Source organism: Magnolia sinica, chromosome 10, assembly GCF_029962835.1.
Source record: "Magnolia sinica isolate HGM2019 chromosome 10, MsV1, whole genome shotgun sequence".
Classification (NCBI taxonomy): domain Eukaryota; kingdom Viridiplantae; phylum Streptophyta; class Magnoliopsida; order Magnoliales; family Magnoliaceae; genus Magnolia; species Magnolia sinica.
Genome location: NC_080582.1, coordinates 79,869,482 through 79,941,570, shown reverse-complemented (window position 1 = coordinate 79,941,570; position 72,089 = coordinate 79,869,482). Strand labels below are relative to the sequence as shown.

Sequence of the window (72,089 nt, the reverse complement as noted above, 5' to 3'; positions counted from 1 at the left end):
TATGTTATCAATTTCATCCATTCATTTTACTTGAACCCAAAAATAAAACACATTCAAACCTCAAGTGGACCATACCACAGGATGCCGTGTGAATTGAATTTCTACTGTTGATAATTTCTTGAGGGCCACTGAAGTTTTGGATCAAGCTGATATTTGTGTTTCCCTTAATTTATGTCCGTGTGATCTTAATCTATCCACTGTGGGCCCTAGAAAGGTTTTAACGGTCAAAACCATTAATCCCACTGTTTCCTATGATGTGGTCCTTTTGAGCTTTTGATATGCTTCAATTTTAGGCTCAACCCCTCAAATGATCTGGAAAAACAGATGGACGGTGTAGATAAGCCACATAAAGCCTATGAGTAACTCAGTACGCAATCCGATTTCGACTCGGCTGAGTCATGACTCGACTAACGGCCAAATGGATCAGTCCGAGTTGCCGAGTCTTTAAAAAGCACGTGTGCCATCTGTCACACGAGTGTCATTGTCTGGGCTGGATTTTTAACAGCCACCTTCATTTGGTTGGTAGGGTCGCGTTTGGCATGACGCTTGCCCGAAAATGAATAAAAAGAAAATTGCATTTCTTGGATGAGATGGACAACCAAAACTAGAATTTTTAGAGTATTTCATGATGTAAATGTGCCGGGAATGATCACGTCCGATTCGGACTTATAGTAGTTATAATACTACGTTGGAGATGTGTGGGGCCCACTTTGAATGTTAGTGAAATCCAAACCATTCATTAGATGGGCCCCCTAATGCTTGGCCAAGGAACGATGGATGACATATAGATTGGGAAGCCTCACTTCATCATGATGGAAGGATACTCCGAATATGAAGCTATTCTAAAATTTACGTAGTTCACACGAACAAGATGCACGGTTTTGATTTGAAGAAAACCTCACGGATGGGCCACACATAGCTCGAACGTATGGTAATTTTCCATATGGACGAACGCACTGTAATATCTTACCTCATCCGCTACGTATTCCAAATGTGAAATTTCCACATGCGTGAAAAGTATGCACTGCCAAACGGTGATACGATATCTACGGGACGCCGATTGCGTACTGCCCCCGCCCGTCCCTAGCTCCGAACGGGCAGTTCTGTGGGCCGGCCCACCGTGATGTATCTGTAAATCCAAACCGTATATATCTTTTCTCAGATTATTTTAAGGAAAAAAATAAAAAATGATACATATCCAACGATCAAATGGGCCACACCACAGATGACTCTTGCATTTAATGCAAATGACATTTAATGCTTTGTGTATTTTAATGCAATCAAACTTATTATTTCGTGTGGTCCACTTGAGCGTTGGATGTGCCTCATTTTTGTGATCATGCATTAAAATAATCTGAGAAAAGGAATTGACGGTTTGGATGTAAAGATACATTACGGTGGGCCCGCCCACAGAACTGCCCGTTTGGAGTTAGGGACGGGCGGAGGTAGTACGCAATCCGCATATCTACGTTGGTTTTCAATCACTGTCATGTGATGATTCCTGGCAGCAAATGATCCTAGCCGTCGATAGGTGGAAATTTTCCCTCCTCCAGTCAGTGGCTAGGATCATATGATTTTCGGAGCAAATTCCATTAAAAGGGATTCCAGAAAATGAGTACATCGAAATGCAGTTGTGAATAATGAATGCTGGATAAGAGGTAATGGTACCACTGCAAGCAATGATGGTAATGGATATTGTGGGGCCCACATGGTGAGTTGATGACATCCAAGCCCTTCGAAAGGTGTGCCCCACCATTATGGTACGGACATGCCGGACATCCGGCCGATCCCAATCAGAGCTTGGACCACACTGAAAAAAAATCCTCCAAAATATAAGTCATGGGGCCCACAAGATGAATGGTAGGCCTGGTTTTTTGGGACATGAATTGGGTAACAGAACCTAGCTAGAGATAGATGGTCCCAACCGAGGCTTTGTGGGGTCCACCGTGATATATATTTCTTATCCACGCTCTCCATTGATTATGATAGATCATCTCTTGGCATTAGTAAAAAAATAAGGTTGAAGGCTTAAGAGGACGGTCCTTATTCACGCCTCGGTGGTATACTCACAAGAGTTTCAACATGAGGTCACGGCATAGCGTTGTGAGCGCGTGGGTGTATGTGTGGCCCACCTGATGATTGGATTGGTCAAATTTTTTAAGCTACTATAGAAAGTGGGGCTTACCTTTTTTAATGGTTGGATGTCATATACACACCACGTGGGTCGCACAACAACCTGATATCTGGCTCCTCTTGCTTTGTGCTTCTTAATTTTAAGTGGGGCATATTGCCTTCCAAATAATCCAAAGTCTCTTTCAGTGAACCAATTTATATATTAAAAATCTGCAATGTTTGGTCTAAACTATTTTGGGCTACATAGGTATTAGGACTTTTGAACAGTCAAGATTAAACGCTTCATGCGATAACAGATCAAATGTGCGGTGGAGATTACTTTGAAACTATCACTATATTTTATCATGGATGTTCACATTAAATAGAATTAGAATATAATAACAATGCATGACTAAATTAAATTACAAACATTTAATTTAAAGGCACGGCATAACACGTGCATTTAAAGATGTTGGTTGGTATATAGTTGTAATATGGATATGCAGATATATGAATCATTTATCCATCAATAATGAAAATTCTAAACTGATTATAAGCCATACCTATTTGGAAAAACACATTTATGAAGACATCAAAACTTCAATTTTCAAAAGTCCATCTTGAAATAGATGTTGAGTGAAAATTTTCTCCTCGAAGAACCTTATGATAAATTATATCATGTGATGTGTGTGAAATTTTGAATTGTCCACTAGATGATTCACCTCATGAAAAATTTTAACGTGAAAAGCTCTGCCTTATCCAAAAATTAGATGCATTGTAGGGAAAGTAAGAGAAATTTTCACTCTTGATTTTCATCCGAGTCCTACTCAAGTTAGGAAACAATGTCATGTTTTGCCCAACTCTTCATCCAAGCTAGATGAAGGCTTATAGACTTAAATTATATATACGCATGATGTGAGATGAGTTTTAAAAAAGTTCTCATGAGTTGTCATGAGAACCGATTCTCACCTACCAACCTTGCGTGATGGGTGGGTGATATACTCGCCCCCTACTCCTGGCCCACAACCCTTTTTCTCTTTTAATCTGTCCCCCAGACAAATAACACATTTTCCCATGCATTTTTTCTTTCTAGAACACTTACTAGTTTCAAAACATGGTAGAAAACGGCTATATTGTTGGAGAAAATTGCATGGATGGTGAGAATCAAAAGAAATTGCATTAGAAAATTCATTGCAAGGGTCATGCATGCCTTTGGGCTTCCGCTTGCGGTCTGTTTTACACATGCAATGTGCTGCTGGAAAGCTATCAACTAGCTCCATATCTTGTTCAACATCAAAATATCAATATTTATTGGATAACCGAACCCTTGACCGGGTGTTAAAATTCCGAAAAGTCTACCACCAGAGCAAGAGGGAGTAATAATAATAATAATAATAATAATAATATAATAATAATAATAATAATATTATTATTATTATTATTATTATTTATCTACATATATTTATTTTTTGTAAAAAAAATGGAGGTAATTAAAGCCCAACCGCAACCCATCCGATATAACTCAACCTAGGTTTTAAAACTATATACATGCATACACAACATCTTATCCGTGAAACATATAGGTCCCATCATGGGGATCACATCGTGCAAAAATGGAGTATTAATACTCATTAGGTGAGCCACACCATAGAAATCAAATGGATGATGTTAATCTGTGGTCCATTTAACGAATGGATCTAACTTATTTTTACACTGACGATGCTCTTGATGGTCCCGAGAACGTTGATTTGGCTTCTCCGTGGAAAATCCAAACCCTTGCCTACCACTATAGATGGACCATGATCAAAATATCTTTTGGTTTGAAACATGTGGCTAAGAAATAGACGGTTAAGAAGCCGAGAACGTGGATTGTTTGGATTCGATTGAAAAAGAGTCTTGAGATAGGTTGATAGCAGCTTCCAGTTAGAGACTTTTTTTGGGCTATGGTGAAGCCAATGTGGGAAATGACAGATGGATGGTCTGGATTATGAATCGTGGACCCCACTTGTGAGATGTAAAAACCCAAGTATACTTTCCAGAAACCCGAGTATGGTCTTCCTCTTTTTTTTGTTGAAGGCTTTTGCTACGATAGTGGTACGAGTCGATGGCCCATAATGCACGTTAGTCTGAATTTTCAAAGCATGTACGGAGGCGACTTTTCAAATTGTTAGAGTCTGTGTTAGTTTTGCGCCACTTAAAATATGGTGGTGACACATCGAACGTACAGATGGCAATGTGGTTAGCTAATCTAGACCGTCCAAATCGTTGATCCAACTGTGGATGTAGCATGAATGAAAAAATCTATTTAGAGAATAATAGTAACCGTCTGATTTTTTCCCCTTGATTTTGGACAGCTCACTGCTTACTTTTAAGCATCTATTTGATAGACATTAATTGGATACTTAGGACTGATTGATCAGTTTCATTTCATAGGTATTCTCCATTGATAATGGGACCCACAATTTGGATGGTCTGAATATCCGTAGGCCAGTGTCTCACTTCAGGAGAAATGAGTCACCATCATTTAAATCGTGCGAAACTTACAGTGGAGTCTATCACTTTCCGCCAGCCAGTGACATGGCCAAAAAGCTCCCCGCTGCGGTTATTGCGTGCTTCCAACACCGTTCCTTAAACAATGGTGAGTGATCTGTTGCAGATACAGCATAGATCTATGCCTATCCAGACCGTCAGAACTGTAGATTTCCATGTTTGATGGAGCATTCCCTGAACATCACACTGATCAGATGATCAAAAACATCCATCGAAATAGACGATTGAAAAAAAAGAAAAGAAGACCAGTGCTGCCAATTAATAATCCATATCGGACGGTTAAGATTATAAGGTCAGTTTAATGCTTATCTCTGATCTACTCACAATGGGGCATGAATTGGGTAGTCTGGATTGGTGCACATAAAGGCCAACGGTGTAATGGATATATGAAGAACCACCTATGTTTACAAAATGGTGATAAACGCATATTATAGTAAACGTTCAATTCCCTTCGGATAAGAACCAGAATGCTTGTGGGTCCAGAAGGGAAATTTAAAGTGCCCAGACGTACCTCCGAAGGTATGGATAGTACTGTGCCTCCATGTCATTTCTGCATACGTGGCAAATATGGACTAGATCGAAACCGTCCATTTGTTTTTTCAAGTAATGATTAGATCATAACACTTGATAAATGGAATAGATACAGTACTCTAGTAGACAAGTCATCAGCGGTTCAAAATTAGTGAGAAAACGTCCATTATTAGATTGGTTAGGATAGTACAATCAATTTATTTTTTTTTCAGTAGCAGACAATCAACTGCAGAGCAAATAGGATGAATGGTTCAGATCATCTTACACAAGTGCCAGTGTACGGTATATGATCTAAAGTGACGAAAATGGTACCCTTCAGTGGATGAGCTGCCTAGTATGCATATTTTACAAGAATAGCTGTCCAATTAATGGTCCACCCATACAAACTGAATAATGGGCCCCACGAGCTTGTATCTAGCTTCCTCGGCAGGGATGTCAACAGGGAGGGCCGACATCTGTCCAAGGCCAAGGCCTTCGCCCAGCTCAGGACTGTGATGGGTCAGGACAAATAGTATAATGCCCTGCGACTAATGATTATGCGGAAGATCAACCACACGTTTTGTACATAGATGTAAACTGTTCATCAGGTGGCAACAAAGATGCCCTTGAAATGCCAAGAGCCGGGCTCTGATACATTAGCCTAAGCCTAGTCTTCAGGCCTACTATTCCAGCCTAACCTGGGCCAAAAGCAGGTTAGACCCAAAAGGCCACTAGGCCGGCCCAGCCCAGTAATAGTTCTATTCCTCACCATTCATTGACTGAGTCGAGCTTAGCACAGCTCGACTTAGCTCGGCCACTAGCTGACACCAGCTTGAACTCGACTCGAATTGGTCCTCGAGCTTGACTAGCTAGCTCGACTCGATTTGGTCAACAGCTCGGGCCAATTCGAGCCGAGTTCAAGTCAAGATTGAGCCTATGTGGCATTTTCACAAACACATGGAGTGCACTTTTAATTTCTTACTGTATGTAAAACAACAACAGCTGTTTATGAGTATTTCGTCAAGCACCTTGTAGGCAACATCAAAATCAAGAAAAAATGGTATTTGTTTCATATACATGTGTTCCTTGCCACCAGCTGACACAATGTTGTGTCGTTTCATCAAACACTTGGTGATTGAATCAGCTCGACTAGTTTGATCTGAGCCGAGTCAAGCTCAAGCAAGCTCGAACTCAATTCGAAATTTTTTCGAGCTCAAAAAATCAGCTCGACTCAACTCAAACTGAGTCAAATCAAGCTATTTCGAGTTGAGTCGAGCAAGCTAACCGAGCTAACTCAGTTCGTGTACAACCCTATTCATTGCGGGTAAGAAATTGTCAAATTAGGATCCCTTTGGACTCACCTTTAAAAGAGCGTTTGCGTTTGAAACCTAAATGTCATTTAGAGCCAAACCCAGTTTATGTTATGTATTTGGATGTATTTTTACAAATATTATTTTTTCCCCTTATTTGTCAAATCAAGTGCTAAAAACCCACACAATGAAAACCAACAGGGGAGTGGAACAACAAATATTGAAAGAAAGCCTTTTGGTGGCATGCAAACAGGCCCTTATAGTTCAATTCCTTTCAAATCTAGCTGAAAAGTTCGATGACGTAACAATATAATTGCAATTCGGAGCAGCTAAAAACAACAAATACATTTGGAGCATTTCCACCTGACCAAGTGCATCCAATCGTAGTAGAGTGGAATTAACCCAAATAGTATCGGAGGAAATGAGCCGAGCTGATTCTCCTTGTTGGGCTCACAACTGTTGGATTCAAATATGGAAAGTATATGAAATCGGCTAGGGCAGGCCGGGCCGTATTAGGACTCGGGCTAACCACATGGTGTTTCCAAAGATGGCCGTAAATACAGATTAAGAAACAATTCATTTAAACGGCCCATGAGTCCACTTTGAGTGGGGTAAAAAAAAAGGTAGAATAGTGCAATCTATGGTAGAGATAGGCCCTAAAGTCATTGTGACAAAAGTGTAAAAAACTGTGTATGGATGGTAATTCAATTGCCACCCAAATCTTTGTAAATTCGAATGGATTTTAAGATATGTCCGAACTTTTTTCTGGACAACTACTAAGAAAAACCACACGTTGGACAATAATTGGATTGTTGCCCTAGGGTAAAAAGGTCATTTTTAACTCCTCAAATGGTGAAATTACTTATTTTACCATTTATCGAAGCAAATCCATGATGCCATGTGTCTTCCAACTGTTTATATCATGCTATATAGTGATGTTTGCCCTCCAAGTTGCCACAATTTACAAGTCTACTAGGCTTACCTCTATAAATAGAGGCTACCCCTCTCATATCTTCCCATATAACACAATAACACTTGGCTTTAAAGAGAGGAGCCCATTCAGCTAGAGAGAGAGAGAGAGAGAGAGAGAGAGAGCTAGCATCACTTGAGTCTACAACATTTAAGGTTAGAAACAAGAGTCAGTGAGTTAGTACAAAGAGATTTGGAGTGAGTTATCAAGAATTAGCAATATAATTGCTATACTTGAGAGCACTTGAGAGATTTAGGATAGCCTAAAGAGTTCTACATCCATCTAAACTGTCAAACCTAGCCCATACTTGCATTCAAGCCATTTCAACCATCCAAGGTCAATGGAGTAAGGTCGGGTACCAAGGTGCCTTTAGTTTCAGTTTTTTTTTTTTTTCACATCTCGAAGTGCATCATTGGCAATATGACTGTCCCTTTTTACATTTTTATTCACATTTTGCATAGTCCTCTTCTTATACACCCCACTTTTCATAGACTGAGCGATCCCTGTTTATATACTCTGTACCTTGTTGAATTTTCAAATCCTTAAGCATTAGGAGCCAAGTTAGTTTGGACCACCTTTTCTTTTCTTTGATCACTTGTATATTTTATCTACTTATCTTTACTAGTAGTTAAGACCTCCTTAAGTTCACCTTAGATTGAGACATTGCAATGTCCCTATCAGGTAACTTGAGTGAGTGTTGATATATATAGTTATTAACATATATTGCATCCTTCAGGTAACTTGAGTGAGTATTGATATATATAGTTATTCACATATGTTGCATCCTTCATACGTTGCATTAAATTTCCTTTCCTTTTTTGCAGCTGATCTCTCTTCCAAACATACTTTAAGTTGAGACATTGCGATCTCCTTAGTGGTAATTTGGGGGATTAATGACTCACTAGCCAATTTCCAACACTATTCAGTAACTGAATTAGTTATTAATATAACAATTTTCAGAACTCCTGTAAAGTAAATATCACAAATAAGTGCGGGTAGTTGAGGGTGCCAAATCCCTCTCCTCACCGTCACTGATGTTGGTTGAGGGTGCCTAACCCCTTCCCTCATCGTCACCAAAGTCCTTACTGGTTACGGACCTTGTCCAGGAGTCATTTTAAATTGGAGAGTCCTTGTCAGCCCCAAAGCATCAAATGTTTTGGATTTAGAAAACCTTCTATTAACAATATATTCAACAATGCCAGCTGAAGGAGAAACCATAGTACATGCCCAAGTAGTATTAGCTTGAGGCCATGTTTGGATGCACGATTGGATTCAATTGCATCTGAGTTGAATTGCGAGTATTCAGTTTAATCAAAGGGGAAGCGACAAAATAAATGATGCTTCCAAGTATCCCACAAATCACAGTTTTGTTTCTTTCATGTCCAACTTGAATGTAACTTAATTGCAATTCAGAGCGCAGACCCTCTACGGAGGGGGGCGAAAATTGCAATTTAGATGGTTTTTGCTTATTTTAGATTAGTCATTGTGATTTGCCAATCCCAAATGGACAGGACAAGCCTATGACAATGACAAATTGCAATTTGATTCGATTGTGCATCCAAACACAGCCTAAATCCACCTTCGACTGAAAAAAAAAAAAAAGCAATTAAGAAAATGTAGGTCTTTACACTCTATTGCACTTTGCAGATGGATAGTACGCAAGAAGTCTGCAATTTGAAGATCTGCTACCACCAAAAGAAACTGGTGATGGCGTTCCAATATCCAGTCAACTGTACAAAAGAAAAAGGAAAAAAGAAAAGAAAAGAAAACATGGACGTGTTTAGCTGCCTCTCTTTTGAAGAACGACGCCAATGCTATGAAGAAAGCACAATGTTAGATTGAGCATTTGCATGTTCCAAAAATATGTACATGTGGGGCCCACCTTCTAAGCTCCATGGCACTAGGAGATGCCAAAATATCTGTCCCCCATCCTGACTATCCTAATTTCCAACCATCTGATTGAGCCCTCTTTTAAATTTGCACTGCTGGCTGTAACATTTTCAACAAATATCTGTGAACATTTGATGGGGAGATATTTTGGGCATGGCTGATCCAATCACAGGTCTCACCTAGGAGTGGCAATCGGCCAGGCCAGGCCCAGGTCCAGCCGACACTTAAGACCCAAGGCCCTAAGTCCCACATGGGCCTAGCAACACAGGGCCCAAGATTATGCCAAAAAAATTGGTTGGGTCCAGACCGATTTGGCCCATGATAAAATACCTATTTCCCACTTGAATGTTCCAATCTACCCTTGATCAAGTGGGCCATGCATCCACAAAGAAATAGACACTTCAGAGGAATGAAACCAATGGTCTAAATTCAATATGGATGGTTACCCAACTGAGGATTGGAATGGCATATTTATAGGAAATAACAAGTGCATATAAATTCGGGCCGGGCTAGGCCAGCAGGCTAAAATGACTTGAGCCCAAGCCCGAGCTGGAAATTGATCTGGTCATTCATGCGAGGCCAAAACCCGGCCTGCAGGCCAGGCTAGTGGGTTTGGGCTGGGCTCATCGGGTCGAGCGGGCTACTCAACCCACTGCCACCCTTAGGTTCACCAGGGCAAGTAGCTTAGCCTACCAAAAGGTAGGACCCACATGTTAGGTTCTTTCAAAGGGTAATGAGAAATTTTATTAAGACGGTGCAATAATGGTATAATACCTCTGTCAAACAAAAGAATGTGGATTCTTGTAATTGATAATGGCATAATATCTCCTTTTGTTCAAAGCACTTACCTGGGCCAGAATACCATTTCCCGTGTGACCCTCGATCACCAACCCTGCCGTGAGACCGATCATTGCCCACGCTCCATTAATTGCTTCAATCTGGCGTTGTCTCTAACCTCACATTATTCGGTCAGATTCGTGAGTGACAAAAGAAAAGATAAGCAAAATGAGTTTTCAGTGGTTACTAGTAGAGAAACCCGGATTCTACATTAGCATTAACTAAAATGAGTTTTCAGTGGTTACTACTAGAGAAACCCGGATTCTACATCAGCATTAATAAAGAGTTGCATTGTAGTTTGTTATCTTTTCATGGTGCAATGGAAGAATATTGCAACTTCAATTCAATAATGAGGTGTGCTAACATGCAGCTCTGCTCATAGTCGTTGAAATTACCATGCGGGTCCCTCCTCACTACACACGTGGTGAACATGTGTTGTGATCAGGACCCTTGATCTGTGGGTTACCGTGTCACTAGGAGATACCTTAAAAGCATCAGATTGAGGCAGCCATCCGAGTTGTTTCCTGCAGAAGCAATGGTTAGCTCAAAACCAGCAGTGATCCACATTCACCCCAAGGTCATCAATTGGATGTCAAGGTCCAAATAAGTGTGGTCTTTTGACCTTTAGTCCATCCATTGGGTGGCCCACCAGATCAACCATCCTAATCACCACAAGTGTTTGCCACATGTAGTGTGGGCAGAAAGCTGCATAGTACTATGATACGATCTGCATGTTAGCACTCCACTACAATAATACAAGGACTATGCAGCTAAAAAAGCAGGAAATAAAGCTCATGTTGGAAAAATCCAATTCAACAAACTCAAGAAACTAAACCAGTTATAGAAATTCTCCACCCACAAAGATTAGCAGAACAAGAGAATCATAAGTGCTGATGTGGCAGACGGTTGTAATATCAAAACAATTCATTAGGCGGACTCAATCTTATAGATCTTCTAACCCAAAATAAAGCTAGTTCAATTAACAGGTGGGCCACTATATCAGAAACAGGTGGATGAGTTAGAAAGCTTCAGCCAAGTTTTTGTCAGCCACATTCATTTTCGTAAAATATGGCTCATCTGAATGGTGGTCTGACCTGATACTTAGGCCAGGGCATCTACACAGCGGCACCCCTCTTATGAATAGATTGGATATCATTTGTAGCACATCTGTGGCGTCCACATGAGCTGCCTTATACAAGTGTGGGCTTAAAAAAGCAAGTATTCCAATAGCATTAGATTTCTCTCTCGGTGCCTGGATATCCCATATTCTGCCTCCACTTGCACAACTACCACATGTAGTCAAGCTCACACAGTAGATAGTACATTCAAAGTTGCAACCATGACTTCTAAGAAAAAACAAAAAAAAACTATACTATAAACCAACCAAGACCTCATTGAGAAACTTCAAGAATCTAATTTAATGTGCGGAACTCATTTGTCTGTTTTCAAATATAATCAAGAATCCTGAAGTTCATTATATATGCAAATTTGAGAGAAAAATGTGTTCCATTTTATTTCTGTGGATGGAAAGAAACAAAATGAAAGGATCCAATATTAAATTGTGTTTCACTTACTTTGAACTTCTCTTTGGCCTTAATTTCTTGCATTTGTTTGGCAGCTAACCGCTTGGCCTCTAAAGGATCAACCATTATCACCTCTGCAGTTGAACTTCTTTTACCTGGTGCTGCCTGTACAAATGCAAAAAGACCATGGTGCCACTTAAAATAAGGGGAAAAAAAGTTGTAACAAACCTACCTATAATTCTAGCAATTAAAAGAAAGTAAACATTAAATCATGGTTTAAAGACTCAGTGACTCATTTGGCCCCGAGCTGACCTGCCTGAGTTGGGGCTGAATCGGCCCAACTTAGGGGTGTGACTTGTGCTATCAAACTGGATCAGGTTGGACTAGGTCTGAGTCGACTCGGACACTGGAGAGAGAGAGAGAGAGAGAGAGAGAGAGAGAGAGAGAGAGAGAGAGAGAGAGTATTTTGCTTCAAAGAAAATAGTACCAACTAGCCTTTCCTATTGTTTCTTGAGATATGATAAAGCATTTAAATTCGTCACCTGCAAAGATGGTAAATATTCAAAGCCATAACTCACATTTGATGCATCTTTGTGAGAGCTAGCTATTCTAACTCCTTATAGATCTTATAAGGGACTGTGAGCCAATAGGGCTGGGCATGGGCTAGCCCAGGGACAGCTAGATCTTGCTCATTTACTTTCTAGGCCTAAATTGAGGCTCATGCACGGTTCCATCCAGCGGGCCAAAATAAAGCCTGGCCCTACCCATGAAAGCCATAAAAGGACCTCAACCTCTTGGCCTTAGTGTTTTAAATATTGATGACGTCAGATGATATATCGTTTTTCCCACATGCGCGATGTGATACATGATTGGAATACATATATTACAGGATATCGAAGATATTATTGTCAATGTTTGCCGTCTGCACACCTAGTTATAAATTTGCACTGTTTCAATCGAAACCTATAACCGAAAAGTGCATATTAGAAAAAAAGCCAAGAAAAATACCAGATTTGCAACTGGGTTTTAACAATTCCACTTGAACTGTTTTGCACCAAAACATGGATTTGTTCGAGAAATCACGACTGGAAAGGGATTCCATACTGGAACCCCAACGGCGAGAAAAATGCATTTATGATTTGACTCTCTCTCTCTCTCTCTCTCTCTCTCTCTCTCTCTCTCTCTCTCTCTCTCTCTCTCTCTCTCTCTCTCTCTCTCTCTCTCTCTCTCTCTCTCTCTCTCTCTCTCTCAACAGTTTATTAGAGATATATTGAAATCCATGTTTATGCATGACTTTGAATTTCAAGCAAGAAATTTGGATCTCCAATGTGAAAAACGGAAGAACTCAGGGAAATCCAAGTTTCTTTTGTTTTTACCTTTTCAAATTCCATGCCTATGTAACTACACCTGTCTATCAATAACGTGTGTCTGTGTGTCTTGAGTCGGTTGAGCCCCAATTGGAAGACATTAAATGACCAAAGACTTGGAGACTTCCAGCATCTAGGCTTGAAGACATAGGTAAACTTGAGATGCTTTGGTGAAACTAGCCCTAGACCCCTTTGTTCCAAAACAACATTCCTCTAGACGATACATTCCAAATAAGAAAACCTTGATTCTATCATCTCTAGCTTCAGGCATCTAATGAACATGATAAGCTAGGCTTTAAAGAGGTTTAGATATGCTGAAAACCGAAAAAACATAATCAGCAAAATTCTAAGAACTGTAGATCGAATCAACAGTCCATTGATTCAATTCAATTGAATCGACAGGTCCAATTGATTGAATTGATGGTCCAATCGAGAACGGCCAAAAACTGTCCGACGAGCAATCTGGACAATTTTGTGAACGTTTGATTGAATTGAAAGATCGATCGATTCGATTGAACTAGCCGTTGTAGATCCGTTAAAGCTTTCTCTCTATAAAAGAGGCATCCAGATCTTTGCAAAAATAATGTTTTTGGTGGTTTAGAAGCTCTAGTGTATCCCACTCCTTCCCATTACTCCTAGGCTTTATTCCAAAGAAATTCATGTCATCCTCCTTGTGATTTATCACTCTAATGAGCATTCCAAGCTCCTTTTGAAGATGAACATGGTATCTTGCATTTTTTAGAAATTAGATATCAATCTTATAGGTAAATCCATGTCTATCATCCTTTAAAATGCCCATTTAGGTGAATCCCCAATTCGAACCAACTATCCCTTGGTTGTAGGAGATTCTGCCACCATCCCATTACCTTGGTGTCCTCATAGGTACAACATTGTAAGGTAGCCAATTGAAAGAGCTGAAGAAGATCCACATCAATGATCAGGGAAGCAAAAAAGAAGCCGCATCAAGATTAATCGAGCATCTCAAGAAGACACTAGCAATGGGGCTCATAGAGTTTGCAATCCAAACTCGAATAGGTCCTTATGTAGGACTATCTCCGGCGGGAGTGTACGTAGATTAGTTTTTGTGTAGAACTAATTGAAAGTTATTGGTAAGCCTATAGAAAACCCTTAAAGTCTCCGAGGGAGCCACCGACATGGGTGCGTACATGTAGGTCCTTGTGTAGGACTGCATTGGTTCTTTGTTAGCCTATAGAAAACCTTGTAGTCTCTGAGGGAGCCATTGACATGGGTGCATATGTGTAGGTTTGTGGTGAACCTATTGAAAACCATTATAGAGGTTAATGGTGAACCTATAGAAAACCATTGAGACAGTGAAATCCAGTACACTCGAGTTTGAGTACGTGAGTCGGGAGTGGAGTAGACATTTAGCCGAACCACTATACATCCTTGCGTTTGCAATTGTTTATGCAAATGCAATTCTATTTATCCTTGTGAATGATTTGGTTATATTACATGAATGCATGAAATAGATTGTACGCTAGGGATTTAAATTAGAGCACATCAATAGTATTTTTCTATATCACATCATAGACTCTTTGCACAATTAGTAGTATCTTCTTTTGTCTATGTGCTATGACTCAATTGAATTAAATTGATAAATAATTTTAAGTGGTCCTATTCACCCCCCTCTAAGACTTAGCCATAATTTTAAGCTCCACAAGCTTTCGTGTGCCATGGTATCGTGTTAGATAATCCATGCAATTTCACCTATTGTTTTGAGTTCTATTGCTTGTTTTGTATGACATTTGAAGCATATGAACTCATTTTGGGCATAATTGCATCATTAATGGTCAACAACACAGTTTTATCCCATAAACAATGTCAAGCTATATGCATAGTTTGTTTGTTTTTTTTTGATAAGCAACGAAGTATTATAAAAGGAGAAAAAGATTACAAAAGAGGGAAATGACCCGCTGAGATAGCGGACCAAAACACCTAAGAAAATGAAAACGAAAGCAAATTACGGCTGCTGATATGCAGCACTTGGGAGGCCCATTCCACAATAAGAAAGTGGACTCTTTTGATAAGATAACCAACATTGTGAGATTCCCCTTTGAAGCATCTCCCATTACGTTCTTCCCAGACCACCCACCAAATAGCCGCTAGGGCCATTCTCCAAACCAGATTTTTCTGCTTACCAAAGTCTGCTCCATGCTAGGCTTTAAGCAAACAACCAAAGGAGAAGGGAGAACCCAAGAGATGTTGAACCAAGAGAAAACCACTGACCAAATCTGATGGATAAACGGACGGTGGATGAAAAGATGATTCACTAATTCAGCCTCCGCCATGCAACAAAGGCAGATGTTAGGAATGCGCATACCTCTTTTTCTTAAATTGTCTACTGTCAGCACCTTCCTGATACTAACCAGCCAGCTGAAGACCACGAACTTTGGAGGAATCTGTATTTCCACAGATGTTCCGACATGGAATCTGTCGAGCCCAAGGAATTGTTGTATATATGGTTGTATAGAGATTTGACCAAGAAGATACCCTTTTTGTCATGAAGCCATATAGATCTGTCGGAAACCTGCTGATCTAGATTACTACTGTTAAGAAAAGACAACAGAGCCACGAGCTCATTAATTTCGTTATCATGAAGATTTCTGCGGCATGGAATATTCCACACATTCTCAGATCCGATAACCGAGAAGCTGTCTACCATTGATATAACCCGATTTGGAGCTAGACGATAGATGGATGGAAACGCTTCTTTTAGAGGGGAATCACCAATCCATGTGTCATTCCAAAAGGAGATATTCTTACCATTGCCAACCGAGAAACGAGTCCCATTAAGGACAACCTGTTTCATCTCTAGCACTCCCTTCCGTAACGCTAAAGCTCCGTAGGCTGCGGAATCTTTAGTCCACCACCCTCCAACTGAATGACCATATTTGCATTTAACCAAAGAATTCCACAAGGACCCAGATTCAGACCCGAGTCTCCAGGTCCATTTACCGAGGAGAGCCCGGTTCATCAACTTTAGATTTCTGACACCTGCACCACCATCACGAGTGTGAAGGCACACCGTTTTCCAATCGACCAGATGGAAGTTCTTCTTGTCTCCCTTACTGTACCAAAGAAAATCCCGTCTTAGGCTTTCGAGGGATGGATTTCGGACATTTGAATAAAGACATAATATAGCGGCAAGCTGGAAAGGACCGCTTTGATCATGGTAAGGCGACCCCCTATAGATAGATACTTGCATTTCCAAGAGGCTAGATGCTTCTCGAATCTATCTATGACTTTATCCCACAGGAATTTTGGAGGTTTACCCACAGAGAGCGGAAGACCAACAAACATAGTGGGTAGGGAGCCAATTGAACAATTGAAGAGGCCAGTGTACTCGAAAACCTCCTCCTCTTCTATATTTACACCAAATATATTGGACTTAGCTAGATTGACTCTAAGACCTAACACCGCCTCGAAACAGTGAATAATGGTGCGAAGATTGCTCGCCTTATCGAGATTGGCTTCACAGAAAAGAAGGGAATCATCTGCGCACTGTATATGGGAAATGGGAGACATGCCACTGATATGACAGCCACCGATAATACCACCTTCTAAACCTTTTTGCAGCATCTTGGAAAAAGCTTCTCCCACTATTAAGAAAAGAAAAAGGGACAGAAGGTCTCCCTGACGAAGACCCCTAGAATTGGCAAAAAATCCTTTGGGGGATCCGTTGAGGAGGAAGCTGTCCCCACACACTCCTTGATCCAACCGCACCATTTAGCATTAAAACCCATCTTCTACAGCATAGACTGAAGGAATTCCCAGTCTACGTGGTCATAGGCCTTCTCAATGTCTAGTTTGCATGGGATGCTTTTTGACTTGGCTTTGTGGATGGAATCAAGACATTCAAAAGCAATCAAGGCACTTTTGATGATCTGTCTACCTGGAAAAAAAGGCGCTTTGATTGTCTGAGATAATCTTACCCATCACCCCTCTCAAACGAGAAGCAAGGGTTTTCGCCAATATTTTGTAAGGCCCTCCTAACAGACTGATCGGTTTGAAATCCTTCAAGGCCACCGCACCCGGAATTTTTAGTATTAGAGCGATAAAGGTTGCTCCCAACTCCTTAGACAGACAACTCCTATCATGAAATTCAGAGATAAACGCCATGATGTCCCCCTATAAAACTTCCCAGAATGTAAGAAAGAAAGATATCGGAAACCCATCTGGACCTGGGGCTTTTTCGCCTAATAAGGAGTTGATCGCCTCATTAACTTCAGCAACCAAAAACTGAGCTTCGAGAAAATTGGCTTCTTCTACTGAGATTTGATCAAAATAAAGATGATCGAGCTTCGGTCTGGAACATTCTTCTTTGAGGAGAAGATTTCTGAAGTACCCAATAGCTTCTTCTGAAAGTTGTTCCTGATTTTCAATTCGGACCCCATTAACTTCTAAGGCTTTGATTTTGTTAATTCTCGCTTGCACGCTCGCAATATTGCGGAAAATTTTCGTGTTTTTGTCTCCTTCCGAAACCTAAGAGCGCCGCGATTTCTGCTTCCAGGAAATCTCGTCTTCAAAAATTCTGGAGGAGTAGCTGTGAATGAGATTGGTCTGATGAATCCAATTCTCAGCTGACAAAGGAGCATCTTCAGCTGCTGAGTCTGTAGCTAGAAGCTCGCCAAGAATAGCCGAAGTATCCATATGCCTTTTGCAAAGAACAACTTTCTTCCACTCGTTGATCCTACCCTTCAGAAGCTTGAGTTTCTTAAATAATTTGAAGCCGGCGAACCCTTCTACTGAGAAACCCTTCCACCAATCCGATACCATCTGATGGAAGCCCTCGATCTTTAGCCAGGAAATATCGAATCTGAATGGTTTTGGACCCCGATTGTCCTCAATAGAACTGAGAATAAGAAGACTATGATCTGACGTGGGCCTAGGAAGCAGAGATTGGGAGATGAGAGGGAAAGCTTCCTGCCAATCTAACGAGACAAGAAATCTATCCAATCTCGCACAGATTGAATTGGCCCTTTCATTCGACCAAGTATATCTGGCTCCATTAGGGGGGAGATCAATCAAAGCCTGATTATTGATCCATTGCGAGAACCGTCTCATCGCCGAAGAGACTCCCCCCACTGGATTTTTCCTTTGCGTAACGGATAATGTTGAAATCCCCGCCAATGCACCACGGACCATTGAAATTCTTCCTGACTTGGTTGAGCTCCTCCCAGAATTTGGATCTTCTGTCTGCTAGATTAGGACCACACACAAAGGTAAAGAGGCACAAAAAAATTGGAATTGACATCTTTAAGAAGGATCGAAATTGAGAACTTACCCACTCAACTGTGATCGAGACACTAGACTGCGGAGTTCCAAGCCATAACAACCACTCCTGAACTACCAATCGCACTTAAGGCCACCCGTTTGACGTCTTTCATCTTCCAAAGGGATCGCATAAGAGCATCACTGAAGTTAGCTACCTTAGTTTCCTGCAAACATATGATGTCGGCTTTGCTTCTATAGCACATATCTTTAATGATGCTACGCTTCCGACTAGAACCCACCCCTCGCACATTCTAGGATCAAATAATCATCTACGGAACTGATCTACCCCTTCGGCCCACATAACCAGGTCGATTCCAAAAATAGAGTTAAGATCGGATCGAAGTCCTTGCAATTCTCTGTTAGAGTTAAGCTTGAGACGACTATGTCTTGGAGAACTGGATGGAGATATAGGACGACACCCCGAGTCTCTATACAGTGAAATAAGGCGATGAAATCCTCCAGATGATCTCCAAAGGAGAGACCGATTGACCTTTCGATATGACTCAGCGCGTCCCTGATCCATCTCTTCTTCTGAATATTTCTTGCGATCTAAATTTTCTGATTGACCAAAACCTGGTAGACAATACTGCCTCCTTCCATATCAGTTGTAGGACTGCCTGCCCTCATCTACAGTGGTTTGGCTTCGATAATTCCTTCACCGGTGTTTTCTTGAAATAAAAGGGCTAGGGTCTGATCCACTTTTGAGAAAGATGTGGATCAAGGAGAGTGAGTGTCCGAGGAGGCAGACCTCACCAAGGATAACGGGGATGGCGCAGAACTTCTTTCGTCGTGGTCCGAATAAAGAGATGAAAAATGGATGGAGGGAGGATTACCCATAGTATCATATAGAGATAGGTTTAGATTCAACTGTCTAGCGTTCGAGGCTACGATTTCAGACTCGAAAAGAGGTTCGGGACTAAAGAGGCCCGACCGAGCCTCACGACGCGCAACACGGCAGTGGTCCAAGCCTAAGGCATAAGTGGATTCACACATGTCAATAGCTAGCACTTAACACGTAGCTGTCTCGAGAGCCGGAAGGACTTTTCGTCTCGAACGACAGCTCAGAGGCGGCAAGGATACGCTTGATGATGGACACGTGGCTACTTCTTGAGGGCTCGATTCAATCTCGTGGTGACACGTAGCAGAGGCGTGCTCTGGAAAGCCTGCTGGATTGCGACGAGAGATGGACTCCTTGGGATGCAGTAGCAGCTCTGAGATGTTCGATATCGGACGTGTGTCTAACACTCGAGTGCTTCCTACGATCGAGTGGTGCCACATATCTTCTTCGTACACTGGCGAGACTGCAGGATAGCGACATGTGGAGACCGCTGATCTGAGGGACTTCGGAGATGGTAGTTCACAGTGATTCGGAGCTCCAACGGAGCTTTGAGGATGAGCACCTTCTTCCCTACCGACTGCGGGAACGGGCTGAAAAGAAGATGAGGCCCTCTCTCTGCTTTTCCAGATATCACCCCATCTGGCAATAGGAAGATTATTAAGTTCTTGAATTGGCAGAAGAAGAGTTCTTTCGTCTGCAACAACGTTGATGAACGAGGGCAGCGGAGACCCTTTTTTCCTTCTGATTTGGAATCTGATAACCCCCATCTCTTCTCCCGATTTTGTTTTGGAATCAAGTTCGATCAGATCTCCCAAACGAGAAGATATTTGCAGGAAAAACTCTTTGTTCCAAAGCTCTAAGGGCGTGTTTGGATGAGCGGCCCAGTTAAATTTACAATATTGCCTGTTTGAATTTGATTTGAAATCCGACGTTACACGTGGGGCCCGAGTACCGCGCCGAACCACATTCCTCTTGACATGCATTTCGCTGGTACATTGAATACACATTGGGCAGTGCAGCACCCTCATTGCACTGCACCGCCTCTAGGAAGAGAAAAGAGGCTTGCCTCTTCGTGTTTCGTTGGTCCATTGCACCTTCCTGCACACTCAGTCTTCTTCTTCGTTTGTCTCCAGCCCTGTGCGAGAGGATACCATGTCCTTACGGCTATATCTCCAGCCCTGCATCGTCAACTACCCCTACGAAGAAGATGGGATGACCCCATCGTAGGTTGATCCTGGCAAATATTATCCTTTTTCTTTCGCCAAGTGAAACCAGGTATGCTGAGTTTCCTTTCCATAACAAGGAACAAAGGGTGACCATGATATATGTGGAGCGTATGCATCCTTTCGATGGTGTATATTATGCCTATCCATTTACCCTCTTTTACAGGAGGAGATGAATATATGGGTAGACTGTGCTCTCCTATACCCTACGAAGAAGGTGTATCCTCCAATACACCTGATTCCGATTTTTTTGACTGTGTAGAATCCACATGAGGTGAATGCGTATCAGAAGTGAATCCGGCCATAGGTGAATGCCTATCCATTTTTAAAGATGATTTTAAGTCTAGATACAATCTCATGAGAGGTATATGAATCATCGTGGTGGGGCCCACATAGCATAGAATCCCAGCCATTGGGTGGTGGTTCGTTTTGCTTGCCATTCCATCAACGGTCCATAGCAAGTATTGTATGTGGTATGCGCAAGCGGCGCCCTCAATCCAATCCTCGTTCAAACAGTGAATTAGGTATATCCACCGCTTACATTTCCAAACCCACTCCGTTCCAAACATTCTTCTTATCAATGAAAAGACTCGTCATTACAGTCTACAATGCTGGGAGTACATAAGACGTACAGTAAAACAATGCAATACAGCCCTATATGCGAATCCAAACACGCCCTAAAGGAACCGACCAGACCAAGAGCCATACCTCCTCGAAACTGAAGGCTGAGAACTGATCCCAGCTCACGATTTTAGAACCGGACCATCCAAATGAAGGACACTTGCCAGTAGGAGGAAATCCGTGTTAAAACCCGGAGTCACCGTAACCCAAAGTTCATTAAAACCTATAGGTTTTAGCTCGTAAGAGTTTGCTGATAGCCCACCAGTTTCCTCTAACCAAGTTCTAACCGTTGTAATCGAAGATTCTTCTTTGGTGATAACCACCATTGTATCCTTCAAGCCCTTCCTGTATTTGTCTAACGAGTCTTGATGAATATGAATAATGTCGACCTCAGAAGAATCTACCTTCATCTCCTCTTTTCCTTCCTCCCTTCTATGACTAGACTGGCCTCGAAGATTACTATCTTTGTGACAAGTGATGATGTTTTGACCTGAGTTTTGTAGGGCCTCATTGAAGGAGATGGATCCCACCACCTTGTTTGAGATGGATCTCGGCTGCTACTGTCGGATCGAGGCTACCTGATGCTGAATTTGGGAAGCTTGGATTATACGTTTACATTTGAGTTCGGGCCATATCTCGCCTTCTGAACAAGCATTTTGTTCCTATCGAAACTTTCACCGTTAAGGTTTTCGATTGCCCTGTGAAGTTATTTCATTGAACCCATCCTTACCAACACAAAACCACAGAGAGACCCATTTGCCTTGTTTTTGGGGATCATGACGTCCATCATTTCTCCAGCTTTCCCGAAAGCTCTCGAAAAGTTGATGGGTCGCCATCCTTCTGGGAACCCTTTAACAAATAGAGTAGGGTAGCTTGCCACGTCCTTCTTCTTGTTCAGGGGCTTGAGAACTCGTTCTTTTCTTCTGGTCACCCAGGACTAGTTTTTGTCATCTCCTTCTTCTAGTATTTCTCCTCCTTCTGCATCTAGTGACTCTGCGAGGACAAAATCGTCTGCCTATTCGTGCCTTTCTTTTGAGAAGTCACCTTATGATTGCTTGAGCAATCGCTTGATGTATTTTGAGTTTGAGTTTGGATATAATTGAATCATTAATTTCAGCAACACATAGTTTTATCCCTTAAACAATGTTAAACTATTATGCATAGTTTTTCTTTTTTCCTTTCATGGTGATGTTTTGAGTCCTAAGTGTGTAATCACATTTCTTGTAACATCTCCCGAAGTGTCAGTGAAAAATTCCACCATTTCAAGTTTCCCTCAAAGTGCATAACTATATTCAATATCAATGAATTCCCAATATAATCTGTCATATTTCCCATTCTTGAAGGTATCCAGCATTCAAAGTATCAGTATCACTATGAGTTTCGTTGGCCGGGGATATAGAAACAATATCAATATCGTTGATTTCTTGAAATGCAGGGAAATACGGGGAAAACGATGGAATTTTTCAATGAAACTTCAGGAGATCTTAAAATATGCATATTTGCATATTTAGGAATAAAAAAATTCGCAAAAAGAATGCATACATGATAAGTTTCAATATAATCGGACCTAAAAGTATGTGTTGTTGTAAGAAATCAGTCCAATAGTAACACGACAATCACTTAAATCTCATTAAACTAATTGACAAGCAAATAAACATGCATAACACATTCATACATTATACATCCATCCATATATAAGCATATAAACACAATACACATGCATGACTATCCAACCATCCAACCATCATTTCATCCATCCCATCCAATCATCCATTCATCCAATCCATCCATCCCATCTAATCATCCAAACATCCATCCAACCTTCCACCGATCCATCCCATAAAACCATCCAACCATCCATCCCATCCCATCCATCCATCCCATCCCATCCATCCAAACATCTCTTAATAAACAAATCTTTGGTGATATCGATATATTGCCGATACAAGTGACACCCGGAATTTACACAATCATATTGGCAATACATTGGCAATACCGATATATTGGCGATACAAGCGACACCTGGAATTTACACGGTCGAAAATATTGGCAATATCAATACATCAGCGATACTTGGCAATATATCACCAATACATGGAATTTTTTATACTACCGGTTTTAGTGGTATAGCCAAACTGGAGATACAAATAATATTGGGGATACTCTGAACAATGGAGGCATGCTATCATTTGCAATAGTGATTTTGAAAACATAAAATAAAAATAAAAATTCAGATCTTATTTGCCCGGTCTTATTATCGAGCCCAGCCTAGCCAGAACAATGGACCAAAAATTGAGGATCAAGCTCATCCAATTGCATGCTAGATCGACGGGACAGCCTGGCACATCAATAACCCTAGTTATGGACCTCCTCGAGGTGTACTTGTAGTATCTAAAGGTGAAATATGACATGATTATCTCTCATCCAGGCCCCATGTGACCCTCTACAACCCCATAATAATTTTAAGCCTTTCCATTCATTGAACGCATGTTGCAGACTAGAGTTGTCGAAGGGATTACCTAGGAAAGCTACTTCAAGAATTTCTCAAATGGAGCATGACAACACCTTGAGATATGGAGTTAACAATGGAAGATATAGTAATTTCCAGTCTTTCATAATTATTACCGAGTAATGTATTTGAAGGAAGGACAAAAAACCTTCATAATAATGCACGGCCCATTACATCAAACACATTATTAGGCTCAGTACTTGGGTATATTTCCATCTGCAACCAGCTATAAACAGCATACGAGCTAATAACTTCATCTTAGATGCCCATCCTTAATATGAAAATTTATAAAGGTACAATCAATTCTACCAAGACCTGTGACTAATTAGCAAGGGACCAGCTTTCTGATGTTAATAGAATAACTTTCACTACATAAAAATGATGAAATGGGCAATAGTCCCTTCGGATCTTTGATTGGAGGAAGTACATGATCCTCACCTCGTGGATATGCTCAGTATACTTGGTTTTCAGTTTGTACAAGTGGGGCCCATGGCTTCATGATCTAGACCATTTGCATTATGTGCCATGGGGATGATGAACTTTTCATCCACTGTGCTTTCACATCCAGCGTCTGGAATGAGGTCCTCTCTGGTTTCGATATCGCATGGGTGATGCCTAGTTCAACAGAAAGCCTCTTCCAGTCTTGGCATGCTGCTAGGATTGGTAGGAGAAAAGCGCCGCTTTGGTAGCTTGCTCTGCTTGCTGTTCTTTGGGCGATTTGGGGTGAAAGAAATAGCCGCTGTTTTCGAAATAGTAGAGGCTTGATCTGTGGGGTTGTTCATCGAGTTCAGCTGTTTATCAGGGATTGGGACACAAAAAGGGTACCTTTGTAATTTTTCCTTCTCTCTTTTCTGTTGTCTTGTTGTTTCTTTCTTTTCTTGTTGCCTCGGTGGCTTTTAATAAAAATCTTTAAAAAAAAAATAATAATGATCCCCACCACAGATGGTCCATGCCCCAGATTATCCTTGATTTGACGTTCCTAACCCCTCTATTTGAGGCCTGCAACTGGAGTCTAGACCATGAAGCATAAGTACAACTGGTCCATGTTCAACCGAAAAGGAGGGGAAACAGCACAGGGCTAGGATCTTGTAGTCTAGGAGATTTGTAGTTAATGGGCCATCAATGGCAGGGTGAGGACCCATCAGACCAATGATCTAGATCATTGATCCATGGGCCCCACTTATACAAACTGAAAAACTGAGGATGCCATGCATATCATTAGGATGAGGATCATACAATTCTCTCTAAGACTAGCTACCATGAGATACTTAAGTAAGATAACTTATTTTTGCAGTCAATTCATCATCCAATGAGATCTTTAAGACTCCCATGAGATTGAGGACATGCCATGCATATCATTAGGTTGAGGATCATACAATTCTCTCTAAGACTCCCATGAGATCTTTAGTAAGATAACTTATTTTTGTAGTCAATTCATCATCCACATACCTACAAAATCTTGATCATATTCAAACCAAAAATATCGGCATTACATGTAGAAGCCTTAATGCATACATTAGCTTTGGCCAAAACTCGAAATGTTGGGCGGTTGCTTCTTTGGATACTCATACTCATATCAAGTTCACTTTGCAATCCCCATCTGGCAAGAAAAAAAAAATCATTAGAAGTGAAAGCCACTATCCGATAGAGGAAGTAGAGAAAAATCGAGTTGATATCTAGATTTTAAAAATATAAAGGTGAGATGCAGAAGGAATCAATGTCTCAAATAATTTTGGCGAAGATTTCCTAGATGGAATCTTCCAAAGAATTGTTGAAGGTGTGCTTCTACCAATGCATCGGAAGATGTTCCCACTTTGGTTTTTCTTCCTAGTGATGAACCAAACAGCACCCAAATACATCTTCTAGTATCTCCTTAGTCAACAAGGCCAGAATTCCACCGAACATCATCTACATTTCGTACTTCCCTCATCAAGATGCAAACTTTACAACGTGTTCAACAATTCCTAATGACTGTAACCAAGACTCCAGAAAATGGACTCTGACTGAAAAAGAAATATGGAAATTGCTCCTCAAAAGAGACTGTTATCTATATTCCTGTCTTCTACTCATCAATATGTAATCTTTCCATGATTTTCAATCACCCTTTGTGATTATTCCCAAGACCCATAAGATGGTAGAACTTTATGGTGCAAGAAATTCAGAAACCTAGCTTTTTCTACCAATCAACAGAGGAAAGGACCATGACTAAAAAGTCCAATAAATACTATTCATAAACTCTTCTCATATGCAATCTTTCCATGATTTTCAATCATTGCATGTGATTATAGAGAAGACTTTGAAGAGGGTAGAGCATAATTGTTCGATAAATTCAACAACAGATCCTTTTGATCAATCAACCTACAAAAGAACCAAAAATAAAATAAAAATAAAAATTAAATAAATAAAAATCAAATGCTACCTGTATTCCTTGACTTTCAATGGTAACTAATTTTTGAGGTCCAATTCATCTAAATTCCTTGCGCAGGCTGAACCCATCATCTAAAAGGGATACAGAGCCGAGGATCATCATCCATAACAGTCTAAACAGCTGAAGTGGTTCAGCACCTGAGTGCCTTTGTCACCCCTGATATGACTGGGGATCATTTTGTACAAGAGCGTGTGGAACTCAAAGCCTGAATCAAGGACCACCACCCATCAGCATTTAGCAAGGTAGTCCAGAATCTAAAGGGCCACAACCTCAAGGAAAAGCAACAGACCTCGGATCCCTCTCATCCACATCAGCACTCAGTGACACAACCAGACCATATACCCAATTGACATGAGCAGTGAGTCAACAGTGATAAATTAATGCAAACAGCGGAGCAGCAGACACAAATTAAAAGCATTGGCCATGTCTTTTCTCAGCAGTACAGATCAAAGAAAAGACCAAGGGAGGTCAAGTAGGCCACAACAAGAATAGTATTTCAGGCTCTTTTTTTTCTTTTTTCTTTTTTGTAATATTGGTTTGGAGGGTGTGGTGGACATTTTCCATGGTTTATTACAAGTTAATTTTGTTAGTAGTTGATTTGATTAGTTAGGAGATCCGTTCAGGATAGTTGCAGTCACAGTGTGCTGTAACGGCTGTTAAGGGCCAGTAAAGGGCCATTACATAAAGGTAACAGTGGCAACCGTTACATGTCATGGGGATATAATGGCCATTACAACTGTTATGAAAAAATGACCCGCAATGCCCCCCGTAAAGGGCATAACAGCCTTGTAATGGTCAGTTACTAGATAGATACAGTTTTTTTTTAAGATTTTTTTTTTTCCCAATAAAATAAGAGACCATAACAACCGTTATGGGGGCCGTAACGGCCATTACAACCCATATCATAAAGGTAATGGTGGTGACTGTTAAGGCCACTGTTACAATTATGGAATACCTTTAGCACACTAATCACAAGGTTAGTTACTTGCACCATATAACTACTATGTTTCTTTTGCTTGTAATGGGATTTCTGAATTGAATTTTGAGAAATTCATGAGGGATTTGAGAGAGGAGCTTGTTATAGCCATTCATTGTCTTCTTGGGTGGGTTTTGGGAGTGTTTGGACATCAAATTTTAGCTCTGTGTGTGTGTGTGTGTGTGTGTGTGTGTGAGAGAGAGAGAGAGAGAGCGAGAGAGAGAGAGATTATCCGAGGGATCCCCTCCAGAGTGTTCCTTCCCAAGGGCTTCGCCTCCCTCTGATTCCCTTGAGTCCTTGGAATCTCTTGTTCGCTAGTCATTCAGCAAGTTCTGAGAAGCCTGCGTGCAACTGACCGTCCTTGTTCCTCTTCATGTACTTCCCAGCTGAAGCAAGCCACTCCTATGGACAACCTTGCTTAGCACGGGTATAAAAAATTGCAGACCGTCCGCCCGTATATAAACCTGCCTTCTGACAGGGTGTTTGCAGTTCATATAAAAAGCTTAGACACTGAACACCCTTGCAACTAACCCCTTATTCACGGCAGAAACCCCCATACCATACCCGCACCGAACAATAATGATTATATGAAACACAAAAGGAGTGCACATCCAATCAGGCAATAAATAAATAAAGCAGGTCCCCTTTTAAAATTCAATCAAATATAACCAACATTTCATTAATTCTCCTCATAAAAATCCAATCTTTCTATAATTTTCAAATCATAACATAGCATTATAACCAATACCCGGAAGAGGGTAGACCCCAATCACGCAAAAACTTCAAGATTCAGCAATCTTCTATCAGAATTCTACCTACTGTTATCTACATCCCACGAATCCTCTTCATATTTTTCCATGATTTTAGACCACATATTATAATTGTCACCAACACCCAGAAGAGGATTGATCCTAACCATGCAAAAGAACCCAGAATTCAATACTCGTCTATCCAAATTCAATCAAATGCTAACTACATTTCAGAAACAAACTAATAAAGACCCAATATTTCCAAGATTTTCTATCATAACTTGTGATTAGAGGCAACACCCAGGAGACGGTAGATTCCAATCATGCAAAAAATCCAGAAATCGATACTTGACGACCACCGATAGGCAGCTGCAGATAATCCCAAAGAGAGAATTACAGGAAGAAGAAGGAGAAGAGGAAGAAGCAGAGGCGTACTTGGTATTGGAGACAGAGTGCTTCTGAGTAGAACTGAAGAGAAGGAAGGCGCCATTACTGGCGAAAGAAGAGGAGTTCATCTCTCTCTCTCTCTCTCTCTCTCTCTCTCTCCTCCTATCTGCTTGTACTGGTTCATCCTCTCCATCTATTTGTGGGAAGCGGCTTGCGTCCTGCCCCCGCCTGGACAGACTCGGACCAGGGCGGAGTTCCGTGGGGCCCACATGGACTTATGGATTTTATCCATTCCATCCATCCATTTTTCCAGATCATTTCAGTGTGAAATGCCAAAAATTATAAAGATCCAATGCTAAACTGAATCACACCACAAGAAGTAGATGTGATAATGACGCCCACCGTTGAAACCTTCCTAGGGCCTACCTTGATGTTTATTTTCCATCTAAACCTATTAGTAAGGTCACATAATCTCGGATAAAGGTTTTAAAAAAGAAAATTCAGATTTATCAAAAACTCATGTGGCCCACAAATAAATTTTTAATGGCGATCCTTCAATACCCACTGTGTGGTCCACTTGGCTCTTGGATATATCTCATTTTTGGTATGAAATAATAAAATATCTGAAAAAAATGGATTAACGGAGTGGATAAAACCCACGCATCAATTTGGGGCCCACAAAGCCCCTGCCTGGACTGAGTCCATCCAGGCGGGTGCGGGACGCAATCCGCTTCCCAATTTGTGGAGCGGGAATTTTACCGGGCATCGCATTTATCTTTGCAAATTGTACACGCGCTTTGAATTCTCGCGAGTTGACAATATTCTATGATAATCTAGACCGTTTATCTATTGCTTCTCACCGTGCATAGAGGATCCAAGAAAATGCTTATTGATTGGAAGATTCTTCAAATTATCATTAGGATGTATTGATATTGAATTTGAACCGTTGGTTTATTTCTTTCATTAAACATCCATTGTGGGCCATTGATAGAGGCATGGATATTGTCTTATTCAAAGTATTTCTAATATCTAATCCATCCACATGAGGGCCTGTTTGGCCGGGCGGATTGAATGGTATATTAGGGTGGATGGGATCAGTTTTAAGGTAATGATGGCAGCGGCCTCAGTGGATTGGTGCTAATCCCATGCTATTGATGTATCCCATGGCTAAAAATCCTACATGTTTGAGAAGCCTGGCTCATCAGGGATGCCAAACAATTGTCCCGTTTTGCCAGGCATGGGATCCCATGGATTTCAAAGGCTGCCCGTTTGGGCAGATTAGGTTTAGGTAGGGCCAGATTCAAAACTCATATAGGGCACTACCCATGCTAGACAGCCCATCCGGGCAGGGCTCTGTGAGACCCACTGTGATGTATTTGTCTCATCCACGTCGTTCATCGCGCCACACAACTAGTATATATACATATTCCATAAAATGAAGTAGGTCCATATCTCCAGTGGACCACACCGAAGGAATGTGCGGTGATAATCAAAGCTCATATACGTCACTGCCCGGCCAGACAGCCCGTCTGGGCAAGGTTATGTGGGGCCCACTGTGATGTATTTGTCTCATCCACGCCGTTTATCATGCCACTGGATTGATGTATATACATATTCTAGAAAATAAAGCAAGTCTATATCTCCAATGGACCACACCGAAGGAATGTGCGGTGATAATGAAACCACCATTGAAACCATTCCATGGGCCACCATTATTTCGTTTGTTACCATTCAAAAATGCAGTGGACCACACCCTAAAATCTGGTGTGTTCAATCAAAATCACTCTCACATGGGACATGTCCATGTATCCAGTGGACCACACTATATGACAGTGGTGTGATACAAAAATATCGACTGAATATGAAGCAGTCGATAATGTAAATGATCTCCATGGCTTATATGGCCAATGTCATCATAAGTCATACACCACAAAGAGGCTAAAAAAAACAAGTAATAATCTCCAAGTTACAGTACTAATAATATTTAGAATTTAAAAATAACAATCAAGGCAAGAAAAAGAACCACGACGGCAACAAGAGTGCACGTAATCTCTCTCCATCTTACGGGGCAAGATCATCAATCGACGTGGCCCTAAAAACCATGGCCCAGGTCGTGTGGGTTGTCTGTTGGATAGACGAAGTCGAAGAATGGTGGATGTCCACCTCATCAGAATATGCGGTAACCTGAACCACAGGAGATCCTGTGCGAGCTCTCGACTGTGCATTGGCCTTACTGAAGTGACCCTCCTAACATGCAACAGCTTCCTTCCAGTTCTTGAAGGCTTGGTGTCTCCCTCTGCTAAATCCATCCACCTCCAATCTAGCATCGTCCCATGTCAGATATATACCTGGCCGACATCCCACCAAGACAACATAATACTTCTTCTTTGTTATCTGCGATGACATGGAGGGAATTGGCATGAAATTTGTGTTTTGGAATAGGATCGCGAAATAGAAAACATGCATTATTGTCCTACCGAAAAAAAAGTAATACAAAAAAGCTTACTAATTTTTTATTTTTTTTTAAGTTGTAAGTATGTACCCTTTCTCCAAACGAAGTGTGTGGTCCTATCTGTCTTAATGTGCATAATACAAGCATGTGATTACATATATGTAAGGTGTTAAATAGCAAAACATTGTCATCATCGCTTGAATCACAATGGTATACACTACGGATACCACATATATTAATCCCAAATTTTTTTTTAAAAATAAAAATCATCATGTCTAACAAAGTTATTACATGCCCGGATAAGAAACAGAAAAACAGAACCAGGGACCACACACTGTCAGACGGACCCAACACCTCCATCACTAAAGTTATCACAGAGTGTTTTATTCAACTACTCCACGCGACGCTCAGGTTGAAGACTGACAAAGAATAATGACATCTTCTCATCCCTACTCAAGAGTTGACCAACTTCGATAAACTCTTGAGTTGGTAAAGCTTTACACCTCTTCTAGTACATCAAGTACTTTACTAGTGCGATTCACCTCTTTGCCGAGGCCAAAATCACGCATAGCCTCCGCAACAATCTGGAGAGAGGTATCGAGTACATCACAGGGTCGAGGAGGGCGCGATCGTTTCCCTGTTGTGATCCCACCTGAGCTACCATCGAAATCAGCAGTGCGAGTAGGAGTGTTACGGGAGCCGCGATGTTCCATCGAAAGACTGTCTGGCGAATATGGAATGGTCCCTGTGGAGTCTGCTACATGATCCTCTGAGAAGTCAATCGTATCGTCGATATCATCATCAAGCTCTCTCCATGCATCATCGAGATCTCGTTGAATCCAAGATGATGATGTTGATGCGGCCATACTCCTACTGCCTTGCACATAACGTCCCGTGGCCTGGTCGGATTCGACGATAACTGCAAAGTCATCCATTCTATCGATGCGTTTCCTGCGGAGTCTTTCAGCACGTGGGCGAGACTGCAGCTGTAGAAGACAGTCGTAAGTCAGTAAATAGTAGATATTTATGTAAGATGAGAATTTCAACTTTTATATATCTTACCCTGAGATATTCCTCCCGGACTTCATCAGGAACCGTGACCACCATCCGCTCATTGTCCTATCAAAATCCGCTGGCCGCCAGCATGTCCTTCACTGCATTATACTCTCTTATAATACCACAGCCGGTTCAACACGTTCTGTCAGTTGACGACTATGTCTGTATGCTTCGTCACTTCTTCGGCAGCTGTTTGGTACACCTCCTGCTTGAAATCATTATCAACTTTACGTCTCATTGCAACTTGTTCGAGCAACGTGTTGAAAAGAACCTGATCCATAGCAATAGTCTATTTGATTTTCGGGGCTCGGGACAGAGGCTCGGCTAGAGATTTCACCGTCTTCCCGTGTGGAGAACATCAAGTGGGCACCATTGGTGTTTTAACCGGTGATTGCATTGGTGTCGATGTATCATTGCACCAGAAGCCTGCCATTCCACCTGAATGCAACACATGTTAAGTATGTATGATGTTCTGCAAATGTCAACCGAAATCGTGAGAATGACAATGATTACAAAAGAAGGATTATTCAGAAATTCACAAGAGATTACTTATGATGAATTAACCTAGTCATATTTTGGGAGACAATAATTCCATTGTCAGGTACTTAATATTTCTTGAAACTAAATATCAGCAACTAAGTAATGGAAATTTAACAAAAAAATTCGACTATCTACTCCTACTATTCTGCTGCGCATCTGCCCACATTCTGGTTGCAATATCACCGCGTACGCAAATCCAAGCATCTTTTTCACACTGAGTTACTTGCAGTGACCATTGTTGCTCGTCATTTGTTGATACCTCGTGAGACATTGGGTTACTCTCCCCATCGGCAACAGATATACCAGCGTATTCTCGGTCCCGACGAGACTCATGTTTGGTACGTATGAAATTGTGTAAGACACAGCACGCTATCACAATTTTAACTTATGTGTGGAATTCATACTGCATAACGTTCTTCAAGATGGAAAATCTCTCTTTCATAACACCAAAACAACGCTCGATTGTATTACGCAATTGTGCATGTCAGTAATTAAACAGCTCCTTCATGTTGGCAGGCGCTCTCCCGGTTCGATACTCCTGTAAGCAATATCGAACGCCCCGGCATGGAGCCATAAAACTGGGTGAATGAGCGTATCTAGCGTCAACAATATAATATTTTCCTACACATTTGAATCAATGTTCCATTAAGTGGACAATCAAATAATTCATGAGTATGAAATAGATTGACAATCTTTGAACAGATAACCAGTACCATGTGGGACAAGCAAGGGATCATCCGATCGGGTCAATGCTGTCACGCCCCGAAATTCGGTACCCGAGTTGGCCAAGCCCGAACCCGAATTCCAGGACTGTGAGTTGTACTTAAACAAAATATATATCACAACACATATTATTTTCATGTATTTTCAAGGCAATCAGAGTAACTAAAAAAATGGTCAAAATAATTATTATTAAATAACATCCATAAATCAATCATTGAATATTTAGTTACAATGATATTAAAAAATAATTAATAATAACATACATTGATATTTAATTAATTTCTATATAAATAAGGGAAAAAGTCTTCAATCTTGCTCAACTAATTCTTTATATATAAACCCTATAAAATAATTTATACGGGTGTGAGCGCGACAGCTCGTAGGGTCAAATCATTCCCAAAATTGAAAATTCTACGTTAACACAAATACAACTCAATAAAATAAATAGGATTAATTACGAGTATTGAATCATCATTTTACGTAACAATAATAACAATTTATTTTCCATAATAACAAAATAAGACAATACAGTCATCTAAAATCCTTTTTTGTTCAATCCAGGGTAGAGCACCCGTGTGTGTTGATCCTTTTAGGGAATGACCCTCGGCAGAGCACCGGTGTTGATCCTTTTAGGGAATGACCCTCGGCAGAACACCTGGTGAATAAAGTTTTAGGATAAATACCTAGCAGAGCACCCATGTATGTTAATCCTTTTAAGAAATTACTCAGGGCAGATCACCCAGCCGATCCTTTCGGGAATGACCCTGGGCAGAGCACCCCATAAAAATAACATAATGGTCCTCTCAGGGCAAAGCACCCATAATATAATTAAAAGCATTTAACAATAATCAAATGAATTTATTTCACATATTAGAAATCAAATAAATACATTTTACATTACGTAAAACCAAAATCAAATGACTTAAATCAACAATACGAAATAAATAATTAATGAAATGAAAGTATATAATAATGTAGTCTTTTCAATCGGGAAAATTACCGACCTGTTGTGATGATAAAACACTCTAATATAGATATAAATTTTTGTAGGATTATTCTTTGGATAATGAAGTCTGCTACAAATCTGATTCGATGTAACGATCACGAGCAAAATTGGATTTGTATGCTAGAATTGGTCCGATCAGATAAGATTTACCTATGGTTCCAATACAATTCTCATAATTAAGGTTTTTATCTGTACAAAAACTTTTAAAAATAAATGAATAATTACAAGCTAATTAACTCAGTGAGCTGGCTTATATTACAACTATACATTGCCTTCAGATTAACTATCTGGGAAATAATTTACCTATTACAGGATGTAAATATACATACTAAGACCTTAAATATTAATTAATGGTCAGATCTATTTTTAATAAGCCTCATGGAAAGTTTTACTTACCGTAATGCTGGTTTACATATATCAGACGGTGGTGGTGTAGATGAAGAGAAGACGATTATGTCAGAATCTGGATTGATGCATTTTGCAATATTGACAGCTATGGATGGTTCTTACAGATCGTACAAAGCTTGTGGGCTTCGCAGATTGAAGGTTGGATTGATTTTGTTGGTTGATTCTGAACTTGGAAAGTGCAGCAACTGGTTGCATGAAATTGAGAAGTAGAAAAAAGAAGAGATTTTATTTATTTATTTTAGAGATCTCAATAGTAGGCTTTTCAATGACTGTGAATCGATGAGTGAGCAGGATGGAATCACTGAGGAGAATCTCTACGATCATAAGAGAGAAGATTTACATATGAAGGAGTCTGAAAGATGAGGGAACGTGTGAGCGTGACTTCGTGCCCAAGGAAGATTTCTGCTTTCGGTTGTTGTAACCATGAGGAGTGGGTAGTGATGTACGGTCTACCATAAAGGCTGAGAGAAATCAGGCCATTAATCAGGTTCCACAGGTCCTAGTGTTAAAAAATTAGTTTAAATCAAGCTTTAAGGTGAGCCACATAAAATGTTTTTAGGCAAAAGAATTCGAGGGCTAAGGTTAATTGAGGGTCCGGGTTCATTGGATGGTTTAGATTGAGGAGCGGGTCCCACCATGATAATGGCATACATGGTGGATGGGTTCATGTGCGCAACTGTACGGCGGAGAAGAAGGAAAGAGAGAGAGAGTCGTGGAGAAGAGGTTTTGGTTGTGGGGTACGTGCGCTTGTTGTTTTGTTTTATTTTTTTAGAGAATGGGCCCCACAGGAATGATGTGACAAATCCACACCGTTAATCAGTCTTGTCGGGTCAAGTTAGGGCAAGGGCCCAAAAATGAGGGCAATCCAATGCTTAAGTGGGCCACATCATAGGGAACAGTGGAACCCACCGTTTAAAAAAAAGACGGAGTGTTACAAATGCGTTGTGTACCACCCTTGTATCCGAAGCAGAACCCTCCCAACCGGCCAATACATATATAAAATTCATATCAAATGAATATGCCGCCAGTACGTTTTGGGAGAGGACCCCTTTCCGAATGCGGAAGCTCGCATGGTCGACTGCGAGCACATGAGCTGGAATGTGTGTACCATCAATTGCACCGACACAATCTTAAATGCATTGAATCAAATGTCGTTTAGGCTGAAGGTGTGAAGGGAGGGAAGTGAAAAATAGATATATAGAAATCCGATCCAATGGAAATAATACCTAAAAGTAAGCAACCCAATTTACATTTGTTTGGATCTCAGAGCGCGTCTCTGGTCTGGCCTGTTTAACGAAATTGGGGTGCATTGATACAAGTGCATCTAGTACACGATGAAAGTAGCGACTCACGGTTTCACTCGATTGAAAGAATTTGTAACCTATGACCCGATTCCGAACATTGTGCCCCAATGTGTGTAGGAAAATAACTAATTGTTTTTCAAGACTCATACTACGAGTATCACGCTGTTGTGTCTTCTCGCGTAGCTTGGTACATAATTTAAAGAATGTCTCTCGATTTATCCTGAGTCGCGTGACACAATCCTAGTCACTGGCCCGAATGATAGAGTTAATGAACCTCGCTCGCTCATCATTCCCATGACGAGCCGGTTGTTTGAACATGTATACGTGACAGTATTCCCCAACAGCTGCTGCACAAGCTGTCATTGCTTGAACGACAATAGACCTCTCCATCTCTTCCTCATCTTCATTTCCCATCGTCAACTGATAACCTATACTCTCAGGTACGGATGTCTTTTAAATATATATCTTAAATCATTGGTTTACACTACATTAGTATTCTATGTCCTATTTCACGAAAGTAATAACTCTGTGTGTGTGTGTGTGTGTGTGTGTGTGTGTGTGTGTACATAACAACATTTTTCAACCTGAAAAGCGAATCCTTCGTTGGTACATTCGTGTTACAGTCTCCTCATGTTACATGAATTACATCCTTACGGCCTAAATTAATTTCAAGCAAACAAAACTTCCTACATGAAAGCAACCCTTCCTTTAGTTAAATTTGCACTATCTTAAAATCAAGTACTAAGCTGTAGAAGGCAAAAATATATAATTCCAGTTCTACATTTAAATATTTTCCAGCCAAGGACAAAGATAAACACAAGCGACGTACCAGGGGTGATATCAGCTTTTGCTAACACCAATTCCTAAAGAGTAACCAACAGAAGAAGTGACAGCAGACCTGGCCGGAATAACAATTAAATTCCAAAACTGTTAATTCATCGTCTTAGAAATTCAAACACAGACATAAGTAATTCTATGTTGCATTTGTAATTGAATTGCTATGGACCATTAAATGCAAGGAGTGGCCAAAGTAAGTGTTACATTCATCATAAATTCTCAAAATGGTCAAGACTAATGGCAATCCAAACAACCAAACCTACTGTGGATGGATCTTAGCCCAAAAATCAGACTAAATGGGCAACCTTAACCATCTGATTTCCCATTGCTTTTGCACTGGTGAGCAATTTATTTAGCAGTCCCCACCTATTGGACAGTCAGGAAGATTTAATCACAGTGCAATTTTCAGCTTATAGATTCCTCATTTTTAAAGTAATCAACATATAAAAATCAAACATAATACATTTACTCTCACCATTGAGCACCTGGACACTTTCTTCTGTTTTACTAAGATAGCCATGTCTCAATTAATCCAATTAATTGTACCATTATATACAGTGCTTTTCTACAGCCATCTTATGCTTATGCCTGCTGCAGACACTGCTTGTATTTGCTAGGCAACTGTTGACCATTAATTTAAAATACAAAGTAATAAACTCATTCAAAGGTATGTTCTGATAATATCTGTTCTGGCTTGTTCAAAATCATGAAAGGTTGGCTTTAATGATTGCTTTAGTTTCAAATAGGAATGCAGTCATTTGATATCAATCTTCAGCCCCTTGACTTTATAATGATATATTGAAATATGAATATATGTGACTATTTCATCAGAGCTTTATTCTTTTAAAATGTTTGTGCTATTGTGAAGCTCTTCCTGTAGGTCTGTGTTGTTTGTGTTTGAGCTATTTACCTAGCGGTACTATGTGCACACCTCTAGGTTTAAATCGAAATCAAACTGTAATGAGCACTATATCCAATACTACAACTATGTATTGGTTGAATATAAATCCTGGTTGTCATCACCATGGGATCATAAAAAAATTCAGTTTAGGGGTCTGGCCACAATGTAGATTTTAGAAGTTCCATTTCTTTTTTCCTGAAGACCCACTTGCATGACATTGAGGATATACAGTTCCATTGTTTGTTTGCATGGCCTGTTTGCTCAATTTAAGTTTCTTCAGAACAATCCATAACAATCCCTTGTCTCTTAAGGGCTTGTTTGGATATGTTGAACTCTTGCTAAGAACTCCGATTTCCATGGAACTCCATGGATCTCAATTTCCATTGGCAAGAATGTTCTTTAAAAGAGGAGACCTGAGTTCTTTCACAAATGCCTCCATATCACACATGAATCCCCTTGTCAATATTTCCTTGCATGAACCACTATTGCATTTCTCTAGGGCTAGTTTGGATGCATGGAACCCTCCACCTAAGTTCCATGGTTGTCGTGTCCTAATAAATAGAGTTCCATGGTTGCTGTGTTCTAAGAAATGGATTTCGATGGAACTTTCTAGAGTGATCAACCAAATGTCATAAGTGGGAAGCTGCATCCCATAAACAAGCTGTCTCAACTAACCTTCATCATAAACAAGCTGCATCCCATAAACAAGCTGCATCCCTTTCATTTCATCTATTTTCTTCATCATTGCATTTGATCATGAGATACAACAACACTCTCTACTACCCCATCACCCGAAAGAACAAAAAGCAAACAATTGTTAGCTAGTGTGTTCACTCCATGTGAATTAAAGTGGCTAAAGAAGTGGAAAAATTAGATCTTTTATAACATAAGCCTATGGAAATTAATTAGATGAGATAGTCGACCAGCCATCCATATATCAATGAATCTCATGTACCATGAAAAGATTAAACACTTTGAAGTCGATTGCCACTAATTCGATTGAATTTCTGCCAAAGAAATTCCCATTCCATGCAACAAATATAGAGAATAGTTGGCTAAAGGTGTTCACATTCTGAGAAACAGTAAAGCGAAATAGATGAGAGTAACCATGCCAGAGATATATAACAAGTCCAGAGATGAGATCAATGAACTTCAGGACAATGAAACGCTGTTGCGAGTCACCAACAGATTTCCAAAGAAAGCATAGCGCATTAGGTTTATAAAGTCAGTATATTTGAAGTATAAAGAAGGAATCCAACTGCACATATCTATCAGAAATCCAAATGATACACCAAACCACAAAACACAACAATTTTCATATATACTGACCAAAAAGAAAACAATTCTTCCTCTATATAAAGAAGGAATCCAACTGCACATATCTATCAAGAATCCAAATGATACACCAAACCACAAAAGACAACAATTTTTATATATACTAACCAAAAAGAAAATAATTCTTCCTCTATATAAAGAAGGAATCCAACTACACATATCTATTAGGAATCCAAATGATACACCAAACTATAAAAGGCAACAATTTTCATATGTACTAACCAAAAAGAAAACAATTCTTCCTCTATATAAATCAAGAAAGTCGTTCCAGACTAAACTGAATGTGAAAACATGATACTTAAGAATCTTTGCACGAACAGACCACTTGACGGATGTAACTAGATAAATTTGCCAGCATCATCCCATGTCATAAGTTTTCAAGTGTGGGAAAGTAAAAACAGGATATTTACTGAGAATACATTCTAACTTAAAAATGAGTTCATCTCATTTTAGTTAACAGAAATCACACATGGACATCTTTCAGCAAATGAAGATAGCTATGGGAACTAAAGATTAATATATGTAGTTTAAATAAAATTTCATAACTGGAATCCAAGGAAAACCAACAATAGTAAATCCACCTGAGATCACTAGTAACAAGAAGAAAAAGCAGAATTTCAAGTTCAATGGATAGACATATGAGATCTACCAATGTAACTCTCCAATGAAGTAAAGAGAAATTCATGAAGAACAATCCATAGCAAATTCAGAGAAATTACTAAATTATACGACATTTTGGGTAACAGTAAAGCAAAATAGATGAGAGTAACCATACCAGAGATCTATAACAAATCCAAGAGATGAGATCAATGAACTTCAAGTCAATGAAACCATGCTGCGAGTAACCAACAGATTTCCACAGGAAGCTTAGAGCATTAGGTTTCTAAAGTTAGTATATTTGAAGTACAAAGAAGGAATCCAACTGCACATATCTATCAGGAATCCAAAGGGTACACCAAACCACAAAAATTAGATAAGAGTAACCATACCAGAGATCTATAGAAAACAAAAAACCAACAGATTCATTAACAAACTAGACAACAAATTTCTTCCTTTAACTATTCAAAAAGAGAACAATTCTTCCTCAATATATAAACCAAGAAACTAGTTCCGGTCTAAACTGAATGTGAAAAACAGGATACTTGAAAATCTTTGCACAAACAGACCACTTGATAGTTTAAATGCTAGATACCTCTTGACAGGCTACAAATTCCACCATCATCCAGGCTATAGATGCAACTAGATGAATTTGCATACATCTACCTTTTGCTTTAGTGGACATCTAAGCCTTGCATCAAGTAGGCAACCATGGAGATGACCTGGTCAATCAGTCTTGTCAACTCATAAGGTGGGCCACAAACAGAAATGAATGGACTGTTTAAATGTAAATAAATTGCATTTTAGCTACATCCACATAGGGGGCCCACCTCATGCGTGGATTGGATTTCATACATGTTTAAATAAAATTTCATAACTGGAATCCAAGGAAAACCAACACTAGTAAATCCCTCTGAGATCATTGGTAACATGAACAAAAAACAAAATTTCAAGTCCAATGAATAGACATATGGGATCTACCAAAATAACTCTCCAAGGAAGTAAACAGAAGTCAAGACCAGCAATCCACAGGAAATTCAGAGAAATAACTAGATTATAAGACCCATAACCTTTATTTAAATTGAAGAAAACCCAAATAATCAAAATCTACAAATATATTCAGAGAACCCAAAACCCCCAAGACCATGATATTGCAAAGAATCTAAGAAACAGAGTCCAAATACTGTAAATCTAAGAAACAGTAATGTGAAATAGAAGAAAACCCACACGACCATACTTCTACATCAATTCCACCATCCGAGATCAATGAACTTCAAGACAATGAAACCATGCAGGGAAATACATCAAATGTGCATAAGAAAGTTTAGAGCATTAGGATAAAAAAACAGTATATATGAAGTATGAAGAAGAATTCCAACTGCACATATCTATCAGAAATCCCGAAGCAATGATAGCCAGCCAGACAGGCCAAATGCATCTCGGAGGGCCTGTTTCGCCACCGATGACAAAGGTACATCACAGGCATGAAAATTCATCATGGCCCTCTCAGACGCTACAAAAATATACATGTTTGGGAACATGCAGGACCTTTAGACACTACATCAGGGCGTTTCATGCCCGGAGGCGAGGAAGAAGACCTACGCGATGACAGCGCTCGGTCGATGAAAATAGCCATCGCGACCTGAAGGTAGCCGTTATAACTTGATTTTGCATCAAAAACCCTCTACCCGCCATCTCTCCAGCTAGCAATAAGCACTGAGAAATCGCATCCCGCAGTCCGTACAATGGACTATGGACGGGCATGCGATGGGCTCGATGAGGGATCAGACGACGCGAATTCTCCAACGTGGGATTTCGTAATTCCTCAAGGGTCTGTTTGGGCAGTGGGATTAGAAGGGATTAGGTGGGATGGGATTCAAAAAACATAATTATTACCCATGGCAGGGATTGTCCCCTGTCGCCATGGGACAAGATTAATGCCCTGCTTTGTTGATAACACGGTGGTACATTGAACGGATATACCCACCATCATTTGAAATTACTGGGAATAACACACGTGTTATATTTAATCTGTTCATTTGTTTTGTAACATCAATTTATGGCATGGACCTAAAAATGAGGTAGATCCAAAACTTATGTGGCCCCAAAGAAGTTTTCAATGGTGAGTATTCAATCCCCGTTGCTTTCTATGGTGGGGTCCATTTGAGCATTAGATTTACTTGAGTTTTTGGCCCATGCTCTAAAATAATCTCAATAAATGGGCGGACGGTGTAGATATAGCCCACACATCATGTTGGGACCTACAACAACTTGCTAACATTGAGTGAAATTGGCACGGGACCCAATGCAATTCTATTTAATGTAATTCCAAGCTTTTACATTCTTCCCAAACATGGAGTGGAATTGGCACGGGACCAGATGAATCCCATCCCACCTTCTAATCCCACTGCCCAAACAGACCCCAAGAGTCTCGTCCGAATCCAGCGAAATCTGCAGGAGATATTAATCCCTCGCCGCTCAAACAGACAACCATACGGAAGAGATAGGATTTTACAATCCTATCCCGCTTACTCCCTCTTAAGTCACCCGGCCAAACACGCCCCGAGTAAATATTGTACTAATGGTCCGGATTGCCTAAAAATGGGCCTCTCTTGTTAGCTTAAACGATGAGGTTTGCACGGACCGCATCACACGAATCGCACGTGCGAGTAAGGTGATACCGGGGCACGATGGGTGGTAACCAAAAGAGTGTGATGAATGGGGACCATTTGTAAACCTTCTATTATTTTCATGTAGGGATGGCCCACCTTGTGGGAAGCGGATTGCTTACCGAGTAACTCAGTAAGCTTTCGTCGTATTGCGTGAAATCTGTGGGGCCCACAGTGATGGATGTGTCTTATCCACAGCGTCCATCCATTTTCTAGCTCACTCAAGTGGACCAGACTTGAGTACACCACACGAAAGAGGGGGAATTGAATGACTATCGTTGAAAACTTTTGGGGCCACAAGTTTTGGATCAAGAAGCGGATTGGCTGGTGTACCACACACCAGCTATATAGCTGGTGTAAATACGTGTCGTGCAAAGATGAGTGCCGACGCTCCTCGAGCCGAGTTGCACGAATAGTTCAAAGGAGATCAGAGTTACATAAGCCCCACAATTAGGGTTGTACACGAACTTATTTAACTTGGTTAGCTTGCTCGACTCAACTCGAAAAAGCTCAATTCGCCTTGGTTCACTGTTTTTTTGAGCTTGAAAATTTTCGAACTGAGGCCGTGCTTGGTTGAGCACGACTCGATTTGGATTGAACCCCAGCTCGAATCGAACTCGGATTGAGCTAGTTTGGTGACTCATTTACTTTGATATTGATGTTGCTCACCAAGTGTTTGATAAAATGACTCAACAAAGTGTCTGCTAGTGGCAAGGAAGGTATGTATATGAAACAAAAACATTTTTTTCCTTAATATTTATGTTGCCCACGAGGTGTTTGATGAAATACCTGTAAAACCGTTGCTACCAATCTACATACAGTGAGATTTTGAAGGTGCAGTTCGTGTGTCTGTAGAAATGCTGCATAGGCAAGCTTGGCTCGATTTGGGCTCAAACTCGGCTCGAACTGGCCCGAGCTGCTGACTGAACCAAGCCGAGTTAGAGCTGGTGTCCTCTAGTGGTTGTGCCGAGTCTAGTCGAGCCTCAGATCAACTTGTGTACACCTCTACCCACAATGATGTATTTATTATATCCACACTGTTCATCAATTTTTAGAGATCATTTTAGAGCATTAGACAAAAAATAATCATATCCAAAGCTCAAATGGACCACACCAAAAATAGTAGCCGGGATAATGATCTTTATCATTAAAAAAATTGTAAGACCCACCATAACGTTTATTTACCATCCAATGTGTTAATAAGGTCACAAATACACGTATGAAGAGGAAAAACAAATTTCATGTTGATCCAAAACTCCTGTGACCCCCAAAAGGGTTTCAATGGTAGACGTTTAATCCCCCACTGCTTTTTTGCATTGTGGTCCACTTTATCTTTAGATCTATCTTATTTTTAGTCTCATAGCTGGTCAAATGGATGGACGGTTTGGATATAAAGCATACCTAATGATGGAACCTACAGAACTTACTGACGTCAATACATCAGGTATATAGCCCGTGTGTGATACACCACCCAACCCGCTTTCCAAACCGATACTCCCTTCAACCCCGTGAGCGTTGAGCAGGCCTGGAATCGGGGATGTGGGTGAGACCCTGACCGTAGAGTCCACCTCAATGTATTCATTGCACATCCACGCCGTCCATCTATTTTTCCAACGCATATTATGATATGGTCTAAAAAATGAAGCAGATAAAAATTACAGCGGGCCACACCACAGGAAACAGTAAAAACTTTCTAACATCCACGTAATGTTTATTGACCATCCAACCTATAAGGTCATATAGAACGAATGGGATGAAAGGAAAAAAAACAAATATCTGGATCCAAAACTTTTGTGCCCCACAAGGTTTTCAACGATCGATAATCACTGTTTTCTGTGGTGTGACCCACTTATAGCTTTTATCAACTTCAGTTTGTGGACCATGACCTAAAATAATCTTGAAAAACAGATGAACGGCGTAGATATATAATTCCTAGGAAGCGGATTGCGTACTGAGTAGCTCAGTACGGTAAGCGTACTGAGTAAACTCAGTGGGCCCACTGTCATTCATGCATTGTATCCACTCCGTCCATATATTTTAACACATAATTTTAGGGCTATATCCCGAAAATGGAGTATATCCAAACCTCAAATGGACCACACCACTGGAAACAGTGTGAATTGACCATCTACCGTTGAAAAATTCTTGGGGACAACAGAAGTTTTAGATCAAGTTAATATTTGTGCTTTCCCTTCATCCATGTCTTTCTGATCTTATGAACAGCTTAGATGACAAATAAACATCACCGGAGGCTTTAGAAAATTTTCAACAGTTGAAATCAATAGTTCTACCTTTTCCAGTGTTATGGTCCACTTGGGCTTTGTTTATGCATCAGTTTTGAGTTGAACCCATCAAATGATCTACGAATGGGGGGCGTGGATAACTCACATGCATTCGCAGTAAGCCCAACTGAGTTTACTCAGTACGATAAGAGCGTACTGAGTAACTCAGTACACAATCCGATTTCTAATTCCTACATCTAGGTGGGCCCCTGTAATTAGGGTCTCACCCACATGGCTTGTTCCGTGGGCCTAGGATGGTTTCAACGTTGGGCATTATTATCCCCGTTATTTCTTGTGGTGTGGTCCACTTGATCTTTTGATATAATTCATTTTTTGTCTTGTTACCTAAAATTAGCTGAAAAAATGGATGGACGGCGTGGATAATATAAATACATCACGGTTTGGTCCCCACAGAGTAGACAATTCGCTCTCCCGTTCTCTCATCGGGCAAATAACAATAATACCCCTCCCCAGGCGGCTTCCAATCTCGATCCTCCCCAAAGGTTCTCTCTCTCTCTCTCTCTCTCTCTCTCTCTACCTCTGTCTCGCCGATCGCTCCCCAGCTGTACGTCTCTCTCTCACGGTGACCGTTGGATTTATGATTGGTTTATAAAAAAGGAAAACTAACCGTCCGTGGCGTGACCTACCCTCTTGGAGGGTCCTATCCATCACGGGCATCCATGATTCATATCCAGACCGTTTATATGTTGAAAATTCCAACGGGCATTTTCCTGAAATTTCAATTTGTTGCCTGTGCATAGACGATCAAGAAGTATACGTAAAGCAATGGCCCACACTCCATTGAAAAAGGCCCAGCTTTGTGGCTTTTAGATCTTTCAATCTAGGAGATTTTTGCGGCTCCAATGCTCCGTCGAGGGTTTTCAACGCGACACGCGGGTTTTTAATTTTGAAAAGTAGCGTCCTTGTTTTGGCAATCCTGACTGTTGATGTTGGTGTGGTCTACCGTTAATGGAACCTGCCCCAAAATCTCTGAGATTGGAGCATCCTCGCCCCTGTCTCCTTTGTTTTTATCCTTCCTCCTCTCGATGACGCAGTTTCTTCTTCTTCTTAATTGACAGTCTCCTTTTCTTTGATCTTTCTCAAGCACGGTTTTCGTCAATCTACAGAAGAATGAGGAGAAGGCCTGGAATTTCTGGTTTGCAGACAGCAGCAGCTGCAAGGGTATGACTGTAAATTGATATCTGCAACCAACCTGTTTGATCTGCATGCACACCGCATATCTGCTTTTGGGAATTGAAATGGTGCAGTCTACTTCAATAATTCAATTCCCAAAATGGAAAATTCTGCGTATGTGAATCGATCAGTGTGTGTGTAATTTGTGGGTCCCACGAGATTCCTGGTTCTGATGCACGCATTATTCTTTTTTGAATTTTCAGGATCAATATCGATTGCTTGGAGAAAATGTGGCCAAGATCAGAACAGATTTGATGAAAGAACAGCTCTCAACATTCCGTTCTCAATTGGAAGAATTCGCGCGCAAGCACAAGGTAATGAATATCTTTTTAATGTGAATTATTATTAGCTTGAATCTGGTTTTGATGGATGGGAACTATGTGATCATCAAGATGAGGTGTACAAGTGGGTGCTGTGGATCAGCAGTCCAGATGATTGATCTGAAGGGCCGCACTGAGGATGGGTATGCCACCTCCTTGTTACGGATCCGATCTGTGGGAGAATAAATAGGGATTTAATCAGTTTGTGATTTTCTTGTACATTAGAGGCTATGTAGATAGTGTGTAGATAATTTTACAAAATTCTCCAGAGGCCTAGGATTGAATAAGTAGTGCAGAGACCGGGCTAGAATCAAATAGATTAGTACATAGATCTCTGTAATGTTGTAGAATCCTCTAGTGGGTGTTGGTAGAGAGGATAGTATAGAATATTCTAGAAGGTTTAGAGTGTTTGCTGGTCGTTGGATGATCACCACATGGCTTCATCCTAGCCATCCATGTAAAATTCTTAGAAGGTTCTTGGGTCTATATATTGAGGGATCCACATCTGTACTAACCTCAAAAAATTGTTAGCTCTTGAGTTCTAGTGCACTATAAGCCATGAATTTGAATATCAGTATTGTACTGGCTGATATGGTTGTATCATTTCTACATTGGTTGAATATGATACGTGATACGGCTTTGAATCAGCTTGTTCCTAAATAAATGGCATGTATTGGCTCGTATCAGCTGATACAGGCTATATCAGTGCCAATATAGGCCGTAACGTCCAAAATTTGCAAATCTTTTTCAAGAAATTTCTTATTTTCCTCTTCAATTTTTGTTTCAACTGTGGAGGAAACTTAAAAAAGATTTTTTTAGACTAATCCTAGGCCTATTTTGGGAATCAAAGCTCTAGATCTGAGTGAGATTCGATGAATCAAAGTGAAATGCACCATGACGAGAAAATCAGGAAAGGGTAACCATCGCTTATTTTCATTATTTTCATCGTTTTTTAGTTCTATTTTGTTATGACCTGGGTTTTGGTGGTGGACGTGGGATCGAGTGAAGGGACGAGGTGAAGGCGGAATGGATTTAGGTGTCTTCTTTGGTCGACCAATGGTGAGAGAAAAAACTATAGGATTGTTAAAGGGATCCAATCCCTACTGCAGACAGCTGTTTGGAGATAAACTTCATGTCCTTCATTCATTCTTTTTCCGTTTTTGTAGACTCTAGTTACAACTGATTCAATTACACCCAACTTTTCCCACTACCCACCCAACTTTTCCCACTACACGGATGTGGGGATGTTTTCCCTAAAACTAGGACTTAAACAAGGAAACTACCTAAGACTCATGCATGAAATAAGGAACTAATACAACCAACTACTGACCTCACTTGCAAACATGCCTAAAACCATGCCTAAATACATGCAAATAGAATGACACGTACAACTGACCACTTTCAATGACTGGTTTGTAACATCCCCTCCTCCTTAAAAAGAGCCCTTGCCCTCAAGGGCTAGCTCTGAAAACCTCATCTTCAATTCTTCAAGATTTTCCCACGTGGCATCTGCAGGAGATAGACCCACCCAATGCACCAATGCTTCATCTTTCCCTCTTTTTGTGCGCTTGTCTAGTATTGCTTGAGGATTTGGAACCATTCGAGACTATTCATCTACTTCAGGAAGTTGTTCGATCACCTGCTTAGCATCCGCAATCTTGGGTTTGAGCAATGAAACATGAAACACCGGATGTATCCTTGAATCTTTTGGTAAGTCAAGCTTGTAAGCAACGCAGCCAATCTTCTCTATTATCTTGAATGACTCGTAATACTTGGGAGCGAGTTTCATATTTCGCCTGAGAGCAAGGGAAGCTTGCTTGTAGGGTTGGAGTCTAAGATAGACCCAATCTCTTACAGAGTAATCTTTTTCTCTGTGGGACCCATCATAAACCTGTTTCATACGAGACTGAGCTTTCTTCAAGGCCTCACGCAACTCGTTCAACACCTTGTCCCTATGAAGCAGCTCATCTTCCACAGCTTGTACCTTTGCAGTGTTGGTAATATAAGATAATAAAGTTGGAGGGGTGCGGCTATACATTGCCTCGAATGGAGTCTTCTTGATCACTGAATGCCAACTTGTATTATAGCAATACTCCGCCCATGTTAGCCATCGCATCCATTCTTTTGGTCTGGTTCCACTGAAACAACGGAGATACATCTCCATGGTGCGATTGGTTATCTCTGTCTGCCCATCGGTTTGCGGGTGGTAAGAGGAGCTAAAATTGAATTGGGTCTCGTGCAGTTGGAAAAGCTTCTTCCAAAACGCACTTGTGAAAGTTGGGTCTCGGTCACAAACTATGGATTCAGGCAAACCATAAAGCTTAAATATTTGATCAAAGAAAACACGAGCAACTCTTACAGCCGTATATGGATGCTTCAATGGAACAAAATGAATGTATTTAGATAAGCGATTTATTACCACAAAAATTGTTGACTTGCCTTGGGAGGGTGGAAGTCCCTCCACGAAGTTAATGCTAATGTGCGACCAAATTTCTGTAGGGATTGGAAGAGGTTGGAGAGGTCCAGCCGGTTGTCTGTGCTCAGCCTTGTTCCACTGACAGACATCACATTTCTTGATAAATTCTTTGAGTTGTTGCTTAAGCCTGGTCCAGTAAACACCGCCTTCAAGCGCTGGAGTGTTTTGACTAATCCTTCATGTGTGCTATTATGGAATTGAGATTGTATATCCTGCAAGAGCGGGGAGTCATCTGCAAGGTAAATGCGATCTTTAAAAAAAAGCACACCTTCATGAAACCTCCATGGGCCAATGGCATTATCTGCCAAGCATAGCTGAACTAGTGGTTGGAGCTTGGGATTAGATGCAACTTCTTCTCTGATGGCTGAGATCCACCGTGGAACAGGAGAAGAAACAACTGCAATCTCTCCTTCGTAGTTGCTTCGGGATAGCGCATCCGCCACTACATTTTCTCCCCCTTGTTTGTACTTTATGGTGAAGTCGAACCCCATCAGTTTGTAGAGCTATTTTTGTTGTGCAAGGGTTGTAATCTTTTGCTCCCACAAGTACTTAAGGCTTTGCTGATCCGAGCGGACAATAAAAGTTCTTCCAAGCAAGTATGGCCTCCATTTTTGGACCGCAGAGACTAGTGCAAGCATCTCCTTGTCATAGGTTGACATGAGGAGATTCTTCCCACTAAGAGATCGGCTGAAGAATGCTATCGGTCTCTTGTCCTGCAGTAAGACAACGCCAATTCCCGACCCAGATGCGTCGCATTCTACCACAAAGTATTTATAAAAATCAGGCAAGGCTAGAACTGGTGCCTTTGTCATTGCCTGTTTCAGGTTTTTGAAAGCTTCCTCCATAGCTTGGGACTAGGCGAACCTATCTTTTTTTAGCATTTTTGTAAGCGGCCCATCTATTTTTCCGTAGTCTTGAATGAACTTACGGTAATAACCAGTGAGGCCAAGGAAACCTCGAAGTGCTTTGGGTGTAATTGGCTTGGGCCAATTAGTCATAGCCATAACCTTCTTAGGATCTACCGCCACTCCTTGGCGAGTAATGATGTGGCCCAAATAGGCTACCCGTGTGTCACAAAAATGACACTTTTGCTTTTTCACAAATAGCTTGTTAGTTCGTAAGATATCAAAGATCACCTTCAAATGTTGTAAATGGTCATCCCATGTCTTGCTATAGATCAGTATATCGTCAAAGAAAACAATGACGAACTTACGGAGATGATCGCGGAAGATGTAATTCATGAGGGCTTGAAAAGAGGAGGGTGCATTTGTCAGGCCAAATGGCATGACTAGAAATTCATAATGCCCACTATGTGTTTGAAAGGCTGTTTTGTGGATGTCTTGGGGGTGGACTCGAATTTGATAATAGCCAGAGCGTAAGTCTAGCTTGGAGAAGAAGAGAGCACCATGTAATTCATCCAACAGCTTGTCGATCACAGGAATTGGAAACTTGTCTTTTATGGTGACCTTGTTGAGAGCCCTATAGTCGATGCACATCCTCCATGACTCGTCATGTTTCTTGACCAGTAACACAAGCAAAGAATAAGGACTCGTGCTAGGCCGTATGACTCCTGATTTCAGCAGATCGCTCACCAATTTTTCAATCTCTGTCTTCTGAAAATAAGGATACCGATACGGGCGTACGTTGACAGGTTCGGTCCCAATAAGGAGTGGGATGTGATGATCATGCTGGTGTGGTGGTGGGAGACCGACTAGTTCAAAGAAGACATCTGCATAATCATCCAATATTGCAAGGAGGGTGTTATCGATTGCCTTGGCTTGTGGAGTAGCTATTGCATTAAGTAGTAAGACCACTCCTGGGCGCCCCTGCTTTAATACTTGTTCTAGGTAAAAGTTTTCTACAAGCTTGTCTTGTGGAGATGTTAAACCCTGCAATGAGATTTCTTTTCCCAAAACTGTGAAACGCATTTGAAGGTTGGCAAAATCCCAGATTATGGGACCCAAAGTCCTGAGCCATTGGGTACCCAAGACAATCTCATATCCATCCAAGGGTAACAAGTAGAAGTCTAATAAAAGTGGGGTACCTTGGATATGGAGTGGGACCTGGTTGCACCGGCCTGGGCTGATCAACCGTTCCCCACTTGCTACGGCCACCTCAAATGGCCTCCCTTCCAACGCTTGGAGCCCAACTTTAGCAGCCAGAGAGCTACTAATAAAATTGTGTGTGCTCCCTGAATCCACCAAAATCTTCACTGGTGTTGAAAACAACGTACCTTTCAATCTCATAGTTTGGGGAGTATGAGCTCCAGAAATTGCATTGAAAGAGATCTCGGGCGTGCTCTCACTGGCTCCTTCGACCTCTTGTGACCCTTCTCCTCCATCGTCTTCATCCTCCTCGGGCTAGCAAGCTTCAATGACGAATAGGCATTTGCATTGATGGCCAGGGGAGTATTTTTCATTGCAGCAGAAGCAAAGGCCCTTATCTCTCCTTTCTTTGACTTCTTCCGGTGTCATGCGCTTGACTGGAGAAGCCTGTGGGGTGCGTGTTGGAGCTAGGGCCTGTTTGAATTTGGAGTTTTCCAGCACCGGTGGTCGGCGGATGGCCTGGTTTCGGGCTTCAAACAAGCGAGCAAGGCCAATCGCTGCTTCTAGTGTGGTGGGATTTCCCGCCCTCACATCGGCTTGCAAGTTGTCACGGAGCCCACTGATGAAGCAACTAACCTGCTGTATTGGGGTGACTTGACCCGCCCATGAGAGGAGGCGTTCAAACTGTCTGATACTCTTTGACACTCCCAAACTGCTTCAATTTAATCAAGTCAGCAAAGAAATCTTGAAATTTTGTAGGACCGTACCTTGCATGTACTCCTTGTTTGAACTCCTCCCAATTCATGGCCCCATGAGTCTGCTTGTGAAGTTGCAGCCACATTTGTGCATCCCCTTCCATGTGGAAGGAAGCAAGTGCCACCTTCTCTTCCTCTAAGGTGCGCTGGAATTCAAAAAACTGCTCCACCCGACAGAGCCAACGTGTGGGATCTTCACTGTTGTTGAATCGCAGGAAGTCGAGCTTGACTAGCTTTGGAGCACCGAAATTAATGGAGGTTCCTGTACTGGTTGAGCTATTGTAGGCCCCCCCATTGTTGCGAGGTTGAGAAGCTTCTCCCCATTCTCGCGGATTGGCTTGGGGTTCCCACCTCGACGACCAAGTTGCGAAGAGCTCGGTCATCTTTTCGATGATCTTCTCTTGGCTGGCAGCAAGTGTGCTGACCTTCTTCTCTAGACTCTCCATTCGATGCTCCATTGGCCCCGTCTCTGATAGCATAATGTTACGACCTGGGTTTTGGCGGTGGATGTGGGATTGAGTGAAGGGACGAGGTGACGGCGGAATGGATTTAGGTGTCTTCTTTGGTCGACCAATGGTGAGAGAAAAAATTATAGGATTGTTAAAGGGATCCAATCCCTGTTGCAGACAGCTGTTTGGAGATAAACTTTATATCCTTCATTCATTCCTTTTCCGTTTTTGTAGACTCTAGTTACAACTGATTCAATTACACCCAACTTTTCCCACTACACGGATGTGGGGATGTTTTTCCTAAAACTAGGACTTAAACAAGGAAACTACCTAAGACTCATGCATGAAATAAGGAACTAATACAACCAACTACTGACCTCACTTGCAAACATGCCTAAAACCATGCCTAAATACATGCAAACAGAATGACACGTACAACTGACCACTTCCGATGACTGGTTTGTAACATATTTCAATGTAATAGACCCTAACCTACTAAATCATGCTTGATTTGTATTCAATTAGGCCAATTTGGTTGACTTTCAGGCAAGATATTCAAAATTGGTTAAGTAATGACTGTAACGTAATGGTAACGGTCATAACCGTTACGCGTTATTGGGTCGAAACAGCTGTAACAGCCGTTACAGAAAAAACAAGCCGTAATGGTCCCGTAATGGACTGCAACGGTCCTGTAATAAATTTTTCAAAAAATAAAAAAATGGCCGTAGCGGCCGATACAGGGGCCGTAATGGCTGTTACGGCCCGTATCATAACGGTAACGGTGGTGGCCGTTACGGCCACCGTTACCATTTTGGAACCACTTGCTTTCAGGAGGTCAAGGTGACACGCGGCATTCTTATCTAATAATGGTCTGACACATCATTACATACATGTCCAAAATAAACAAATAAAAAGAAAGAAAGAAAAAAGAGAGAGATTCTTGAATTTCTCATTTTCCCCTTTCTGATATTTTTCCTTAGTTCTTTGGCCAAAAAATTTCAATTGATCATGTTTGATACTTGTATTGGTTTTCGGGTAGGTCAATACACTCCTTGATACTGATATTTAGAACCATGATACAAGCCTTCTTCTTGTGTGCTTTCTTCTTCCAAGTAGCTTGGTTACACGATTTGTCGAGTCCCATATGATGCTGTAAATGATGTGTTTAGTCAAATGGCATTCTGCTCAATGCAAATATATTAATTACCAAGCTCAGCCTTAAGTAGCACCACATAGAGTCCTGTTTGGAATTTATCTTAGTGATGGAAAGAATTGTATAGCTCAAAATTGTTAAACTCAGATGAATTGTAATTGCTGGATTTTCCAGACTCACTGTGACTCAATGTTCTCTATCTCATGATCTGTTCCCAAATTTATATTGTTAATTTCTCAATAATAAAATAGAGAGAGTTGTGAATCTTCTTCTGTTATATTTTAGAGGTCACCTACCCCCCCGCAAAAAAAAAAAAAAACAGAAAAAAAGAAAGAAAGAGAGAAAAAGAGGGCCCCAGCTACCAATCCTTAAACACACATCTTCAGGACTGCCTGCTTCCACCTTTGCAATGGAATCCACCTCCCTGTTCTCTTGGGATATGCTCAAACGAGATTGTATGGTCCTTACACCTCTTGGAATGCTCAAAAGGGACAAGCCATATCAATTTCTAATAGTTATAGAATCAAATTGAGGTGTACTTAACTATATACAAAATTTTACAACTATAGCTAAATTCATGCAATGAAAATAGGGAATTGATGTTGACACCTTATTGACAAAAACACCATCTTTTCTACTTTTGAAAAGCCAACAGCACAACTTAGAAAAGGGTGGTTGTGTCTATGATTTGGGGTGGGTTTAGATGGTGGCTCCGCTTAAATATTGTGCATATCAGTCTTTTGATGATTATATTGAATAAGTATTTTGCTGGTCCAGTGCAGAATGACATCCGTAAGAACCCTGCATTCAGATCACAATTCCATGAGATGTGTGCTAAAGTTGGAGTGGATCCCCTGGCTTCGAACAAGGGTTTTTGGGCGGAGTTGTTAGGGATCGGTGACTTCTACTATGAACTCGGTTGGTATCGTTTTTCTCCGTTCCCCAGACTGTATCTTATTTTTATTTTGAAATTTTTTTTTTTTTCCACATCTTCAGCTTTCATGCTGCAGATGTATAACCAAAGATGATGATTGTTTGAGAAAGTTGCCCATCTGCCGTAGAGAAATCAATGAATAAAAAACTGAATATGTCCAAGGAAGTTGTCTAGAAGCTATGCTCTTACTGCAATTACTTGTTAACTCTGGTTCCTTGTGACTGCAGTCCTTACTTAAGGGTGGTATATTTAGTCTTTTAAGAGGATCATGTTTCTTTATAACTAGTGCTTTTGTTTTACAGATACACATCCTTTCTTGATTGTGAACCATTTAGCTTAATCTCAAGTTTGTTGTTGGTGAGAATCTACACTTCTTTCTTCTTTTTTCATCAAGTGACAACACAGAAATACAAAAAGCATTTACATTGTAGTCTTGTCGCCCCAAAGATTAGTGTCTTACATTCAAAACTTATGAAAAGTGCAGCACGTGGCCCATATGGTCCATGAGAGCAGTCAATGGATTTATTGGAAGCCCCAAGGCAACTCCAAGAGAGATGGTTGACTTATTTTAACTCTCTGGTTGCATGTAATGGATCACCTTTGATCCAAATTGTGTTAGAGATGAGCTTGACACATGTCCATAAGTGGGCACCTTGGCGTGGCGTAAATATCATCGTCCATTACAATTGGCTCTGCAAATGCTAAAGCATCAAAGACTTGCTTAGTCCAAATTGGCCTTGCGAAATAAGTCAGGAACATCAAATAAACAAATGATTCACCAATTTTTCATCCCTTAACCACATGACCTGACCGTTTGTGATGAACAACCTCCTCTTTTGTAAATTGTCAATTGTGAGCACATTGTGTTTTTCTGACCAACAATGTGAAAGGAAGGATATGGGGAGGGCCTTTATATTTCCATATAAGATGCATGGCTTTTGGCGTAGCATAGGGAGCATGCCCAATAATGACCGAATGGACTTGACGGAGAAGCGGCTCAACCTATCAATGTTCCACTTATCTAGGTTGGTGAGCACTGAGTACCTCAGAATGTTTAATGAGCCCCATATGTGAAGTCTTCAATCTCTTTTTTTGAAAGACTTCTGTAGAATATCAGAGACCACAACACATTCCCACCCAAGAATGACACAACATGAGATTGAATCATCTCCCCCAACTGCTAACCTGAATAATCTAGGAAGACTACATAAAAGGGCTGCCTGTACACCATCCATCCATCTAGAAACTTAACTTTGAGCCTTGCCTTGGATTAATAGAGATCTCCCCATAAGAGTTTAACACTTTTAAACACTGGTTTCCACAACCTAGATGCGTTGTATTGAACCGAAGATCATGGAAACCACCCACCTTCCTCTGTTCTATATTTACTAAGGATTGTCCGCTTCCACAACCTTCATTCCTCTCCGCTACCTCTAGAACCCTTTTCCTGGAGGGGCCATTTTCGTGGACTTGAGATTCCTGATTTCCAATCTTCCATCTTCCCTGGCTTGCACACCTCATCCTAACTAATCGAGTGGAACTTGTTTTTATTTTCCGAGCCTTTCCAAAGAATCCCTCTGAATTTGTTCCAATCTATGAATTAGTTGGCCATTGGAATAATGACATATATTGAAGTGGCGTGTTGGCAAGAGCTGACTTAAATCATGGTGATTTTGCCCCAAGGATAGATACTGACTTCCCTCCACCTTGATAGTTTCTATTCCATTTCTTCCACCACATGCCATGAGTGTTTGGTTGGCCTTCTGATGCGGAGAGGGAGGCCCAAATAAGATGATAGAAGACTTCTTGTCTAACAATTGATCCTTGCCTCACTCACATGGACCCCCAGTAATTTGCTTTTGTGGATATTAATCTTTAATCCCGAGACCCACTTGAAGCACCACAACATTTTACGAAGATTTCCAATTTTTCCTAGATCTGCCTCGCAGAACAAAAGCGTCATAGGCAAACTGCAAATGAGAAATGTGGAGGTCAATCTCATAGCCACTGGTGAGATTGTTGCTGCTTGTGAAAGTCAACTTTTTTCTTAGAGCCTTTACTACAATCACACAAAGAAGTGGGTATATAGGATCCCCCTGCCTCAATGTTCTAGAACTTTCAAGAAAGCCTTTGTGCGAGCCATTAACCAGAATCGGGGAGTGGGCTCGACTTATGCATTCCCATATCCACCTACACCACTCAGAACTGAAACCCAACCAGTTTAGCACGTATTAAAGGAAAATTCCAATCCACATAGTTGTAAGCTTTTTTCAAGTCTAGTTTACCAATGATCCCATAGTTGTAAGCCATATGCCACATCGTTGTAAGCGTTTTTTTTCCCCCTTCTAAAAGGTAACAATGACCTTTCTGAAAGAAGAAAAGGAAAACATGCAAGGCTAATATGATGGTGATGACAACAACAATGATTGTGGACCATAATTTACATAAACCTTTGGATTCATGATGAGGAGCTAGCCAAGTGCAAGGAACTAAGATCGTGCAGGATAGGAGAGATGAGAGGAGAGCGAGCGGAGTAGGAGGAGCGAGATTGTGCAGCATGTGAAGCAAGACAACGTAGAGATCGGTGGCTGGAGATTGAAGGAAAGATATGTGATGGAGAAAAGATTCTCCTTGAAGGGCCAAGAGGGGAAGGCACGGTGGTTGTTGAAAGAGTGGAGGAAGAGTGGGGGGGGGGGGGGTGTGTGGTGGTGGTTGTCATCGGAGCATGGTTCATTGAAAGAATCTACCTTCCAAAGGCACCCCAGTTGAGGAAATGGTTTTCCTGGAGGGCCTAGGTGAGGATAGCTTGGTTATCGTCGAAAGAAAAGCGGGTGAAGGTCTCTGGAAAATGAATTTTGCCAAGCAACTTCCTGTGGGGACAGATCTGAGACCCTCTTGCAGTTCTCTAAAGGAAATAAGGAACCATGGTGCTATGGGCAAAGGGCCAGCTCGCTCCATTGATAATCCCTAAGTTATGATGGTAGGGAAGAATGATTGTTGGGGGAAAGAGGTGGCCTCTGAGAGCATAGGTCAGGGTGGTGCATTATCTCGAGAAGTTGAAAAGGAGGTGCAGATTCCGGCAGGAAGGGGTAGGAAGAGGAGGAAACCAAGGCCTAGGGAGAGTATGAAAGAGTCGCAGACCTTGCTTGTCGATTGGTTCTCGGAGGAATTGATAGATATCAACTTCCAGAGGGTGTTTGGGCACTTTGGTAAGGTTATGAAGGTGGTAATCCCTAAAGAAAAAGGTTTGTCTGTTATCAGGGGTTTCATTTTTGCGAGGATGGAGAGGGAAAAAGATATTCTGAGGGTGATTGAAGGGGTATCGGGCAAAATATTCCAAGGAGATGAGGGTGCAGAAAGCGCATTCCAGCCCAAGTGAGGTAAATAAGGAGGTTAGAGAAGGGATCATGGTCACTATCTAGGGAAGTGAGGAGCTAAAAAGTTTCTGCAGCTGAGACTAGCAAGCAACAATCCCCGGAGAATTCAAAGTCAGGAGATTTCAACCAAAAGGGGGGATCGGTCTGCTTCAAAGGAGCTCTAATGGGATTTTCTTCCAAAGGCATAGGGTCCTAGACTTCTCCTCCAGCCCCTCCGAAGGTAAGCGCTTCTCATCCTACCCAGTCGGTGTTGTTTATCAAAACAATCTCATTTTGGTTTTGAGTTCGGTGGTTTCTGTTCACCCTAGCATTTTTGGATTAGACCATTTTCGGTCTCAATGGAGTCTAATTACCACGATGAGAGCTGGATTAGGAGGCACTGATCTCAATCATTGGTTGTGTTCGAGCTGTAACCTAGAGGCCCAGGATTTCCTTATTCATCAAATCAATGAATCGATGTTTTGGGTTTCTGTATCCTTCTGAAATGGTAGATACAAGTTATTTTTGCCAGTTAAATCCATTGTAATGTCCTGTGTTGTCCCTTACTAGATGGGAGGAATGGTTGGTGTATGGTCAGTCGGATATCTAGGTTAACTCGTTAAACCTTCTGCTAGAACTTTGGGTTGAGGAGGTGCTTGTGGCGATAGGTTCTAGCTTCAGGGAGCTGAGGCTGATAGACAGGGCTACGTTTAAATGGGAAGATCTTCATTGGGCTCGCATTTGTGTCCACTGGAAAAATTCCAGACCCCCTCCCAAATCTCTTTCAATGGTGGTAGGAGCTGATTGTTTTACAATCAAAATCAGATGCAAAAATCCTTCTGGTAGAGTGGGAGGCCTTATCTCAAAGACCACGGAAGGTGGGCTTCTGGCGAAGAAGCCGGGTGTGTCACCTTTCAAAAAAAGAAAAGAAAAGAAAAACCGGGTGTGTCGGTCCGACCGTTTGAGGAAGGAGCATGAAACCGGTGCTCTTGCGGGACTCTGATTCTGAATGGGGCGGTTCAAGATGTGCCCGGCGAGGGAGCCGCGTGTGGAACTCGTATCTATTGCGTGCAATCGAGTGATGATGTTGGGGCAAGTGTCCTCTCCTTGTGTCCCCAATGGGTTGGAGGTCATTCTGCGGCTTTCTTAGGAATTAATGGTAAGTGACGCCTGAAAATCAGTTATTTATAAGAAAAAAAGGCATCCCAGAAATTAAAATGTAGTTATAATCAAAACATAAATAATTAATTCTTTTTTATATGAGCTGCAACAAACATTGTTGACACATGGACGCAGCAGCTCAATTTGAAAAACTCGCTTTCCTTGTGTCATAGGTTGTGGACATCTGTTAAGAATCTCCTAGTCCATGTTCAAAATCTAACTGCTGGTTATCTGATTAATGTAGCTTCTACCGAAGTGCCATCTCGCTTTGAGTTAGATGCATCTCTGCTTCTGCACCCAAATCTGGTGCTGCTTCTCTTCATGCATCATGCAACTATATTTCTAATATTGACGTTCTTTTTATAGTACTCCAGAGACCCTTTGCAAGAATTACGCCTTTCTTCTGTGAGAAATACTTGGGATTTAAGTAATCCTGTCAAAGCAAGGCCACTAGCTCGAGAAGTCTTTTACTCTATTTTCACCTCTTAGGGAATGAAATAATTTCAGATTCATCAAGCCTGAAGTTTCCAACCATTACTCAGTTCAAGATGCACGAATTGGTTGTGCACCACCTAGGGATGTTTGAGACCGTTCTATTCTCCAAGTTTGTGAAAGGGAAGGGGGCTCTGATACGGCGGTCATGGGTTGGCTGAACCATTGAGCAGCTGCTGCTATGAAAGAAAGTGATTTGGGATGTCAATGGTGCTGAGCCTAATTTTCAGCCCTGTTAGATAAATGGGCTGAGCCCAGATTCAACAGCTTATTACTATCAAGACACGGTTTTTCTGTCAAATCCAGGTTCTGGGCCTGGTTATGGCTTTCATGCACAAACCTGGGCCTAAATTTCACTTCCAACAAGTAAATGTGCCAGGGTGGGGCGGACACCGATCTAGCCCATTGGCAGCTGTAGTTGTAAACCCCATCCAGCTCTGCCAGAAAAAAAGGGTAATTCATGACATCCCAGCAACTGGCTGCCAGGAGAGACAAACCAAACTCATCAAATCTCCATCTCCCCAACAATCTGATGTAGGACAGGTCATGGACTTCTTAATGGAGGGCCATGATTGAAAGAAATCACGTCGAGATCGGCCAACACACAGTATGGCTTTGGACAGCCAGAACTTTGCCACCAGATATCGAAATCACGCGCGTAATATGTCGAAGAGCTGTACATCCTGGCCAATGCCAATGCCATTGAATGGTTTTGCAAAATTCAATTGTTCTAGGGTCATTTTTGGTCTTCGTTTTGGTCTTCTAGGAGAGTTAGGGTATGATTAGACATCGTTTACTATTTTTCAGAAGTTTACTATCTTGAGAAAGTTATATTAGTCATATTAAGGGCACTGTAAACATAATTCATCCATTATTATCATTTAAAAAAAAACAAAAAAAACAAATAAACCTTGTGCTTTCAGGGTTCCTCACAGATATGAGGTGTATCTTAGAGGAAGAAGACAGTGATCTCTTCCTTTCCGTTTTACCATGCACCTGCCACATTACAGTCCTTTTCTAATCCATAGTATTGAAATGCAAACTAAGTTTTACTTAATATGCTATTGGTGTGTACAGTTATACTGTATAAATTTCACAAAAGATGTAACTTTGGAATTTTAGCACACTTCATTTCTAATAAAGTGGAACTTGTACTAAGATGAGGTTATGTACATGGCTAGGCAGGGGTGCAGATTGTTGACATCTGCTTGGCTACTAGATCGCACAATGGAGGTCTAATTGACTTGCAGGAACTCCGCAATCTACTCTGCCAAAGGAGAAAGGCTGCCCGTGACTCAGTTTCTGAAGACGACTGCTTGCGCGCCATAAGTAAACTGAAGGTATTGGCTCAACTGCATATTGTCCCAGGAGGATTGCTAATCGCACACATGTACAAGGTGGCCATCTACATGCAGGAGGTGCCAACATGGTAAACGTGCATGAGATCCAAGAATCTGTCAGGTGGGTCCCCCGTTTAGATGCCATGGCCTAGAAATTGGGCAAGTCCGCTTATTGGGTGGATGGAAACAGATGTAAAGCTAGACAAGGACTGAGTTTCAGGCCATGGCATGTACACCAAGGGGCCTGCCTGATAGATGGCTCGGATGTCACATCTTTATGTCATGTTGACATGTGGTGGTGCATATATGCACCCCTTGCATTCGTATCTATGAAAGCATGTGTTCAAAGCTTCGAAACTCAAGATATTTTTTCTTGGCTGCTGTTTTCATGTGCGGTGACGGTGTGTTGCTTGGATCTTTGGATCTTCCAGGCATTGGGTAGTGGCTTTGAGGTGATATCTGTCGGAAAGAAAAAGCTTGTCCGTTCTGTTCCAACTGAGTTGAACAAAGACCACAACGAAATTTTGGAGCTGGCTCAGGTTTGTTTGTTGATTCCAATTAGAGGTTTTCCAGCCTAATGACCATACATGTGGCACCCATATCCAGCAATCTGGGCACTTCCACTTGCGGAATCCATCAAGGGATGGGTCATGCTGAAGAATCTACCCCCTCTGATGATTCTAGCCAACTGATTTGCATATTGTAAATGGGTAGTCAGAAAAAGATACAATCCACATTTAGCAGGAAAGCAAGTCATACCAATCAGATGTTTAGGATAATCAGATCACAATCTTGTAGCTTGGCCCATCCATTATGGATCCAGATCACAAAAAAGGTAGGCCCTTGCATATGGTTATGTGCCAACCAAAAGCTCATTGCAACATTGAAGTTTTGTGGGCTCCTAATCATGACATATCTTTGTACTAGCAATGAAAAATCTTGTATGCATTTATAAAATCTCATCCGTTGTTCTGAGGCTTGGTCCCACCTCTCAGGCCCATGGCTACGTGACTGTCGAAGAGGTTGAGAAGCAGCTTTCATGGTCATCCGGCCGTGCTATCGATGCCCTTGAAGCTCTACTCAAGGTATGTGTACTTTGTATATGTTTGTTCCACCTTCATATGCCGAACCTTTTTTTTTGGGTTAGGTTGTTAGTACACACCCCATTGTCAGTGCACACTCCACTTTTAGCTACTCCCACTAGGGAATCGATACCATAACCTCAGTGTTGAAACGATGTATCTTCTCCATTGTCAGTTGTCACATACCGATTTTTGTTTCTTCTAAAATAAAACTCTGAAATCATTGTTGGTTCGTGTTTGTTTATGAACTCTTGAATAAAAACAGGAAGGTCTTTCAATGATCGACGACGGTCACAAAGATGGGAGACGCAGGTACTGGTTTCCTTGTGTGGCTTCTGCTTCCATTGCTGCTGGAAGCTGATATGATCCGATCGTTGACATTTAATCATCTGGTAATAATAACAAGTTTGAATTTCCAAATGTGGTCTATAGACTAGAATTGTTGATGTGATCATGGCCACAGGCAATCCAAGGTGGGCCAATGTATGCCCATATATGTACAGTAGGATAGGAGTTGCATCATACTCTGTGCATCCTCTTCCATTTGTCAGGGTTTGATGCAAAAACAGATTATTCATGTGATATGGCATGGTTCTAAAACACCGCGATTCGATTTGGAACTTGGCCAAGTCAACTCAGTTTGATGAGATTTTGGAACTGATTCTCTAGGAAACTCGGTGGGTCGCGGCCCTGAATCAACGAGAGTTGGCTGGGCTCGTTCAGGGGCTCGATGCGACTCTAGTGGTGACTAAACCCTTTCATCAGGTGGGCCGCACCACGGTACTTGCGCAGTCCACCTGATGATTGGGCCAGTGATCTTTTCAGGCCATGCATGGAGCTCACCTGATTAACATTTGGGATCTTGCAATGGACCACATTGGCATGGGTGTGGAGAAATTGTATAGTGGTGGCGAAGAAATGCTGAATTTCAGGCAGGTCTGTCTGCTTCTCGGGTGGGCCACAATGTGTTGACGAGGAATGGATGGTTGAAAGAAAGTGACCATTGTGTGGTGCATCAAACGAGCAGGTTGATCTGATATTTGGGCCATGGAACTTTATAGTGGGACCTGCCTGATCAGTGGTTTGGATCTCACACGTCCGCATGTATGAGTCAGGACTTCTATTCCTGTTTCTCGTGCGGGTTGATATGGTGGGCCTCACCATGGATGGTAGATGCCCCAAGATCTTCCTAATTTGAAAATCTAACCATTCGATGTCGAGTGCTACAAATACATGGTCTCTTTTTTTTTTTTTTTTTTTTTTTATAAAAAAAAAAAACAAAAAAAAACAGGAACTGTCCAGTAACATGCAGTCCAATCCATCTGTCTTGCCAAGGTGTCACTTGTGTAGTACATGCAATCCATGCAAGCAGTGGGCCCCACCATGAAAATCACCTGATACAAAAAATCGTGCCGCCCTGTCAAAATCAATGGACGGTTAATGGTCTAACTTAGCATACACGTAAGGCCCACCTGACAAGTGTATGGTTACGATTTTGTAGACAGTTGATAATGGACAGGGCCACCATTTACAAAGATATGTAATAGGGCCCACCAATGTGTGGATGAGCCACAACTACGAGACACTTCCAACCGGCTGAACCACAATTTCCATCCCATGTGATGATGCGTATGGCACTAACCCTTCCAAAGAATGGACTTCCATCAGATAGCCTTACGCAAAAGTAAGCCAATTTCGTTCATCAAGTGGGCCATACCTATATTTCTTTATTTAATCAATGGCTATCCATTATTTTTGTATGGTGTGGCCCATCTAACGAGTGAATAAGGATAATTTTTGCACAATCATCCTACGTTCATGGTAGGTTGGTACCCATCCCTTGGATGGTAATTTTGGTAAAATCAAGGACCTGAATTATTGAGTAGAACACCCAAGCTTGTGAAGCCACCATGTTCACCATGTTATATATGTAAAATCAAATTCATCCTTAGGCTCCATTCTCAATCTAGGCCCTGGGGCTTTTTTTTTTAAATTTTTTATTTTTATAAAGGAAAAAAAGAAGTAAGATTTGCAACTCGTATGGACCACACTACAAGGATATTAAGGATGGGATGGCAACCATAATTTTAAGTTGGATCAGTGGACGATCCGAACCATCTAGTAATTGATCTTTCTTTCAAAGTTATTCCTTTTAGTGTCCCATTTGTAGACCAAAGATTATTAGATGGTTAGATCATCAAAACATTGTGATTTTGCAAGCAATGCACTTTGCTTCCCTCCCTATTGTGTACTCTGCATTGTTTTGTACCCAAACCACAACCACACATGGCCCAGATTTTAAGATAGCATGTTCATATTTGAAGACCCACTTATTGAGGGTCGAGATTTTGTGTGCTCTTCAATACAGTGAACTCTCTTGGGAGAAAGCACATCCAAAACACAAAATCTCAAACATCCATACAGGCCTCTATCAACATCCCCACGTCTATTTAGACCGCAGATATGAACATCTTTGTCTTAAGTGAGCTTTTGGTGCATCCAAAAGATCCCGTAATGAATACTCTTTCAATAGACAAAGTGCATTGTCTGTTTAAAAAAAGAAAAAGAAAAGATATTGGATCAAGCTGATATTAGAAAAGAAAAAGAAAAAGAAAAAGAAAAAGAGAAGCTCTGTTAGGCTCACCATGATCGATGCGTTTGATCCTACTTGTCCATCTATTTTGAAATAGTTCATTTTAGGGCATGAGGCCAGAAAAGAGGTGGATCCAAATATCAGGTGAACCACACCACAGGAAACAATAGTGATTGAATGCTGACCATTAAAAACTAGTTAGCCGGAGAAGTTTTGGATCAAGCTGATATTTGTGTTTTCCCTTCATTTAGGTATACGTGACCTATCAACAGGCTGGATGGAAAATAAACATTACAGTGGGTCCTTGGAAGTTTTTAATGGTGGGCATTCAATCAACACTGTTTCTTGTGGTGTGGTCCACCCTATATTTGGATCAGCCTCGTTTTTGGACTCATGCCCTAGAATGAGCTGGCAAAATGGATGGATGGCGTGGATAAAACACATACATCATGGTGGGGTCCATAGAAGCTTTTCCAGTGCCAAACAGGTTGCAAAACACACACACATGCATGCGGCACATATGCAATGTCAATCTAGCCGTCCATATTATGGGCCTTTGCTTTGAAGCATATCCTGAAAATTACACCCATCATCTGACTTTGCCCATGTTGAAGTTGGGTGTTTAACCACTTTCTTCCCTACTGGCCGTTTAATGGCCACCAATTGGACGTTTATGATCATCTCATCGGTATGCTTTTTGATACTTTATCTATCCGACAATGGAACCCATGATTTGGACAGTCTACATATAAATGTGTTGAAATCCGGACAGCACCAGCTGGTTGGACCGGTTTGGACTCGAACATACAGCCAATCAGGGCCCGGATCTGTTTCTGGATTTGGACTGCCCATCTCACACAGGTCTTCTGGTCCAAGCTTTGAAGTGTTCAACCCAGGAGCGGTTTGGATCGAGATCGTTAGGCTATGTGGAAGAGGAATGCGAGATGGCTAGTAGAGCTCCGCATCGAGTCGAGTTGGACCAAGTTAGGGCTGAACCGACTCCGATCCGGTTTTCAAATAGACCTGACCTGAACTCGACCCAACTCGGTACCGAGTCCAGCATGGCTGACCTGATCCGAGTCCGGGTCTGGCGTGGACTAATCCGGACCAAGTCCGACCCAGTCACAAGTACCGAGTTGGGTCGAGTTGGGTTGGGTGCAGCGGGTATCCATGGGCTGAAATCACAATTCAAAACCTAGGTGCACTTGCTAGAATTGCAGCCTCTCCATCACGCACGCATGCACGCATGAGTTGAGTTTCAGATTGAGTCGAGTCAGTACCAAGTTGGATTTCAGGTCAAGTTGAGTTACTAGGTGACCTGAACTCGACTCGGTTTGAGTTCGGATTGGACGAAGTCTATTGGGTTTGGATCGAATCGGGTCTGAATGAGTCATCCCGTGCCCAGCTCTAATTGCTAGCCACACCACATGGTCCATCATGGATAGACCAAAAAAGGCCGGACCGGTTGGGTGATACTAACCATTCCATTAAATGGATTTCAAGAGAGAAGAATAGCCCAACGGTCCCCAAAGCTTCAATAGAAGCCCTCCATTCGAACAAATTAGGATCATCGAGTTATGGCCCATACATGATGAGGCCCACCAACAAGTGATCAATGCCAAACACAACCACGGTGTGTTCTCTCTAAAAAACAAGAATGCCCCTTCCAGCAATAAAGCTACAATAGCTTCTTCAGATGGATGTGGCTCCCATAATATCAGATTGGATCACTCCTATTTAATCCTTTGGGAAATCTGGTTAGAACAGAACGCTGGTCACTGGGCTTTAGAGGGGGTGGTTTTGCATTTCATCACTATTATGATGTGATTTCTAATATAGTGAATGCAAATGAGAGAAATTTTCGATGGCCCTCATTGTTGTGAAAGTACATAGATTCATCATGGGGAGCTCAAAGCCATTCAAAGTGGCGAGGGAAGAACTTACAATCTATTTCGACTCATTGGAAGGTGTTGGGCTGGTGGAGAAAATTATAATCCGATTGGATTCTATGTTCTCAGTGGAAGGCGTTGGATCGTTAAAATCCGACGGGATTTTATCTTCCCTGGTTACCCTGTGCATAGAGAAAGCATTGAAGTGGCTGATGTACTTCTCTATCACTCATGATATATCTATGAGGCACTATAAAGGGCGTTAAAGTGCGCCAAGCTGGCCCACGCCTGCCCGCTTCGGGTTTGACATTTATTGAGGCTAAATGCCAATTGTCAGGGCCTGGGCAAGATTTATGAGGCCCAATAACTAATCGAGCAGGACCCTGGCTTGATCACAAGGGCCCACCGGGACCACCCGGTGAGTTCCAACCTATTTAACACTATTGGGGCTGAGTGTTTGGATGGTGGGGGTTCAATCAAGGTATTCGCCGGACCTTCACGATACAGGTCGTAATGGCTACTACGCCCTGTAACAGTCATTACAATCTCTTTTTTTTATTGAAAGAAAAAATCCAGAAAAACTTGTATCTACCCCATAACATTTTTTTAAAATCCAAAAAACCTGAATTTACCTCGTAACAGATCATTACGGGGCTGTTAAGGCCTTTACAGGGGCATAACAGGCCATTAACTGCGGTTATAGGTCATTTTTTCCATAATGGCTATTACGACCGTTACAACCCCGTAGCGTGTAACAGTTGCCACCGTTATGGAACACCATGAGTCCAATTAGGTCTAGGCCTATCAATGTAATGCACTGGTGACATGCATCAGATTCAGCAAACATCTACTTGCAAAAGAATAGAAATCTCATTTTGTCAATGTAAACCACAATAACCCCAACCTCAATTACAGTAAGTATCAAACCCCAACCTCAATTACAGTAAGTATCAAACCCCAACCCCAATTACAGTAAGTATCAAAGAAAAAGAAAAGAAAAAAGCTTCCTGCAATTAGATTTCTTTTTCCATTTTCACGTTGTCAGCCATCGATCGGTTCATCAAAGAAAAAGAAAAAAGCTTCCTGCAATTAGATTTCCTTTTCCATTTTCACATTGTCAGCCATTGATCGGTTCCGCCCCCAATAAAATAAAAATAAAAATAAAATCAAAACTAGTATTTTTGTTCAAACTGTTCCATTCAAGTTCTTCGGGATTCTGTATGAGAAAAAAGTGAGTCTTTCGCAAATCAAGCATATCAAAATCAGATGATCTATGGTGGTTCAAGCTAGTGTTTCCAGTACAGCTGCCCGAAGAGTAAAGAAAGATGCTTGTGTTGGTACCCAAGAGGAATGCTATTTCATAGAGGTGCATCTGCACCACAACTTCCAATTCATTAGGCTGACCTGATGGTGTTGTAGCCCAAGAATCTCCACCATGGCCCACTTAGGTGTGACACCATGTACTGTGATTTTGGACAGTTGGTTATCCTCATGCGCAGTCCTTTTTCAATATACATTTGACACAACTGTCCTGAAAAGTGGAGTTGCCTGGTTTTTGGGCTGGGACACATTCACCATCAGACCTGCTTGACTAATGGCCTAGATCACACACATGCATCCCATGTTGGCACGTGTAGGCCATTTGTGTTTGACATTTGAAGACCAACACCTGCAGGTAGCATTCCTCAATGAAGAATTGAACAGGAAGACGAACGGATTCGACTGACAGCAAGAATGAGAAAAGAAGATCCAACTCTTTCAAGAGAAGAATATCAACAGCATCTACACACACTTACAGGGTCTCTCATTTGAGGCTCATAACACTAACCCTTTCGACCTTCTGGCACCGGGCAGGTGTCCAACCCTATACCTTGTGTTACCACTTCAGTCCTATCTTCTTAATAAACAGTTGCTAACCCCTGGCATGTGCTGACTTTCCTAATAAAAAAACATAAGAGCAGCCCTTCTCCTGGAGTCACAGGATAATTTGGCCTAGAGACTCCAGTGACACAAGGACCTTCAAATAGACACGGGTGCTTTTAGAAGCATAACTTCAACTTTGAAAGAGAGATTATAAGGTCTTTCCATTAAAACCTTATGACAATAAATAAAATACGATTCCTAAAGAAAATATATATTTTTTCAGCCAAAGCACAACAGAGCTCCTAACAAACAAAAGTAAGCATAATTGTCCTAGGAATAATTTTTTTTTTTCCTTTTTATTTGAAAATTTAAAACATTATTATAGGAAATTATGAGATATAGTCATGTTTCTACAAGGGCGAAGAACCCCACACTGCAAGAAGGATCAGACGACCCCTCCGTAGCAAGGGGGTTTGCCTCAGAGGTAGATTTTCTAAAAGGATAACAAGGGACCAATAAGTGAAAAAATCCCGAATCTCCTCAATCCCGATGATTGGTAGAGATCGACGATTGAAGACAGCTGGTTTGAAGATCAACGATTGAAAGAGGCTCTGTGTGATGTTGGTCGTTGGATCACCACGGCACATGGTATTTACCCTCACAGCAGAGTTTTTCTTAAACACTCGTTTTGTTTTATTGATGAATGATGATCTTGCATCACATTATTACGGTATTTATATCTTAATAGAATACTTTGCCATTGAGATTTTATGCCCATTGTCGCGGAGAAACCGGCCTCGTTCCATTTGTTCTCCTGCACGATCAGCTGTGCATGAGACTCGTTCAGCTACGTTTTAGTGGATAACTAAATGGGCCATGTGGCCAAACTTACGTGAACACACACATGCGCCAACAAATCCAATCTGCAACTGTAACTCAGCGCAGACCTCATCCGCCTTAAAGCATTGGAGGAGGTACGTTCCTCTCAATTATACTTGGAAGTTGGAACTAAGGACCGATGATCGCTGTCATCATCTTAGCCTTTACCCCAACAATTTGGGGTTGGCTCTTAAATGGTGGCAGAAGCTTTTGACTGATCTTCCACTAGACATCCACCTTCCTCTTTTACCTGCTCTCTACGAACAGGGCCATGACTGATGTTCATCGAATGTAGGGACCATCAAAAGGATTTGTTTAAATTAAACAGACGGATAATCTTCATCATCATCTTAGCCTTTCTCCCATAGATAGAAGGATAAGGAAAAAAGAAGCAAAGGATCACAATTATTGAAGAAAAATTACCAAAGATAGGATTGGATAGGACAATTATCTCACAATCCAGGAGAAATGTGGGGCATGGCAATCAACGGACCGGATCGCCATACTATGGGCCCCACTTGCTAAGGGCTGATGATACAATATACATCTATCCTAGAATCTTGCTGGATAAGTCTCTACTGAAAATTTGACTGAAATTTCCAATTCCATTCAACAAATAATAAATAAATGGAAGAAGCTGTCTACCAATCCATATAAATCATACCATGCCTCGTTCTCTCCAAATTGACGAATTCCATCCAATTGAAACGAAACGAATCCAAACGGTTGAAACTCAAAATTGCATTTTACTATATCTACATTATACAATAGTCAAAACCACAAGCGTTACAGATCTTACAAGGAATTGAGATGGGCCCAACGTCTCTCTGATCCAAGATGCATCGCCCTCACTGGACGACACTGGTGCGGCAGATCGGGCAGGCGGGAACCTTCACGAGCCACGTGTCGACACAGGCGGCGTGGAAGGAGTGGCTACAGCCGGGGAGAAGCCGGCAGCGGTCGCCCTCGCAGAAGACGTCGAGGCAGACGGCACAGTCGGAGGAAGGGCCGGCGACGTGGTGGAAACAGGGGAGGTTGTCGAGGGCCTTTAGGGAGAGGCCGGACCGGAGATCGGAGCGGTCGGGGGGCTGGAGGCGGTGGAGAGTGCGTCGGCTATGGCTGCGGCGGCGGAGGGCACTGCCGGCGACGCAGATGTGGAGGAGGAGGAGGGCGGCGATGACGACGAAGAGGAAGAAGAGGGATATGGAGAGGGCCATGACTAGGGCTTGGAGGAAGAACGACAGCAGCCTAGGGTTTGGGGTTTTTACTGTTGGTGAAGATATTGGAAGATGATGAGCAGGCGATGGTGGTGATGATGATGATGGTGGTGGTGATGGGATTGATGAGAGAGGATGGGCCATGTTTGGACGGTTAGGATTGAATTCGATGAGAACAGGACCACCAGCTTCTTCCTCGCTCGGCATCTCTCTCCTGAGAGAGAGAGAAAGATAGAAAGAGAGAGACGGGCGGAGAGAAGATAAAGAGTATGAGTCTATATTGTCCTCGGCCCGAGGAGATGATGCGAAAAATACAGAATTCTCCTCGGGCGTTGAGTTTCCACGAACAGGCCCGCGGCTTCGTTGATGATGTCATGGAGAAGGTTGGCGTACTGAGTTACTCTGACCCGTTGGCGTACTGAGTTACTCTGTCGGGTCACACGTGATGTACGTGTCTTATCTACACCGTCCATCCGTTTTAATAGATTATTTAGCCCATGATCCTAAAATTGAAGCATATCCAAAGATGTATATGGTTGCCAGATGCCTTAAATCAGTTTTCTAGCATTGGTCGATCGGTGGTGGCTTAGCCACGATTGGTCGTAGAGAGCGGCTCGACTGGTTGTAACCCGCTTAACTCAAAGTCCAACGGCTATGTATTTTAGTATCCGATATACTCGACTGGTCGAAGGGATGACTCGACCGGTCGTAGTCGAGTCGTAGGGGTCCTACGACCGGTCGTAGCCTTGGCTCGACTAGTCGTATTTACGCAAATTCGTTTCCGAATATGACGTGGACTGCGAAAATTTGAGTCAGTCTTTCGCAATGTGCGAAAGGAAGTTTCTAAAACTATAAATAGGGGTCCTTAGGATTTTTCTAGGGATAATGGGGAAAGTATTCTAAGGCTTCATAAAGGTATTCTAAAGGGTTCTAAGGTTATCAAAGGGTGTAGCAAGGGTGAGAATCGAGGTTGTTCGAATCGGGTAAGTCCTCTCTCTTTGTAATTGATGCTTTCATAGTGGAATTTTGTCGCTTTGTGCCGTGATTTTTTCCCGAAGGAATTTTCCACGTAAAATCTGTGTGTTCTCGTGTTTGTTTAGTACCATTGTATTGTTATCCTATATCTAGATCTGTGTAATTCCGCAGGCCAAAATCCCAATAAATGGTATCAGATCAATCGTTGGGGCACAGATCTGAATCTGAGGGATTAGTAACAATGGCAAGCACTATGTATGATATTGAGAAGTACTCAGGGAAAAATAATTTTGAGTTATGGAAGATCAAGATAATGAGTTCCTTGATCAAGCAAGACGAAGATGGTGCTCTCGAGGAGCGAAAGTCTACTATGACTAATGATGATTGGAATACTCTTGATAAGAAAGCTTTATCATCGATCCATTTATGTCTCATGGATGAGGTTCTCTACAATGTCATGAGGGAGAAAACTGCGGCTAAGTTATGGGCAAAGTTAGAGGATGTCTATGCGAAAAAATCCTCTGAAAATCGTCTACACTTGAAGTAGCAGTGGTATAACTTCAAGATGACAGATGGTGGAGATCTGGAGGCTCACATCAGCAACTTTAATAAATTAGTTTGCAAATTGTTGGATATGGAGGAAGTAATGAAAAATGAAGAACAAGCATGTATGTTGCCGAATTTTCTTCCGGCGTCGTATGAGTCATTCAAGGACACTATATGCAGCATGAATAAAACCCTGAGTGTCGACACCGTTATCTCGGCCCTTCAAGGGAAAGCTATGAGAAAACTTAACGTCAACATGAGGATATCTTCTGAGGCACTGTTTACAAGGGGTAGGAATTCTCAACAAGGTACAGGTTCTTCAGGTTCTAGATTCAAATCCAGGGGCAAGGGCAAAGGAAAAGTAAAGTGCTGAAATTGTGGGAAGGAAGGACATATGAAGAAGGATTGTGAAAATTCTAAATCAAAGAGAGAAGATTCTAAGGCTTCGTACAGAGAAGCTAATGCTGCCACGTCAGATGGATCAAGTAGATGTGATGGTGATGTTTTATCTGTTTCTTCGCTCAAACGGCCATACGATGATCGTAAGGACGAGTGGATGCTAGACACAGGGGCATCTTTTCACATGACTCCTCATCGGAGTTGGTTCACAAGCTACATGGAGTGCGATGGTGGACAGGTATTTATGGGCAATGACATTGCCTGTAATGTTGTAGCTGTTGGTTCGGTGTGCATCAGGATGTTTGATGGGGTGGAGCGTACCTTGACTGATGTCAGGCACATTCCTGATTTGAAGCAGAATCAGATTTCTCTTGGTGTGCTTGAGACAAAAGGATGCAAGTACACAGGTATGGATAGTGCTCTTAAGATATCTAAGGGGGCATGTGTAATCATGAAAGTGCAACGACTCGGTAACTTGTACAGGTTGATCAAGAGCACTTCAAAAGGTGGAGTTGCCGTGGCTGTAGCGGAATCCACCTCTGCACGTGTGTGGCATGTTGGGCATGACCACATGAGCAGGCAGGGCAGGAAGGCTGAGACGCGCGGACAAGGATACAAAGCAGGTGGAGCAACCACCTATGAGAAGAATCACACGGCATGATCGTAAGATATCGGCATGGTATATGGATGACTCCAATATCGTAGGGGATTCATCTTCTATTCAGATGGCTCTAGGTGAGCCTGGTGCTGAGAAGTGGAAGGAAAC

At 41.5% G+C, this 72,089-nt stretch overlaps 3 protein-coding genes across 5 annotated transcripts; 1 reads left to right on the top strand and 2 right to left on the bottom strand.

Moving 5' to 3' along the window:
- Nucleotides 1-8,582: 8,582 nt before the first annotated feature.
- On the bottom strand, nucleotides 8,583-28,299 carry LOC131217111 (uncharacterized). The gene is made up of 5 exons (XM_058211871.1): nucleotides 28,144-28,299; nucleotides 25,071-25,155; nucleotides 11,754-11,867; nucleotides 10,191-10,292; nucleotides 8,583-9,182 (listed from the first exon to the last, which is right to left on the bottom strand). Exons 1-5 carry the CDS (start codon nucleotides 28,221-28,223, stop codon nucleotides 9,138-9,140), a joined length of 426 nt encoding a protein of 141 aa, XP_058067854.1. The 5' UTR covers nucleotides 28,224-28,299; the 3' UTR covers nucleotides 8,583-9,137.
- A 16,336-nt stretch (nucleotides 28,300-44,635) lies between these two features.
- LOC131217109 (vacuolar protein sorting-associated protein 22 homolog 1) lies at nucleotides 44,636-61,609 on the top strand. 3 transcript variants are annotated; one of them, XM_058211868.1, is made up of 8 exons: nucleotides 44,636-44,770; nucleotides 45,311-45,387; nucleotides 45,603-45,713; nucleotides 53,380-53,515; nucleotides 59,726-59,880; nucleotides 60,312-60,419; nucleotides 60,876-60,965; nucleotides 61,228-61,609. In XM_058211868.1, the coding sequence occupies exons 2-8, from the start codon at nucleotides 45,337-45,339 to the stop codon at nucleotides 61,321-61,323; spliced, it is 747 nt and encodes a 248-aa protein (XP_058067851.1). In that variant the 5' UTR covers nucleotides 44,636-44,770; nucleotides 45,311-45,336; the 3' UTR covers nucleotides 61,324-61,609. The 3 variants fall into 3 exon arrangements, with proteins under 3 accessions (XP_058067851.1, XP_058067853.1, XP_058067852.1); XM_058211870.1 differs by having other exon boundaries at nucleotides 44,718-44,770; nucleotides 45,333-45,387; XM_058211869.1 differs by lacking the exon at nucleotides 44,636-44,770 and adding an exon at nucleotides 44,794-44,983.
- Nucleotides 61,610-66,295: 4,686 nt separating this feature from the next.
- On the bottom strand, nucleotides 66,296-69,611 carry LOC131217108 (RING-H2 finger protein ATL56-like). Its single transcript, XM_058211867.1, has 2 exons — nucleotides 68,986-69,611; nucleotides 66,296-66,660 (listed from the first exon to the last, which is right to left on the bottom strand). Exon 1 carries the CDS (start codon nucleotides 69,608-69,610, stop codon nucleotides 69,035-69,037), a length of 576 nt encoding a protein of 191 aa, XP_058067850.1. The 5' UTR covers nucleotide 69,611; the 3' UTR covers nucleotides 66,296-66,660; nucleotides 68,986-69,034.
- Nucleotides 69,612-72,089: the final 2,478 nt, after the last annotated feature.

What these genes read in the sequence shown, in the direction of transcription:
- LOC131217109 (XM_058211868.1), top strand. Translation starts at nt 45,337, where the DNA reads ATGAGGAGAAGGCCTGGAATTTCTGGTTTGCAGACAGCAGCAGCTGCA. An exon ending in AAATTTTGGAGCTGGCTCAG is followed by an intron (nt 60,420 to 60,875) that starts GTTTGTTTGTTG and finishes CCCACCTCTCAG; the next exon opens with GCCCATGGCTACGTGACTGT. An exon ending in CCCTTGAAGCTCTACTCAAG is followed by an intron (nt 60,966 to 61,227) that starts GTATGTGTACTT and finishes GAATAAAAACAG; the next exon opens with GAAGGTCTTTCAATGATCGA.
- LOC131217108 (XM_058211867.1), bottom strand. Translation starts at nt 69,610, where the DNA reads ATGCCGAGCGAGGAAGAAGCTGGTGGTCCTGTTCTCATCGAATTCAAT.
- LOC131217111 (XM_058211871.1), bottom strand. Translation starts at nt 28,223, where the DNA reads ATGAACTCCTCTTCTTTCGCCAGTAATGGCGCCTTCCTTCTCTTCAGT. An exon ending in GAGTTTTGGCCAAAGCTAAT is followed by an intron (nt 11,868 to 25,070) that starts GTATGCATTAAG and finishes GCATTTGTACAG; the next exon opens with GCAGCACCAGGTAAAAGAAG. An exon ending in GAAATGGTATTCTGGCCCAG is followed by an intron (nt 9,183 to 10,190) that starts GTAAGTGCTTTG and finishes TCTTTTGTACAG; the next exon opens with TTGACTGGATATTGGAACGC.